We start from the raw sequence: 54,263 nt of genomic DNA on the forward strand, positions 1-54,263 counted from the left end.
TACAAAAAGGCGTGATATCCGTACAAAATTACCTTTTAAAAAAAAAAGGTAAAAAAAGGCGCCAAGTACACGCATAGTAGTGTATAGGTATTATGTTGTTGCCCTGTTATGTTGTTACCTCGAAAAAAAACAAAGTGGTAGTATTATACCTCCAAATAGCTTTACCCTGTACATACTGTTTATAAAATGCATAATACTACAAAAAGGCGTGATATCCGTACTATATGTTGTTATGTCGAAAAAAAAAGAAAGTGGTAGTATTATACCTCGAAAAAATTTAAGTAACAAGTGGTAGACGTAATCTTTATATCTCGAAAAATCTCGAAAAAATCTAAGCAGTAGTATCTTTATTTCCGAAAAATTATAACCCAAGTGATCTATCAAGACACATCACAAAATTATGTTACCTTATCAAAAAGAAGAGTCGCGCTTCAAGTGATCTATTACAATTACAAAAAAGAAATGATATCTCTTTAAATTACAGCGCCAATTACAGAGAGAACATATATATTGCCTCAAAAAATAATTGTTGCACTACTTTGAAAAATCTTTAAATTGTGTTTAAATTTAACAAGGGAATACAAGATATTTAAATACAAAGTTTACATGTGTATTTTTTAGTGGTCACAAAAAATTACAGAGGTAACAGTACAAAATAAAAATATTTTATTAAAATACATAAATTTTTCTTGTAAAAAAACTTGGCGCTGCTAGACCTTGAAATTTTAACCTTCCGATTTCTACCAACGCTTATTCACTCACGACATGTCAGAGCGACAGATACATTTTAACACTGCGACTTACTGGTCTGTAATGATCCGTAAGCAAGAATTCGTGATTGTAATTTTAATACTAATACATTGCGTTTTTTAACATATTGCGACTCCGATTCACGGTTTAGAAAAGACAATCGAATCTCTCCTTTCTACCTGGTCTGGTCTTCCAACCTGGGAGTAAACGTCGAAGGTGCGATCGATTCGGAGCATTTGCATATCCTGACAGACTACCGAACATTCGTATGAATTTTATTTTATTGATTTGACTGCGCTTTTCTACTGATTGACTCATTTTATCGCGATTGACTGTAATTTATCGTTTGAAATTTTCATGTATTATTTTCATTTTTACGCTGAAAATGACACAAAAAAAGTGTTGAAACGTCCGAATTTGTATTAACTAATATATTTTATTATTGACTTATTTTGATTGCGCACACGGAGAAAAAGTTACGGTTGCTACAACAGAATAATGCTGTTAATTTTCGCCCATCCATACAAAAGGGTTATGGAAACCATAGTACTCTGGAAGTGACCTATGGTTTCCATATGGTTTCCATATGGTTGCCCTAACCTTAGTGAGGGTAGCTACTATATGGATGTTGCAACCATAATATATGGATGTTACAACCATAATGAACAAATATTCACCCGACAAAAAAAATTATTTATTTCGAAATTTTATTACTATTTTTTAACTAAATTTGTTTCTTAAGATGCAGTCTATGATTATAAATATTTTCTCGTATTTAAAAACACATATAAAAACACACTTACCTTGGCGGGATTCGAACTCGGGACCTCTGGATCGTGAGCCAACTGCCTTACGTGGTAGACCACTTCTTAATTTAATGTTAGTGTTATATTTAGTCTACATATGTCAACCAGCGCAAATATATAATTTTTCAAAAATCATCTTAAGAAACAAATTCAGTTTAAAAAGAGTAATAAAATTTTGAATTGGATATATGATATAATATTTCTTATAATGTCGGGTGAATGTCAGAAACCAGTGTCGACTCATTACGAAATTTTGTGTTCGTAAATATATTTATGAAAAAAGTATATTTATAAAGGCCTATCTACATAAGACGCAGAACGCGAGTCGCAAGACACACGCACAGTCTACATGCCATGTCAATCTAACCTCTATACACAAAGAGGTTAGGTTGACATGTAGACTGTGTGTGTGCTTGCGACTCGCGTTCTGCGTCTTATGTAGATAGGCCTTAAAGTTAAAACATCCTTATCAAATCCACTTTATTCTATGCAGAAATTCTTTTGCGCGCGCAATGGAACTAAACTCTCAATCATGCAGTGATTCAGTGCTGTACCGTGCAGCTATATCTTATGGATCTCTCAACCATAATAATTGTGCTGCAGACCACATAAGAGGGATAGCAATAATCCTTTGGTTGAGGCAACCATATACGAGGGTATTATAACCGAATGTTACGTATCGTAAGAACTACGGTTATGACAACTGTATAAATGGGCATATCTTAACAGCTACATTGAATGTAATATCAATTTAACTTGAATTTACATCCATTTCTCTTTTAATCATAGAGAACATTGTTGTAACAACCGTAACAATTTTCTCCGTGCATTAATTACCGCGCGTGGCTCTGATTGCCTCTCTCACTTCCTTTTATTTGATTTATTCAGGAGAGCCTATATTTCGTTTATTCAATTTTTAATTTATATTTGTGTATGCATATAATTTTTCCATGCTTAATATTTAAATTATGTACAGATCCATTTGTGAGAAATTCAATGTAGGGAAAGCCACTGCGTTAAATGCTGGAAATTGGAATATCGTTACAATTTTTCCGTTTATAATTCGATTCGACGACATGTTTGTTGATATGCAATTCGCTAACAATGCGTTCCGAAATGAACGTAAGCGCTTATGCTAAGACTCCATAGACGCGGAAACGCCGTGCGGTAGAGTGCATTGACCAATCAGAAGGCTGCCGCAAGTCGCCTGCGGCAAAATCAAAATTTGTGATTGGTCAACGCACTCTGCCGAATGGCGTTTCCGCGTCTATGGAGTCTTAGCATAACGCTTGATCACGCTCACACTGCCCTACCTTGCAGAAATAAGAGTTTGTCAGCAGAAGTTATGACGTCAACGATGACGTCATTAGTCGATCCGTAAGCGCTTACAACGCCAAAGCGAACGACGTGAGTAAGCTCATAAGCGCTTACAGCGCGTGAGCGTCCAAACCGAACGCACCCCTTGTGATGTAAAGAAGAGGTTAAAGCAGGTTAATGTTTACAAACTAAGGGTCCGTCGCGTTACAGCAATCGAGTCTCCGTAAGTGATACATTATTATTAATACTGAATACGAAAAAATTTGCCCTCTTCGATTTTATATACATGAAATAAATTCAGTTTTCAGTGTTTCCTGCATATTATAAAATGCCTGGCAGGTGCAGTGCTCCAAGATGCACAAATTCCAATAAAAAAGGATTTTGTTTAACACCATTTGCTCAAGATCCTAAATTAAGACAACAGTGGATCGATGCTGCTGGAATTCTGGATTGGAACCCTCCAAAATCAGCTGTATTATATGAAGTTAGTACTGATGTGTACATATGTATGTACAAATGTATTTTGGTGTAACAGATATTTTTCTCTAATGTACTTGTATCTCTCATTTTAGGTTCATTTTCGTCCATCAGCGTTATACTGCGTGGGCAACAAGAAATTTATTAAAAAGAATATCATACCAAGTTTCTTTTGCAAGTGTGATGGATCTATAAAGAGGAAACCTCTTGCAGAAATTCAGTCGAAAGAACTGCAATGCAATGAATTAGTTGAATCTCTTCCTCATAAAAAAAGTATTTTCAAGGAATAATTTCCCAGGTAAGTTTGAGCAAGAAAATAAAAGTTTTAAGGAAGGCCAGTATGTCAATGAATTTAAAGAACATAATTATTTTTCTATTTGCAAAAGTACTGAATGTACTACGTTTCAATCTCATAAGAAAAGACGAACTGAGAGATATGTTCATATCTCAGATTGTATCATAAAGAAGAAACCCATTACTGTAGATACATTGAAGAAGGCATTATCTGAAAAAGAAAATTCTAGATCAGATTCTGATGCAGTCGAAGACATAAATACATCACCAGAAATTATTCGAAATGAAATATTGTCGACGGAGAGTTCGCCTAGTCTAGAGGATTCTACGAAAAAGGCATTATCTGAAAAAGAAAATTCTAGATCAGATTCTGATGCAGTCGAAGACATAAATACATCACCAGAAACGATGTCAATGCGTCTAAAACAACTGTCAGTTCCTTTAAGTATTACAGAAGATTCAGAGAAAATATCATCAGTTTTTGCAAGTAAGACAATGGGAGCAGGATTATTAGCTGACAGGTTTAAACAAAAAAAAAAAATATGCACGAAGATATTAAAATGAAAAGCAAGTTTATTCTTATATAGATTTAAACAAAAGTATTATACTGGTATTACAGTTGTCTTGTGATATGGTTTAGCTTATTCTAATGTAATATTTAAACGAAAGTATTATTTTGGGTATTATAGTTTTGTGATATAATTTTTTATCATATATGATATTATTTTATGTGATATTATTTTATCATATATGATGTTAAAATTAATATTTAAAATAACAAATGATCTCATTAATATTTTTATTTGCTAGCAATATCTTTTATTTATTCTAAGTAGTTATTATATTAAAGGCCACATATTATATGTAATTCATTATTTCAGGATTTTTCTTTTTTTTTTATAGATGTGGCTATGGCTGCGGTCCACTTGACGCTACAAATGCTTTGGAGCGTTCTTCTTCTGCTTCTTTCTTCATTGAAAGAAAAGAGAAGAGGAATGCTTCGAAGCATTTGTAGCGTCAAGTGGAACGCAGCCTATATATGTGTTGTCGTTCTAATATATATCTTTATAATACATGTTATGTATTATAAATATAATACCAATAGTATTGGTCAATACTGCTAACTTTAACCGTCGGTTAAGCTAACCGTGGTTGGTGAAATTGGCCCTCACGGAGACTCGATTGCTGTAACGCGACGGACCCTTAAGCCTTGTGTACACGATACTAGAAATCTGTCCGAGTTTCAGTTTAAGCCAATCAACTTGCAGTTCTTACAGGAAAGCAACAGTTTCATTGGCTTAAACCGAAACTCGGACCGATTTCTAGTATCGTGTACACAAGGCTTTATGGCTCGTCTACAATAGCCGTAAGGGCTCAGTCACAATGAGAGGAATAAGGAATAAGATAAAGGAATAAGGAATAAGGGAATGTCGCATCTCACTTCAGTACACGTACATTAAAGTGAGATGCAATATGCCTTATTCCTAATTCCTTTATCTTATTCCTTATTCCTCTCATTGTGACTGAGCCTTAAAAGTATGCAGTAAGACGTGAGCAGTAAGCTATTGACCAACCACAGTCGATTATTCTTGAATTGTAAAAATCCCATTAGTCAACAGCTTACTGCTTACGTCTTACTGCGTACCGTTGCGGCTATTGTAGACAAACCATTAGTTTGTAAACATTAACCTGCTTTAAGGCCATTGCACGTAACAAAGTTTTAGTCATAATCCCGACGCCGTAAGAAAATAGACCAATCACACTTGATTCTTCAAGCGCAAGGAGAATAATCGACTGTGATTGGTCTATTTTCTTACAGCCTTACGATTATGACTAAAACTTTGTTACGTGCAATGGCCTTTAACCTCTTCTTTACATCACAAGGAGCTTTAACGCCCGCGACCAATCAGAGAAAAGGGAGTCACGTGACGAGTTCGCCACTCTCTGGTGCTATTCCGAACGCAGCCTTAAGCCCCTTGCACAATGCCAGGCAACAGGCAATAGGAACAGGGAATAGAAATCAGAAATCATGTATAAATGCAGAATAAACAGTGACACAGGCAATAGACACAGAGTTTCCGTCACGTTGGAAATTCTGTGCCTATTGCCTATTGCCAACCAATCATAGCATTTGAATTTTTTAGGTTGTAATTAACGATTTTTTGGTTATTTCCTGTTCCTATTGCCTGTTGCCTGGCATTGTGCAAGGGGCTTAAGGGTGCATCCCGATAGAGAAGAAATAGCGGAACGGAACAGTAACGGAAAAGAGATATGGTGGGGGGTTAACCAATCAGAGTAGTTCCGTTTTAATTCCGTTCCGTTATTTAGTGAGTGGGTTCCCCACGGAGCTGTTACGAAACGGAAAAGAAACGGAAAAATTTCTAACCTATTCTGTCGAAAGTTCGCAAATAAGTGCAGTGGATCGATCGGTTTGCAACATTTTTATTTTTGCAAATAAAGAGCAATATGTCGTCATCGGTAGGTATTACATGTGAAAATAAAATATATATGTTAAAATCCTATGTTAATATGTTAATGCTAATTAACCGAATGTGATATATTTTATTAATTTCCAGAAATTCAAATGTGGATATTGCCGCTGGATTGTTTGGTTCGATGAAGACGGAAAACTTTCACATCCTTGCTTAGCAAATCATACGAATTTAATAATGGATAAAGATCGAAATCTCTTTATAAATGGTACGTATATTTGTGTACAAGAGAGGCAATATATATTCAATATAACTAATGGTTAGAATATGTAAATGATATATAAATTTGTTGTAAAACTAAATCTGTTATTATTTAGATTCTTTAGAAACACACGTCGAGAGTGAGAATAACAGCACTGCCTGCGAAAAAGAAAATATTGCTCAAAACCGTCAAGAACACACTGACGACCACGATACAGAAAAGTTAGATGAAGATTTAATAAGTGCCGTAAAAGAGAGAGCACCGTTATATGATTTTCGCATACCTGTGAAAGAACGAGGAAGGAAACAAAAGGACTGCCTATGGCAAGAAGTCAGCAAATGTTTGAAAAGTTTAAAAGCATTGATATTTATTTACATATTTACTTATTTTCAAGGTTTTCTACACACACACACACACACTCACACACACGATACATATATACATATATATATTTCTTAATTATACGTGTGTCACAGGTTTATATACGCTACTGAAGCAGAAAAACGATGGACCTATCTTAAAGATTGTTATAGAAAGGCAAGAAATATGTATAAAAAAAAGCAAAACATTGTGCAAAAAAGTGGTGCAGCTGCTTTACCAAAAAACTACGAAATAAAACCATCCTCGTCATTATGATGTAATGTCTTTCTTAAATGATACATTGGAATATCGACAGTAAGTTCAAGAATAGCGATAGTTTAGCTGATAATTATTATATATTGTAGTAACGTCCTAATGTTTATTCTAGAACCGTAACTTCTTTACAAAAATCAATGCATGACGAGCAACAAGCGTCCTGTTCAAAGAGCAACAGCATTCCTTCCACATCAACAAGTGACAACCTCAACGTAGATGATGATCTTATTCCCATCATCAATGACAATTCTACGTCACTGTCTCCAGTCTCTCCGGCGTCATCGAAATCAAAAAGTACAAATTTCAGCGTTTATTATGTGCAACTTTTATATTAGCCAATAAATGATTAATTTATATACTTCTTTGTTGCAGAGAGAAAAGTAAAAGTAAATGTATATTTAATAAGTATATGTATATGTAAAAATAAATAAATAATAAATAAATAAATAAATAAATAAATAAATAAAAATGTTGCAAACCGATCGATCCACTGCACTTATTTGCGAACTTTCGACAGAATAGGTTAGAAATTTTTCCGTTTCTTTTCCGTTCCGTAACAGCTCCGTGCCATGGGGAACCCACTCACTAAATAACGGAACGGAATTGAAACGGAACTACTCTGATTGGTTAACCCCCCACCATATCTCTTTTCCGTTACTGTTCCGTTCCGCTATTTCTTCTTCATCGGAATGCACCCTTAAGGTGAAATTTCATTGGCAGTGAAAAGCAGCAGCAGATTGTACTGATTGGCTATAAAATAGAGAAGTTCTCGAGTTCCTAGAACTTCTCTATTTTGTAGCCAATCAGTACGATCTGCTGCTACTTTTTACTGCCCATGAAATTTCACCTTTATGGCTTCTGCACACAGAACGCGGAAACGCTTGCCGCGCGGCAAGAAGCGACGCGGTAGCCAATCAACGTGTTGCTTTTCCGTAAAAACCAATAGTTTATTGGCTACCGCGTTGCTTCTTGCCGCGCGGCAAGCGTTTTCGCGTCCTGTGTGCAGAAGCCATTAGTTAACTAAAATGCTATAGTGTACGTGACGTACACTATAGCATTTTAGAATGGCTTCTGCCCACAGGACGCGGAAACGCTTGCCGCGCGGCAAGAAGCGACGCGGTAGTCAATAAACTTTTGGTTCTTACGGAAAAGCGACACGGTGATTGGCTACCGCGTCGCTTCTTGCCGCGCGGCAAGCGTTTCCGCGTCCTGTGGGCAGAAGCCATAAGGCTGCGTTCGGAATAGCACCTCTCCCTACGAGGCTCTCTATTAAGGCTCAGTCACAATGAGAGGAATAAAGGAATTAGGAATAAGGATTCGTATGTATTTGACCGGAAATTAATGTCCGGGAAAGAATCTACCATATGAAATCGTTTGTATTTCGTATGAAGACTTTTGAAGTGCAATTGAAAAGGTTTGTGAGTCATTCGTTTAATTGTAATTAATTAATTATTTTTACACCATGCATTTAGCCGAAATAGATAAATTAATAAAAGTTTTTATACGGAATTGTTTGTATTTTGTATGAAGAGTTATGAAGTGTGATTAAAAAGGTTTGTGAGTCACCCAGATAATTTTAATTAAATATTTATAAACTCGGTAATTAGCCGAAATATAGATTTTTAGTTATTCATGTTAAAAGAAAAAGACGCTAGTGTTCCCGAAGGTCCGTCTGCAATCAGAATTAATATGAACGTTTTAAAAATTATTTTATACTGAAATAAATAAATATACAGGCTAATAAGCCTGTAGCTATAAGCGATAGTTACTAATTAAGTTTGTCACTCATATTTCCATCTTGCAGAGGACCTCCGTAACGAGATCAAAGATGTACACCAGCTGTGCAGGGTGAAGAGGTTATCTCAAACGCCCTTAATTGGGCCACAGCCCAATTAAGAGCGACTCAAATGTCATTACCGCTAAGTACTTCTTGCCATTTGAGTCAGCATGTCAGAGCTAGTCACTATATACAGATTGTGGTGACACAGCACTGGACTGCCTGCAGAAGTTAATCGCATATAGTCATCTCACTAGCAATGTGTCTGATTCAACGAAGCCTAACAAGCTGCTGATTGTGCGCATTGTCGAGACAATTTGCGGTTGCTTCACCGGTCCATGGCACAGACCGATGAGAGTGTGCAGCTGCAGATTATTAAAGCTCTGCTGACTGTAATGACAAGCCAGCATGTGGAGGTATACGAGGGTACGGTACTGTTAACAATTCGTACTGTTTACAACATTTACTTGTTGTCGCGCAACCTGGTGAATCAAACAACAGCCTGTGCGACTCTCACGCAGATGATCAACGTGATCTTCGCGCGAATGGAGACTCAGGCGGAGGAAGAGAACGTGAGGCTTGATGGGGAACATCAGCAGGAGGGTTCTGTCATAGCAAACGGCAAAACTGAAGCTGAGATAAGTCTTAGTTAGCTAAGTTTAACTAGCTCATTTTCATGAAACTTTACGTTGCGTGCGTCTATTTAATGACGATGGATGTAGAAAGCTCTTCAAATCACTTTGAGAGGATTATCAAAAGCGATCTCCTTATATCGCGCGCATATTTAATCAGATGTCGTCAGGGATTGCTGTCGACATTAGCTCACTTAGATAGGTACTGTTTATATATAAATATCATCTTTGTATGTAATGTATAAGTAAATGTAAGATGTTTAAATGTAAGATGTTAACCGTTTAATAATAATATTTTTCAGATTATGCGTGCGAGTTAAGTGCGATCGGGATGCTATCAATAATCATCTTGTATCCGTTTGTGTGAGGGTATTTTTGGAAAAAAAGAAGGCTTTCCTCCTGCGTTTCTGCGAAGAGTTTAAAAAGCTTACGCTAGCTGACGAGAAACAGGATCTTGTGGATAATTTTCTAGGGAAGGTCCATGTGGAAATGGACAACGATCCGATTTGGCAATGTACATGAATATAATTATTTATCTCGCAATTGATTTTAGCGGAGTGCTCAGAGACGTCTGAACTTACTTCTTACTTTCAGCGGCAAGCGCCAACTAGTTAGATTTGGCGAGAGTCGTGGTGGAAAGAACCGTCATGGCACGGATATACCACAATGCGCTCTATCTAAATGAAGATGGAGATGTATATAGGGACCAGCTTTTTCACGGTCACATCAATAAGTTGGCAAAGGTCGTAACTCCAAATCACAGGGACCTACGCATTTCAAAAGTTTATCATTACGAATGCCCCTGGTCATGGGCCCAGGCTGAATTGGCTGTGATATCGGCGTATAAGACTCCTAGGGATAAGTTGCAGTGTGTATTTCATTGCGCGACTACCATCATGAATCTCTTCTCCATGGCGTTGGAAAGAGGCATACCTACTGCCGACGATCTGACTCCCGTGCTGGTCTATGTCATAATCAAGGTATGCGATTGAAAAGAGAATTGTGATTTTAGCAAAAAGAGTGATTGTTAACGTGTGCTTAATTTCAGACTAATCCGCCGTCGTTGTATCGACTGTTCAATATGTAGACAGCTTTTACGGGAATCGATTGGAGGGAGAGGAACAATATTGGTGGACGCAGTTCTGCGCCGCGATCGAGTTAAGACAATGGATTAACAGTTTCTCAAGAGTATCACGATAAATAAGATTAGATTCGATGCTGGTGATAATGTAGAAATGTATCATAATCATAATTTGACGATTTCATAAAGAAGAAGACCAATTATCTTGTGTAAAGCTAGCTGAACAGTTTTATGCTGCCAGTATCAATTAAAATTCTTAAATAGCCTCTTAAATAGTCTAACTGTTAGTTCTTTCGCACGTTATTATGTAACATTAGCAAAGACTGAATCAAATTATACGTAAAGTGTGGCTTTATCTTTATTTGTAACTCTATTGTATAATTTTACAGGACATCGAAAAAAAAAGAAACGTTTAGATATTCTATAATTTATGTACAATACAGAACTTATAGAGAATTGATAACCATTTAGCAGGATAAACTGTGTTGGCGTACTCTTTCTACATGCGCACCTTCCTCAAGAGCCGAGACTCGAACCAGATCCGTGAAAAATATCGCCAATTTCGTAGAGCTTTTGTACAGTTTTACTCTACGAATATCGCGAGAGAAAGAAAGACTTTGGAGATTTTTATCTAAATCGATCGACATAAAGAGAGAGCATAGTAAAGAAGCTATTAGCTTTCGAGAATTTGAACGCATAATATACTTTGTTATAATACTATGAGCGAATTAGTTTACGTCACTCTGTCAAGTTTTAATATCGATATCGGTAGTTTAATAATAATACATTTAAAAGCGCTCAATTTAAAAGTAGCGCAGGGCAATCCTAATAAACGACTGTAAAAAACATTCAAGGTGGAACGCAATGGACAATCCGGTTGCTCTGACGTGCTAACTTAAATGGCAAAAAGTACTTCTCAGGGGTAATGACATTTGAGTCTCTTTTAATTGGGTTGTGACAGGGCGTTTGAGATAACCTGCTCTTTACCCTGCACAGCTGGTACATCTTTACAAACTTAATTAGCAACTATCGCTTATAGCTACAGGCTTATTAGCCTGTATATTTATTTATTTCAGTATAAAATCATTTTTAAAACGTTCATATTAATTCTGATTGCAGACGGACCTTCGGGAACACTAGCGCCTTCTTCTTTTAACATGAATAACTAAAAATCTATATTTCGGCTAATTACCGAGTTTATAAATATTTAATTAAAATTATCTGGGTGACTCACAAACCTTTTTAATCACACTTCATAACTCTTCATACAAAATACAAACAATTCCGTATAAAAACTTTTATTAATTTATCTATTTCGGCTAAATGCATGGTGTAAAAATAATTAATTAATTACAATTAAACGAATGACTCACAAACCTTTTCAATTGCACTTCAAAAGTCTTCATACGAAATACAAACGATTTCATATGGTAGATTCTTTCCCGGACATTCATTTCCGGTCAAATACATACGAATGGAATAAGGCATGTTGCATCTTACTTTAATGTACATACATACGTGTACTGAAGTGAGATGCGACATTCCCTTATTCCTTTCCTTTATCTTATTCCTTATTTTTGTCATTGTGTCTGAGCCCTTACAGACGGCCGAATCAAGCAACGCGATTGGTCGAAACCTTACTGTTACGTTCTATGAAAAGTGTGTGTGCCCTGCTTTAACGGGATTATGTACAATGAACTATGAACACGTGAAGACCAGCTGCTTTTTCCGCTAAATATAACCAATAATAATCTTTTCTCTGTCTGGAGTGTCTACGACGGTCGTATATGTTAAGTTCTGTCTCTCGCTCTGGAACATTCTCGCGATCGTCTCGCCGTTGCCCCATATTTTCCGGCTCTTGAGGTCGTATTCTTCAGGTTCCGGGTAGTCGTTGACGGGAACGAAGAAACGCTTGTTCCGAGGAAAAACGCACTTGCACTCGGGACATTGTACTTTGTATACGCTGCGCTTATCATCTCCACGCGTAATCTCCCGTACAGAGCTATACGACCGTGCCAAACATCTTCGGAACCGTTTTTTTTGTTCTAGCGATCGCATTATAGAGAATACATCTGATGAATCGGAGGATGAATTGGCGCGAATTCGCGCGCGAGCCAAGTTTCCAGATACAACCAGATTAGAGGTGAGTTCAGCCGTGCACCCGATAATCTAGTTCTCCGGTTGAACGCGCGGTCCAGTAGTACATTTGGAACGGCTCAGGCAAGAACGCGATTATTTTTTGTTATTTTATATATTTTCATTTGTTACTATTTTCGCTCTCCTTCATCTCCTTGCGCCTTGAATCTCTTGAAGAATTCTCTGGATACCGTGTAATATTGCGTTATATTGCTTTTCAGAAAAACGACATAACTGTCGTCACCAAATATACCTCTGGAATCGTTGATCAGAAAAATACGTCCATCACACCTGTAATACAGAGGAGAGCCGTCAAGCCACATGGTTTTAGTGTTAATGAAAAATGTAGGATAAGTAATAGTCTTTTGCCGAATAAGCAGCGCTTTATACAGGAATATGGTTCGAAGGTATTCTGTGGTTCATACTCCAAGGATGGAGAGTTCTTCGTCACTGCCACACAAGGTAGATTTACATCTATTTTCTCGTGTGCTGTGGATTAGTACAACCTTGTACAAACTTATCACATAGTATGGTTATATGATAGCTTGACTGCTCATATCAAATACTCCTGAATTTTTGCAGATAAGTGGTTGTACATATATCGGACACGCAATGGTAATTTTACCTTGTACAGTCGGATGCAAGCACATGATGTTGGCTGGAGTGTGCTGGACATAGCGTTTAGTCCAAACGGTGAACATTTTGCATATTCGAGTTGGGCGGACTGTTGTAAGTGGCATTGTTATTAGGCATTGTGCTTTTGCAATCATGTAATGGTAGATCTTGTACAGTATGCATTCTCTCGATATTTTTTACAGTATATCAGTGCAATGTATCTGGAGATTCACTGGACACTCTACCATTGTCCCCAGGGGTAAGGCGATTTTGTGTTTTTTCCGTAGCCTTTTCAAGTGATGGCACGGAAATCCTTGGTGGCGCCAATGATCAGTGCCTTTATGTATATGATCTTGAGTGCCAGCAGCGAATCTTACGGGTTTGTAGAATTATTATTCAGCGAAGAAAGCACTCTTGCCGTTCCTTACATTGATATCTGTAATAATTTTTATAGTTTGAGGGTCATGAAGAAGATGTAAACAGTGTTACTTTCGCGGACGATAGCTCGCAGATCTTTTATAGCGCCAGCGACGACGGATTATGCAAGGTATAATGCCGCCATCCGTGAGACTGCTCTATTCAACGCTATAAGTCAAGTGTCGGTGTATCGTGAAAGAAGTCGATGCGCACTATGATACTCGACTATGAACCGACGTGCACGCGACTATCCGGGAAGTCCTCGCTCTGTGTATTACATCTTCAATGTCTTCCTGTCGGTTTAGGTATGGGATAGGAGAATGGTAAACGAATCTAATCCGCGTGCGGTTGGAGTGTTGGCCGGTCATAGAGATGGGATCACATACATTGACTCACGCGGCGACTCACGGTATTTTATAACCAATTCTAAAGACCAATCCATCAAGTTGTGGGATACGCGCGTGTTCTCCTCTTGTAGAGCCCAGCAAAATGCTCGCCAGCTTATCGAGCGTCAGGATTGGGACTATCGATGGCAGCCTGTACCTCAACGATGTAAATATTTATTTACAAGCAAAAAAAAAAGGAAACAGAAGAATAATTCTTAAAACAACCATTGTTTTTACCTCTAAATTATTCAGATACATCTGAAACGTCTAAGGTGACAATTGATCTCTATTGTCACACACTATTACCAAATACATACGATATTTTCCTGTTTCAGTATGGGAACGGGGCTTCTTAGAAGGTGATACTAGTGTGATGACGTATTATGGTCATTCAGTCCGTAAGACTTTAATACGTTGTCGCTTTTCGCCACCGGACAACACTGGTCAGAGATACATTTGCACGGGGGATTCGACAGGTCGGTTTATCAGTAAGTTCCGAGTGTTACTCTCCGCTTCTCTCAGTACACGAAACTGCCGTAAATGAACAGGCTGATTATGTTTTCCCTTTTTTTCTTATTCGTAGTATATGATCTTTTGACGGGAAAGTTAGTACGCAAGATAAGAGGTCACACGGGATGCGTGCGCGATGTTAGCTGGCACCCTTTGGATTACAATCTCATTACCTCGTCTGTGAGTAAAATCATTTAACCGCAAGAACGTATCTCATACTTTTTGAACGAAAGAGAAATCGCAATTGGAGAGTTGTTTGTGTTTTTGCTCGAAATTCGTGTTCATGAGAAGAGAAAAGACTACTTTATGCAATTTTACAGAAAAGAAAATTGAAAAATCGTGGAAAGTGTTCCTCTGTCAATAAAATTGTCCTATAGTGTTTTTATTGTTTTATAATGATACGTAGAACTTATGATGCTTACGTAAAACTTGCATCTCATATGTGTATATTATGGCAATTCAAAGTTTCGGTATCTTTCAATCCATGATTTAAGTGAGATTACATGCGTCGTTACGATAAGATAGGTACGCTTAAATATAAAATTGTTTTGTGCTTGTAGTGGGATGGTAAAATAGCCAAATGGGAATATTGTGCAACCCATGATGCGACGAACGAAGATGAGCAGCGACCTCCGCTACGACGGAGTAAGAGAATAGCTGCACAAAGAAGAGCAAGGGCGCTCAATGTAATATGAGGTTTTCCATTTTCCATCTTTTTCCTTTTCTTTTCTTTTGAAGCAAATCTTCTGTTCGCGATATTGCTTAGAAAAAGAGAGAATGGGGAAAACTTCTATCAATCTTTCCCAGATGTACATTTTTGATGCGATTCTTCGTCAGGAATGTAAATAGACATTGTACAAGACTGAATGACGAATGTGATTTTTATATCCGTCTCTGTCGTTGTGTTCGCATATTTTGCGAGATTCTCACGATCGATCGATTTTCTTCGAGCTGTTGGTATAGATTGAGTGAGAATCGCTGTTCGATCTGAAACGATCGACACAAACTTATGTGCACCACAAAATTTCTTCCCTTTCTTTTTACGTTATAATAAGTATTTTATATCGCGAAATGTTCTAATTGAACAATCGCCATCTAGTTTTTATGGAATCTTTGTTAAATCTGTCTCATATCTTATCTCAACAAACATCACATTTTGATAATTGCGATTAGTTCTTATTTTTTATAAGGAAACACGCAAATGTCATTCTCTTCTGAGTTTTATATATATATATATATATATATATATATATATATATATATATAATATGATATATATATATATATATAATATATATATATATATATATATATATATATATATATATATATTAATATATATATATATATATAAAATGAGAGTAAAGCCTATGATTGGCCAAGTTCTTTTATGCCAAACGCTGGTACGCCATATACTGCTTCATGGAACTTCATTTTTCAGGGACATAGGATATATATATATATATATATATCCCAGGATATATATATCCTATGTCCCTGAAAAATGAAGTTCCATGAAGCAGTATATGGCGTACCAGCGTTTGGCATAAAAGAACTTGGCCAATCATAGGCTTTACTCTCATTTTCATTACACCTGTGTAAATAAACTCCATGAGACAGCACCGATGAAACTTTCAGCGTGATTTTTTAACATATACATTTATAAGGAAAGCCCCCTATTATGAGATAGGCTTCTAATATGCGACAGCGAGGTTTCTGCTAAACTAATAGGCCCTATCTGTTGGTTCCACCATGAACTTATTGCCTTTGGGGTAAAACCTATTTAGTGAAAAATTCATTGTTTGATCGTGCGTGTAGTCGTTGCAGAGAAAGAAATTGTGAAATTGGATGTTGTCAAGTGTCATGGATATGAGTCTTTAAACTTTGTTTATTATATAATTAATAAATATTTGGCACGAAGTTCTGCATGTAATAGAGTAATAGAGTAAGGTCGTATTAATAGGAAAATACGGGATATGTTGAGTTGCTCAATTGTAGAGATTAGATTTGGTGATCGTGAAATCGCAAGGCGTGGTGCTCGTAACATGAGATACTCAGGGTACTCCTGGGTTGCTGGAGTATGAAAGTTATTGTATAGTAATAAAAGAAGAGAAAATACTATATTAACGTTAAGGGAAGGTTTATACGAATTTATAAGGCTGTACTGACCTTGATTTGAGAAGGAAGGGTGGAGGGGGAAGATTAGGTACAGTATTGAGTATAAGTAGGTTTACGCGATTGTTGCAAATATGCTTCTGCATCACATGTGTATTTGAGAAACATTAAATAAAGGTTTTTAATAGTAATACTGATGTATTTTGCACTTTATTAGCGATTTCCCGGGGTCTCTCATATTAGGAGCACACTTTTGCGATTTTGCCGAAAGCTCATTTTTCACATTTTTCTAATTTTCAGCAAAATTAATATTTAAATTAAATTTTACATTTCAGCATCTTAAAGCTTATTAAATTCCCTTCAAAATGACCTACTATATTTTTCAATTCTGCCCATAGACTTCCGGCAATCACACAAAATAGATATGGTATCTCATAATCGGGTCCTTTCCTCTACATGAAACAAACATTACATATGCGTGTACTACGATTGTGTGTATCATATTGTAGTAACGCATTGTGTAAACGCTGGGATGCTGCACAACCAGCGTAAAATCTGTACTGGCGTAACGAAAACGAACGTAAAGTCTGCGATTGGCCAAGTTCTTTTACGTCATACCCTTTTCTATGGGATTTTACATAATTAATATACATAACCAATATTCAATTCAAAGTTCATCAATTTGGGGGAAAGAAGAGGAATTTGCATGTTTTCTTAGATTGACATGTTCATCTCACTTAGATGCATTCGAATTATTTAATCAAATTGAAATTGAATTAAAACTTAAGTAATGACTTTCGGAATAATCTTTTTCGAAAATATATCCGTACAATATGCGAATTTGGATCGCCCCATTATCCGTTTCTAGCTGGGTAGGGAAATTACAGCTGTATGGTTGAACACTTGTTAGAAATTGCGTATGTATATGATTATCGAAGTCGGCATCTCGATCTTTATTTTATGCTATATAAAGGGAGATTTCTTTTTGACTGTAACTGTAATATACAATATTTTATATTTCATAAAGTAAAAAAGAAACCCGGTGCATTTATATTAAAATAAAAGTGACGCGTGAATCTTTCGTATATAATCAAAACTTTAAAATAAAATAATTTTGCGTTGTTCCTTAACGCAGAATAATGTCTTTACAATCGCAAAGTAACCTTGTTCTGTGATACGCAGTGATATCTTAAGTGATAAGTGATATCTTATCTTAAGATTCTGTAGACATACACGTAGAAAAATTGTACATATACATATAAGATTTTGTGTTCGTAGAAATTATTTTTTTGCTGCGCGAGAGTATTTTGACGTAGCGGCATCAAAGAAACATTATTTTAATTTGATTTAACATTTGAAATATAAACTCAAATGAATTGTTTCAATTAACAATTAGTTTAAAATTGTTTAAATTGCGCAGCGAGAGAAATACCGTTCTTTCCGCACAAAGAAGCTTGTAATTAATTAATTAATTTAATTAATCTTGTTAATTAATAAATAATTCTGTTAATCAGTTAATTAATTAATTAACAATAAACAAAGAAAGGTCAGGACGATCCATGATTTGTTAATCAATTAATAAGAAACGAAAGACGATCTGGGCGATCCATGATTTTAAATTTTAAATTAATTGCAATCTTTACCATAATTAATTGCCATTTGATGTAATTTTTTATCTAAAAAAATATAACGTTTAAAAATATAGGTAACATATTGTTGGTTTAATAAAATATCAATGATATTATATATCATACGGCTTGGCGTTTTAATTGTATTATCAGTCTTTAATCCTTTCAGGATAGAGATCTTTTACCATTCAAATTTTTCCTTTCGCGATTAAAAATATCGTAAAATTACTCAAGATATTTTTTTCAAGTTTTTCTCTCACCTTCCAAAAAAAAGCCTATTTTGAAAGAATAAAAGCATTACACTTTGTTCTCATTGTATTGTTTATTGTATACTGTTTTATATTATGCTTTTATATTAACTGCATATAATTACGTAACGCGCGCGCGCGAAATCTAACACGCGTAAGAGGAGGAAAATGAAAGCATGTAACGTATCCGAATTTTTACAGCGGGAACGGCAAGATCTTTGAGCTGGCGTGACCTTTCGGAAGCCGCGTAAAATAGACGATAATTGATTTAACTCGGAAAGACAAGAATTTGGAAGCCGTACAAATTCCGATGGATCATGACGTAACTTACGGCTCGAACTTTGCGCGAATGTTGTTGCGATTATTACGGGAGTGTTTTAAATATACGCGGTAAAACTATATACTATTACTTTTATATCTAGGATGAACTACTATTCTGATGCGTCTAATGTATGTACCTTGTTTGTCAAGAGGGAATCTTTGCAATGACCGAGAGCCCAGATAAATTTTATTTTTGAAAATCATGTAAAAATAAAATATCTTTATTAAAAAAATTTTTTTACATTATAAAAGTCAGATGCAGCAACGATCGATTCGCAGAACCAAAGAACAATATATATATATATATATATATATATATATATATATATATATATATATATATATATATTGTATAACGTCGAAATTTTTCTTGGCGGACTGGATCCGGCTCACGGGCCATAGGTTGGTGACTTTTAGTCCAAATAGATTGTGTGTCTTTATTTATATGTATAACGCAAATTATTTATACATTTTTAAATGCGTAAGGATTTTGTTGATCTTTCGTCTTAAGTACATTTTTTAAATTCTTGAGGAATTTCTCTCTATGCGCGATAGGCTAATTATCTTGGAACAAAAAATACTCGAGCCACAATTGTTTGTAATTGTCATGTATTTTTTCTCACGGATTTTACATGAAAATCGTTGACAATTATTTCGCGAAGACAAAGACAAGCCTCGGCACTTCCAGATTTAGCGGTGAAGATGCGCATGTCAAGTCCCATTGTCAATGAAGAACACGCGCGATGATATGTTTACCGGATGGTCCTTGAGCGCGATATTCGCGAGGGATAAGATCTTTCTGCAGAATGCGACTTATTCGGATCTAGACGCGCCGTTGTAAAAATTCTCGATGCTATAAATGGAGCTACCTTAATTTCTAGCGCAATGCCATATTTGCGATGACGGCATGTACGTATAAACGAGGTATATATATTTTCGCACGTTTTTTTTTCTCATTATTCATCGTAATTATGATGCTGAGATACAAGGACACGCTGTCTTGCGAAAGATAAAGAATTACAATGATAGGGATCTAAAAAAGATTTATTGGAAATTGAAACATCATCGATTTGGTATTATCTCGCGAATTATATCTATATATATAAAACAAAGTCGGGTTAGTTACACCACTTATAACTCAAGAACGGCTGGGCCGAATTTTTACCACAAGTATATGAAATAGGGGTAGAATTTTCCGGAATAGCAGAATAACTAATAAAATATCGGAAAAATTCACGTAAAAAAAAAATTAATTTAGAAAGATATCCAAATACATAGAAAAAATACATAGAGGGAGGGAGAGAGGGAGGGGGAGAGAGAGAAAAAGAGGGGGAGAGAGAGAGAGGGAGAGAAAGAGAGAAAGAGAGAGGGAGAGAGAGAGAGAGGGGGGAGAGGGAGAGAGGGAGGAGGAGAGAGAGAGAAAGAGAGGGGGAGAGAGAGAGAGGGAGAGAAGGGGGAGAGAGAGAGGGGGGGAGAGGGAGAAAGGGGGAGAGAGGGAAGAGGGAGAGAGGGGGGAGAGAGAAAGAGAGAGAAAGAAAGGGGGAGAGAGAGGGACTATTTGCGTGTCTTATCACTACATTCATTACTGTTAGGCGGTACGAAGTTCGCCGGGGCAGCTAGTTTCAAATAAATCTCTGGAGAAAACAATTTTTGCTGGAAAGAGATAGGACATATATTTGTAGTCCATATCTAAAAAAGTCCATCCATCCATCCATCCATCCCTCTCTAATCTCTCTCTAATCTCTCTCTAAATATATAAAAAAGAGATGTAAAGTCGATACTTGAATCTATCGAAGTTTATTGTTGTCGCTTTTCCGCGATGCCGATTGGTTCTCTCGCTGCGCTTACTTCATTTGTAGCTGTCATCGTATATTTTGACAGTTGTGTGTATCAAGGAGTTAATAGTGTAATAGTAATAGCATAATGTTAAAGCTAAATAGCGCGCGCGAAGCGCGCATCTGTGGTGTCCAGTATAAATAAATAAGACAAGAAAAAGATAAGACCCAATATTTTTGCTGTATAGTATGCTATATGGATACGCCAAGAAAAAGATTGATAAACGTACTATTTCATCGTTATCTTTTAACGATGCGATTTTACTTAAGGTATTTTTGCCGTAACAAAACATAATAATCGTCCAAATGAAACAGACTAAACACTTAACTCAAACAGACTAACTAACAGTTAGTCTGTTTGAGTTAAGTGTAATTTAAGCAGGGTTGAGTAAGTTATTTTTTTTAAGTAACTTTTTTTTAACTAACAATAAGTTAAACTAATTGTAAGTTAAAGTTAATGGCTTATAAAATTAATTTAGTTACGTACACTAAACGTACACTAAAAGTGTACGCGCCCCACTTTCAGTGTACGTTTGCAATAATCATTTTTCACAGATAACTTTTTTGTTTAGAGTCTAAACCTAATTTTGACAACGGTATCGTATTTTTAGATGTAATCCGCTGGCCACGCCACAGTCTTTTTGTAAAATACATTGTAGAATTTTTATATAAAGCGAATGTTTTTGCAAGTTGAGGTTAAAACAAGTTGTCGGTATTACAGACGACTATAGAATCTCCTTAAGGCAAACGTATTTTCGGAGATCAAAAGTGAAATTTTTTGCGCGTTGAAAATTTTTAATATTTCAAATATTATTTTTTCTCCGAATATCGAGATAAGTGATTCTGAAGAGTAATGCATGCTGACCACGAATCCAGTGAAGTTTTTTTTATTTTCGTTGATTTCTAATATTTCATGAGCGATCAAACTTAAAATCTGTGTCCGGGGCGAAGTCGTCACCAAGCCACCGGGACGGACTCGTCACTGTAACGACTTTATCCCGGTGGTTTCACTTATTGTATTTCTCAATTGCAAGAAAATGGTATGCACGTACTATGGCAAAACGACTCCCGTCGACAAGAAGCAACTCTGGAAGGTAGTTCTTGCGGTAAAAAAAAGATAAAATGAAGATAAAAGTAGCCGCAAAACAATTTGGAGTCCCGAGAACTACGTTGAACGACTGGCTGAAGAAGAATAATGATGAAATAGCACACTTGGATGACGTGGCCGTACGATATCATGGAAGCTTCAAAAATCAAAGGGCGAAAATCAAAGTCAAGGAAGCAGCAGTGGTCGGATTCCGACGAGGACGGATAAGATTAGGGACGAGATTGAATATTATGTGCTGTGTGCGCTCAGAGATGACAGAGAACAGAACTGACGAGAAACAGTGCATTTCGTACGAGCGTAGGGCACATAAGTGCATGCGCTTTTCTTTTGTAATTATTTTCCGTCATTGTGTTTTTAATTCATGTTTCCATTTTTCTATTAAAAAATAATTAATAAAATGTATTCTATTATTTTTCATGATCGGAATTATGAATTTTCATTTAAAATTCAGTCCGAGAATGGAGTGACGACTCCGCCCCGGCAATTTTGACAATTCAATTTTTGCACCTTTGCGGTTTTTACTCTATACCAGTTGAACAAAGCGACGTAGACAAAAAATGCACTTATAAATTTTGCAGCTAAAAGTTCACTTTTTACCACGGTATACCACATTTTATTAAAATTATTGTTTTGTTAAAAATCAGTACCGAAAAAATAGTGACAACTTTGCCCCGGTCTCCCCTATTTTTTTTTAAATTTGATTAGGGGAGACCGGGGCGAAGTCGTCACTACTTTTCGGTACCGATTTTTTAGGATGAACTGGAGATCCGAAATCGTGGGTACCGTTTTTTTTACGCAGTTGTCGGGGCGCTCTACAGCGGATTTTTGGCCGTATATCAACTTGGAAAAATTTTTAAATACTCTTCAAATATCAATAAATATGATGTAAAAGTTTCAACAAAGTGTATTCTTATAATTCCTTACAAAAAATTCCCCCCCAAAAAAAGCCTTTTGACTAGACGACCCCCTTAATGGCGAGTTCATACAGGTTTCAAGATAACTGTAGTGACGACTCCGCTTCGGTGACGACTTTGCCCCGGTCTCCCCTACTCTAAATAACAAAATAATTACAATATGGATCATCAAGTAAATTTAATATTTTATTTGTAAATTAAGTTTATATATATATATATATATATATATAATATAGCGTTTTCTGTCAAAAAGGTCACTCCCCAGTCTACTTCAATTTTTGGGATAAAATGCTCTAAAAAGGCTCAAAATTTTTCGATGCCGTATGACGTTTTTGAAAATTCAAAATGGCGGACCCAGAATCGCGATTAGAATGGAAAAAGCCATTAAAAGCACGATAATAGTTGCTTTCCATTTACATCAAAACTCAGATCATTCTCACTTGTGATGTCATTCTGTCTTTATTATTCATTAATTGCCAAAAAGGATAGAATGACGTCACAAGTGAGAATTATCTGAGTTTTGATGTAAATGGAAAGCACCTAATATTAGGCAATAAATTTTAAATTTTGTCGATTACATGAGTGTGAATAGTCATTTTCGATGTATTTTTGCCTGCTGAACACGAATCCGTTGTCCAAATTCGGCTAGCACGTTACAATTTTGAGAAAAATGGCCTCAAAGTTGTAAAAACGGTATTTTTGATGGTTTTCGTGACGTTGTAGCACGGCAGCAAACTTTTTTCTTCAATTTTATTAATGTCACGCGAAGGTACCAACTTTTAGCTTTAAAATGCCTTGTGTTTCGTTTCGGTATGATTATTCGTTTCTGAGATATAGCTAGAATTAGAAACACCGGTTTCGCGCTGGACTGATTCTGTTTGATGGTCAACTAGCTCCAGACCGACTGACGCATTTTCCCGTGCTTAGCATTACCCAGGAGGAACGACGTGGACGTGGCGGGGCTTTCATCCCTTTGGGGTGCTTGATTTATGTGAGTCCCCTTGCTTCTCACGCTTGGGGTGCTTGATTTTAAGAGATTTGAAATTGCTCAGCCTGGTACCGCAAATTCTTAAGAATCATGGGTTTATAGTTGAGGGCGAGAACAATGTATTAATCAAAAGGTATTCCAATGATACAAATGGGACGCTATGGTAGTTATGCGGGAGAAAGTAAGGGATACAGAATTAAAATAAAAAAATATTTTATGAAACACCCACCCAACAAAATGGTTTTTAGACAACTATTAAAAATAAGAAACGGAAAATAGGCATTTTAAAAATGGTTTTAAAAAATAAAAATGTTTTTTTTTTATATTTATGTTTTTATATTTATTTATATTTAAATTTTTATTTTTTATTATTTATTCAGTCCGGATCATAAATAGAATTTTTCTCTCTAATTTTAATTATCATATCAATGGTCCTTATTATTTTACTTATTATTATTGTTTATTATTTATATTTCTTGTATATTTCTTGTACTATTATTTCTTATACTCAAATTCTTATTTCTTTTAATATAAACTTAAATTACAAAAATTCAATTTCATAAACATTTACATATGAGATTATAAAAAAGGTTTGCTTACATTTTGTTTATAGATATTTAATTATTCTTTTAAAATTACATTTTGATTGCATTGTTGTTTAGAAGTGGATGCTTTAAAAAAAAAGAAAAGCGCGTCTTACATAGGAATTAAGTATCTATGAAATATTTTTTAATTATGTTATTCAAACTTAAGTTTTGCGAAGCCAATATAGTGGATATCATAAAAGTAAAAATTCGACTATTTTTAATTTTGATATCCGCCATATTAAACTCTGCCATTTTGAATTTATCAACTTTGACATCAGATTAGTATTCAGCAAACTGAAAAACCCTTAAATTTGAATAACATAAAATAAAATATCTCATAGGTCCTAATAATCGCGACTTTGACGCAATAGGCTCTATGCTAATCAGCAATATCTTTTTTATCTATTAATCATAATCGTCACAAGAAATTCTTTTTAAGAGTTAAAAGTCCTAACTACATACTTAATTTTAATTGCAATAAAAGTTCTCCAACACGTCACATATCGTAGTGATAATGTGATAAAATATGTACATTAAAGTAACTCTTTTTTTTGCAATTTTAATTGCTAATTTCTCAAAACTGTGACGTAATAGAGCAATTTAGTAAACGGGACCGTATTTCACTAATGCTCCCGCGTTTAAAACTACGGGAAATGATTATACTTGTTCTTGTGCACTTTTTTTTGTTAATCGCGATTAATTTTTAGTTTGCAAGAAAAATGCACTTAAAGTACAAAATTTAGTAAAATAGTTTTTGAAAAAAATGTATTTTAAATGCAAAATATAAAATAGGCATTTTACATTTTGTATTTCCATTTCAAATGCATCTATTTGAAATGATGTACATCTCTGTGTAGGCACCTATATTTAGGCAAGTGTCCCATCTCCAGGAACATGACTATTTACAACGCAGCAACCTGAGTCTATGTTTCATTTGGACGACTCTTATATGTTCCAATAATCAACTAATCTGATATTCTTTTCAGAATCATTCATTTGATCAAACGGTCAGAAAATGAAACCTATCTTTGCAATGGATATCACATTATTGATGCTATCGTCCACAGCAAATTTGATCCGAACAAAGTGATATACAAAGTGAATAACAATTAATAGGCTTTAATTAATAGGCTTCCCTTCTCTTCGAATGGTTATCAGCGGCCTCCTGCCTTCTGGATCCGCCTTCGAGATCGTTTCAAGGTAATGGGCGACAGCACACACCACTTGGCGATACGTAAATTCTTATTCTTTATTTTTTGTATCCTTGTTAGTGGTGGTAAGTGAGCGCCGCCCGCGCAGCGTTACCACGGCTTATGCATACGTAAAGCGATAATGTAAACGCTATATAAAAGCCAGATAAGAGACATTCGCGAGTCTTCCTACTCGCGAAGACTGCGAGCTGTCAGTCGCGCGTTGATCGTTACCAGCACGTGCAGTTGTTAGATAAGAGATATTAGTTATGTGAGTGCTGCTGCGTTTGATACCGCGATAATTCTTCATTCGCAAAGTTCTCCACTCGCGATTCCTCATTAACGCCGAGCGCGGAAGAAGTTAGGTAGGCGCGTATTGGTGAATTTACTTACTTCTGTTCCTTCTTTCTGCTATCTTTTTGCATAAGAATCGCGCAAATAGAGATTGTTACGTGCTTCATCTGGTTCCACGAAATTTGATACATCCACATCAAAATTATGTAGGATCAGTGGGTGGCAATTCTTGCATTATCGGTTTCCTCTAGGTTTATAATTACGCGTATAATATCAATTTATTTTCGTTAAACTTCTTACTAATAGAAACCAGCAAGAAATCAGCCGTAAAAACAGATTTCCAAAGCCGTTATTATAAGAAAAAGACGAAAACAATACAATGCTTGACGTGAGAATAAATTGCAGTACACGCATTAATAGATTTAGCAGATCAATCGATACGCTGAATATATATATATATATATATATATATATTGTATAATTAGATAGGTATTAATAATATATAAATATATTTGCATCGCGAATGAAGGCATCTGTTACGAAACATTTTAATCATTCATATATTGCAGTTTTTTTTTTTAATATTTGTCAAGTGCTAATCAGTAGGCGACTAATGTACTTTTCTGTGCTTCGAGGACTGATTTAATTTGCAGTTCTGATTTACCTAATCTCATTTAAGATAATACGTGTTATATAAAGTGTGGTATTCTGTGCTATGATCCAGGACAAATATCCATAATTAAAAAGAAGAAGAAGAAGAAGAAGAAGAAGAAGAAGAAGAAGAAGAAAGTATCTTTAGTCTTCACGACGAAGACATGACAACTACTGAAACGTGCAAGATTAAGTCGACGACCAAGGACATAGGTCGCAGAAATGTTGTTCCCGTAATCCACGTTCGAGGAACGCACTACGAGATCGGCTTCGACATTGTAAGGATTAGATAATATTTATTCGATGATGAAATAGAGATTTTGCGAATGCACAATGCGTTTCTTCAAATTAAGCATTGCCTTTCCCCAAAAACTCTTTCAGAGTTCGAAAATCAAAAAAACTTTTCTGTTCCATTTTTTCGAAAGTTCAATCTTCGAAAGTTCAATCTTCGAAAGATCTGAAGAATAAGAAAGTTTCGAATTTTGTATTAATGTATATAATGAGTGTGTTTCATTCTTTTTAAAGAAATTTTGTGTTATTTTTACATATAATAATTGTTTTACTTTAATATTTAGAATAATAACAGTCATTTTTTAGTGTAATAATTATCACATTTTAATTTAGCATATAATAACAGATACTTCTATTCACTCGATTTGTTTCGAAATTCGATGTTGTCATTTTTAGTGATAAGTCAAGCGTGTCCTATTATAATTTTTTCTGTATTCTTTAAATGAAAAGAAGATTGTATGAGAAATAAGCATCTGTCAGCGACCAATGTAATTTATATAGTGACACTTGTGTTCGCATAGAATATCGATAACGTAAAGCACACATGTAAATTACGATCGCCAATGCAGCTTGCAATGCAGTTTTCTCATGTCTGATCCGAAGGAATGAACTCCGATATGTTACACGCGATTTAAAAAGGTGCATAGCTAACGTCTGAACGACGTTAAGTGTAAGGTGATTAGACATGGATGGAGAGACAGTAAAAAAAGGAGAATGGTCATTGGCGTGTTATTCACCCGGATTAAATTCTTGTTGTTCTACATATAGTTATCACGCGGCATTGGTCAATGTAACGCCGTGTGTGTTCGATTAATTTTCGCATTTACAAAATTCGTTCTCTTTATCCTTTGTTTTTTTCTGCATTAGGGACGCACCTTCGCCAAGATAATCCAGGATTTCGTGGACGTCTATCCACCGCTGAACGAGATTTATCTGCCGCTATTCGTGACTGAGCAGGGCAAGAAGGTTTATAATGAAACCCTTGACGCGGTTAAGAAACAGTTCCCGCAGTATTTGAGGGAAATCGAGGGAACGGCGGATGGTGCGAATGTACCGTTTCACAAGGTATGAAAAGTAATTGAATAAGAAAAGGAATAAAAAGATATTAATTATATCGTCTTGAAGATATAATTAATTAATTGAGGCCATTGATGGAAAAAGGGCACATAGACTTATGTGCCCTTTTTCCGTAAATCGTCTAAATCGACTCAGGTATATGTTATATATATATATAATATGTAATATACAAAGGACATGTTACTTCTCTAATGTTTACATTACGTAGATACTGTTGTACTGCCGCGCGACCCTGAAGATTCGCGCAGCGGTGTGTCATTTTAAAAAAAGATGATGAATATATCTTTATATAACTCATTGAAGCTACAAGTGACAAAAATTATACATTCCAACTTATAAAATAAGTCTTATTTAAAAAATTAATTTTTTTTGTTTATTTTTCTATTTAATTTTGTATTTTTTATTTAAACAATATGTAAAAAAAATTGTAAACTAAATAAGTGATTATATTTAATTAAATAAACAAAAAAGACCACTTTTTTATGATTTTGTGCTCTATTTATGGAAAAAGAGCTCATAAACCAATTTTTTAAAACAATTAAAAATAAACAAATATTATCTTCAAATTATGACTTTTGTTTTCAAAACGTTTGAAGGACACCTTACTACACTTTTACTACACCTTTAAAAAAATTGATTTTAATTGCATTACTTTTTATTGAGTAATACTGTAATAAAAACTTTAAAGTCGATTTTTTCGAAATAGCGTTTTGACGTATGTGCCCTTTTTCCATCAATGGCCTCAATTATTAACAGTAAAAACCGATCGAGCAAAATTACAATTTTTTATTTTGACCATCTTTGATTAAAAATTAAATAATTAAATCAATTTTCTCTTAACCCCTGCAAATTTCGTTTGGTTTGTTTACATTTAAGAAAGAATAAGTATTATTGGAATAATAATAAAAATTAAGTACTTAATAATTAGCAAAAGGATTGTGTTCGAGCCAACTGGCAAATTTTATTGTTTACAATACGCACAATAAGTACTTAAATAAAAATTTTCATTGTTTTTATGATTTTGCAATTAAAACTAAGGCATAATATAATTATCGTAGTTGTTTTTGATGCATCTGGACGACATTATTTCGAACGTTACCGGAATGCAGGGAAATGCACTTCCAGTCGGTTGTTCAACCATCATATGCAACCAATCAGGACATGTAAGAATGATAATAAGTCAGAATAGATTATAGTTTATCTTACTGTGTGTGTATGTGTATACATATAATAAGCACTCAAGGCAAAATCGCGAAGTTTAATTTTGTTATTACCTAAATATAACATTAATAAAAATGTATGACAAACAACAGCGATAATCACCTACAACAAATAATTACTATATCAGATAACAAATCAAGAAATAAATAAAAAGTTCCAGTTTTCTTCGGAGTAAACTCAGTCGACAGATATTTTATTTTTCACTGATGTGTGTCACATAATAATTATCTGTTGTAGTAATTATCTTTGTATTATCTCGATATATATTTTAATCACTATTATAAAATGGGAAAATTAAAAGAATATGTACGAATATAGTAGGATAATGCCAATTTAGTTTTCTGTGAAAAACAATAGTAATAATACCGGAATAAATTATTAATTTGAAACAACTTCTTCCTCCGTAAATCTCTTTGAAACGATTATTGTCTTATGTAACCAAGTACAAAACCACAACCATTATCTCATCATGACGTTATTATCTGAACAGTATTCGCAAATAAATTATAAATATTTGCATATCAAGTCCAAAGTCCGTATACATGGTATAAAATGTTATGTATTCTACTCTTTCTACTTCTTACTAATTATACTATTATTATATTATTTTATTCTATTTATGTCATATTATTTAATTACATGAGATTTATTTTATTATTCTTATATTTATTTACTTAGTTGTTTATTTTTATTCCGTTTCCGTGATGCGCGCTTAATGAAAAGCACAGGAGATCTTGGGTCACAACGAGGATGCCGTCAGCGATACCTTGAACCACTGGTACCTCGTAAGTGCTCATGTAATCGAGGCGGGTTACAAGGAAGAAAAGTTCACTTCGTTGAGCTACGCTGGTTTTCTGCCGGGTTACACGATGGGCTACAATCATCACGGTCTCGTTTATAGCATCAACACCCTCAGCGCTGCGGTTCTGCAATCCGGCAAGACTCGTGAGTTTTATTTCAATAAAATAATGAGTAAGGACTCTCGAAATTATAAAACTTGAATAAAAAATGGCTATGAGAGTCAGACGCAGTTATCTGTGCGTGATCAGTGATCAAATCACTGATTTATTCCATGTGTATACATTCGACGAACGTTTCGGCTCGGGATTGAGCCATCTTCAGCGAGAAAAATAATTAAATTACTCCCCCTCTCCAATCCTGTTGAGCGAGCTTCAGGACTCGAAGATCCAAAAACAACATTGACTATTAGATTGATATCTGTAATAAATGCTCTTCTGTAAATTGAGTATAACCTTGTTAAACTCGCACCCAAAAGTCAGGAGAAAAGGAATATCACAAAGCCATGTAGAAAAGCATATAAGATCCGAACAGATAAAGAAATACAAACAATGAAACGGAATCAACGAACTTGTCAGGACGACGGGCACGAAATATCTAACGTTAGTTTAGTCATTTCACGGAGTTATAATACGGACTATTTATTTTGTTTTTAAATTTTCTTATATTGTCGACCCTTATATTTCAGCTTTTATTTATTAAGGTTTGTTACCATGACTCGTGACATGACTAAACTAATGTTAGATATTTCGTACCCGTCGTCCTGACAAGTTCGTTGATTCCGTTTCATTGTTTGTATTTCTTCATCTGTTCGGATCTTATATGATTATATGCTTTTCTACATGGCTTTGTGATATTCCTTTTCTCCTGACTTTTGGGTGAGTTTAACAAGGTTTACTAATTGACTTGATTTACAGAAGAGCATTTATTACAGATATCAATCTAATAGTCAATGTTGTTTTTGGATCTTCGAATCCTGAAGCTCGCTCAACAGGATTGGAGAGAGGGAGTAATTTAATTATTTTTCTCGCTGTAGATGGCTCAATCCCGAGCCGAAACGTTCGCCGAATGTATACACATGGAATAAATCAGTGATTTGATCACTCACGCACAGATAACTGCGTCTGACTCTCATAGCCATTCTTTATTCAAGTTTTGAGTTTTATTTCTTTATGGAATACTAAGCATCTTCACAATTTAATTGTTAGTTGTTCGAAACGTAAGCTCCATTGGGGAATAATTGCATTTGTGAACCGTTTTGGGCTCTATTCGAGATTTCGTTGTATATACAGCGCGATATTTCCTGACGCGAGCTCTACTAGGCGTGGAGAACTTCGTGCAGGCGCAGCAGACGCTGAGGAACGAGGGTTACGGCGCAGCGGAGGGATTCTCGGTGAACATGACGTTCCTCGCGCAGGAAGGCGACCGGATGTTTCACAATGCCGAAGTCGGCCCGGCCGAGGTGGGCGCTAACCGATCGCAGCTCAGCATTCTGACTGTCAGTCCGGGCGAGAATACGTCGCATTGCAACAAGTACATGATGCTTACATATATTGCACATAGATTTACATATTCATAAGACAGAGCATTCCATTCGTTAATAAAGCGCAGAATATTGAAGTAATCGAATAAAATGCATACGACCCTAGTGGAAAAATATCTCAGAATTTTTCATATTATTAATCAAAATTTCTATAAAAATTTTTGCCAATATATTTTTGTAGAAAATTGAATATGAGAAAATCTATGCAATTTATCAGAAATTTTCATACATACGGATACTGAAATATTTTGAAAATCTTCATCTAATTATTTCTGAAACCTATCTGAGATATATTTTTTTAGAATTTTTCATATAAGTCCCAATTCTTGCAAAATTTTTTAGAAAATATGAGAAATATGAGAAAATATGAGAAAAATATAAATTTTTTCACCAGGGGATCATATACTGCACGGATCAAGTGGTACGGTAATACCGCGACGGTGCGATACCAAGCACATAAAAATGAGACTATGATTACGTTTACACGACCCGATTTACGCCGAAGTTATAACATTGATGTTAAATGCCGTGTAAACGCTCTTTTACAACATTCCCGAAAAATTTGTTTTAGCTCAACTTTCGTTTCGTAAGGTATTCCAGGGTTTATCTGTAACTCATCAACCGAATCATTTCCGACTTCAATTGCATTAATATCATTTTCTCGCCAAGAATTTCCGTCCATCGGCAACATTAATCTAATACCGAATTTGTGCAGTATCTCTACCTAACAAAGCTGGTGTCCCTAACGTATCTTCTGGCGCAACATAAATTCTAATATTCTCTTTAACAATGTCATCTATAGAAACCGTCATATAAACTTTACCTAAAAACTCTAATGGCACCTTTTTACACCCGCAGTATTCGCGATCTGATGCATCTAATGGAAGAAGTCCTTGTTTATCTATAAACCGTTTCTTAACAAAACTAATTGGGCTACCTGTATCGAGAAGCGTATCCAAGCACAATACTCGCCGTAAACTAGGTCTAATCGTAGGTGTAGGGTGTAATGAGAGGCGAAGGGACTCACGTTAAAAAAGCACCCCGATTTTACGGAAACGTAGTAAGAGGCGAGGCTGGCGAGGGGACTCACGTTAAGAAAGCACCCCGATAAGGAGTTTAAAACCGTACTGCAACCTCCACGTGGTAAACTCTGGAAACTATAAAAATTAAAAAGTATACATATTATAGGCTAATTGCAGACGTACATATGTGCTATTAAAGTCACATCGAACACCCGCAACGCGGAATGGCACTGCACTGTGCGCCGAAATGACGCAACGCTTACGATTTTCGTATTTTTGACTATGTTCCACCATTTTAAAAAAATTGAAAAAAATATATGTTATAGTGGAAACTTTAAGAAAAATTTTCGTAAAAATTTCAAAGGGGTACCTCGAAAATATTACCCTAAAAAAAATATTAAAAAATTTAAATATTTTTTTTGTTCTTTTTTTTACAAACATTTTGGACATTTTTTTGTTAATTAGTTTTATTAGTCTACATAACATATATTTTTTTCATCAAGATCAGTCAAGTGGTTTTCGAGAAAAATATATTTCTTTATTTTACTTTCTCCCTGCATAACTTCTAAAAAAATGAATTTTTTAAAATAATATTTGGTGGAAAGTTTTATCATATTGGTACTAACTTGTGACATTAATGTCAGCTCTGTATGATCAAGGGCCGATTTCACATGCTTACTCCGGTAGGCCCTTTGTTCCTCTTTTCACGTCGAACAAAATGGCGTTTGAATTTGCCTAGGATACTCCGCGACGCGTAGACAGTAATTACCTAAAAATTGACATATTTTCGTCAATAATCAAGATTTTGGAAAAATTCAAACGCCATTTTGTTTGTCGTGAAAAGAGAAACAAATTTTCTCAAGTTAATTTTTTTATAGGATGTATAGTTTGATCGCTAGAGCAATTTTAACAAATAAATTGTTAATAACTTTGTTGCATCAACTTACAAAAAAACTATTTACAGATTCTTGTTCTACGACCCAAAAAACATAAAAAAACATTAACTTAAGCCATCAACCTTGATAAAAATGCTCAATCGACCTGGCGTATAGACTATCAGTACAAAATTATCTTTTTCAAAAAAGGTAAAAAAAGTGCCAAGTACACGCAATGTATTTTGTAAATTCAAAAATCTAACCTAAGTGGTAGCTTTATATTTTTTTCATAAAATTATATTATCTAACTTAACTCAAGTGACATGTATTTCAAAAAAAAGATGTGAAATCTTTAATTTCTTCTTCACAAAATTATATTACCTAACTTAACTCAAGTGACATGTATTTAAAAAAAAAAATGTGAAATCTTTATTTTCTTTTTCACAAAATTATATTACTTAACTTTTTTTTTTTTTTTAACATGGTGGAAATCTTCAACCACTGTGACACGATCAACGCACCCAGTGGCCCCCCTAGTCGGGGGGAAGATTCCCCGTCCTCTGGAACGGACGGGGGAGTGCCGTATTCTATGCGCGTGCATCATGAGGATTACACGCACATAGCCTACCGGCTAAAACCACCATGAATCCCTCCCTAGCAGTTAGTTGAGGGGGCCCCGGGAAACGCGTGAGCATACCTTCCATAAGCCCCTTCCCGCAAATGTCTGCCCGGAGGAAAAGGAGGAAAAGCCTCCCCTTCCCTATGCCAGTTGGCAAAAGAAGTTCTAATTTGTGGCGGGCTGGAGGGGATTAACCCCAGCCCGTCACCCCCCCTCACCAAGGTTGCCAGTTCCCTCCGTAGAAGAGACCGGCAGCAGGCGCACGGTTTCCAGTCCCGCGCACCCACCCCCTGGGCGAGTGAGGGGAGGCGTATAACCCATACCGGGCTCCTCCCCCCGCACCCCCGTGTAGAGGGCAGGTGAGGGGCAGCCACCAGGTCTTCCCCAGAGACCGCCCCCAAACCGCCGCAGCACGAAACGGGGCACCCGTGGCGGAAACCCCATGGGGAATCCGCCCAAGCCCCGCCCCGGGCCGCACCTTCCCTCGGCCCGCGCGAAAAGTTCGCACGGGCCAGGAGGGGGGAGGATGAACCAAGGCAATAAATTATGTGCCTCGACCCTCGTCCGCCCTATACCTCTGTAGAGTAGCGCCACCCATCCTAATCGCTGTCGCTTGATGGGGGGTGAGCCACCCCCTTCTAACCCGTTCGTCCATCTTCTTCCGCGTCATCACCTGGCCGCAGAAGGAGATGAAAGAGCTCCATTTATCCTCTCCCCCAGGCTCAAAAACCGCGTTTATTATTGCTCTGAGGGAGAGGTCGGGTCCAACGCTGCCACGGCGGATACGGCGGATACGGCGCTGCGCCTCCCAGGCTGGACAAAACTCAAGTGTATGCTGCGCCGTGTCCACCTCCTCCGGGCAGTGATGGCACCTACTGGTGCGCTCCTTACCCATACGGCACAAGTACTCACCAAAGCACCCGTGATTGGTGAGCACCTGCGCCGCATGGAAAGTGATCCCGCGCCCCCGACGGTCCGTCGACTCCCTCAGGACAGGCCGTATGGCCTCGCGGACCCTCTCGCCACTCCTAATCCGAGGATCGTCTAGATAATCTTCTCACATGACGAGAAGGTCCTTTTTAGCCAGCAGCCTTAGCGCGGTCCTCTGTCGTGGCGTAATTTCAACATTTCCCCCGGCTCTAATTTCCTTGATGCGTTGGTAAGTTTTTGCATGAACCGATGCAATTAAATGAATTGGGGGAATGCCGACGAGGACCGTAACCGCCGCATGCGAAACGGTCCTATATGTGCGGGCGGATCTGCCCACGATTAGGCGTTGTACTGCCGTTAGTTGTCCTCTGAGTCGATGATCTCTACTGACTTCGTCCGCCCACACCGGTGCTCCATAGAGCATGACAGAGTAGACCGTCCGCACATACAGGCGGCGCACATGCCCGCCCGCCCCTTCTATGTTCGGTAGAAGTTGTGCCAAATTATTGGCCACCGCTTTGGCTTTAGGGGCGACGCGGGCAATGTGTTCGCCAAGGCTGTCGTCTTCCCTGAGCCACAGCCCCAAATACTTGAGACTAGGCTCAATGGGGACGCGGGTTCCGTCTATCACTAGGCCGGGTTCTCGCGGAAGCGGGCCCCGCAACGCCTTGTTATAAAATTACGTTGCTTGTGTTTTTTGCGGAGCCACCCTGAGTCCCAGCCTCCTAACCGAGCGCACCACGCACGCAGATGCGGCGTTGGCCAGCCCTAGTACTTCCTCCCAAGCCTCCCCGCCGACCACCAAGTACAGGTCATCCGCATAACCCGTAAGATAGCAGTCAGCCGGGAGGGCAGTCCTCAGGATCGCGTCGTAGGCGATGATCCACAATAAAGGTCCGAGGACGGACCCCTGCGGAACACCGCATTCCACCAACGATCCTGAGGACTCCGTCCCCGTCCGCGTATGTTAGTCCCTTATCCCGGAGATAATCCTCTATCATTTTAATTAAATACAGTGGGACGTCAAAGTATACAAGCGCCCACCATATAAAGAGCCAGGGGAGGGAGTTGAAAGCATTTTTAATGTCGTAACTTACTCCTAACGCGACTCCTCCCTCCTCCGTGAAGGCCCCAGTGCGGGACAGCACGCTGTGAATAACGTCGACAGTGGATCTTCCCGCACGGAAGCCCCACTGGTCCTCAATAAGATTTATACCTCCTCTCCGGGACAGGTGTCGGACGAGGCGTTCGGCTATAATCCTTTCCAGGATTTTTCCCGCCTCGTCCAAAAGACAAATCGGACGATACGCAGACGGGTCGTCCGGCGCTTTGCCGGCCTTGGGTAACAGTACAAGGCCGGCCAACTTCCAATCTTTGGGGAACTGGCCGGTCTTAAAACACTCTGTATAAATCCTACGCATCCAGCCAGCCAGTCCCCCGGCGGCCATAATCCAGACTCTTCCTGGAACCCCGTCAGGGCCAGGCGCCTTACCGCGCCTGACCCTGCGGAGCGCCCTCGCCAATTCTTCTGCTGTAACCTCCAGTTCGTCGCTCCACTCCACTTCGCGCGTACTTAACTCCTCTCTTCCTTGATCACGAGGAAAAAGCGTGGTTACGATCCTTTCGACGAACTGGGGGTCCAGTGCTTCCGTTATAGGTGGCGCCCATGGTCTCAACTTATTTAAGACTAATTTATAAGGGCGCCCCCATGGATCTTCCTCCAATGTGGCGAGGAGCTCCTTCCAGGAAGAATCCTTGGCCGCCTTAATCGCGCGGGAGAGGGCCTGGTGGGCGGCACGCCAGGCCTCCCCCGCGTTCCGCTCGCTAAGTGTGCCGCGGCCTGCACGGGATCTGAGCCAGGTCCTCTTGGCATGGACCGACGAGCGCCTCAACGCAGCTATATCATCGGTCCACCAGTATGCGGTGCGCCGCGGAGGAATTTTCCGGCATCGTGGCATTGCCACATCACATGCTTGTGTGACTGTTGCCTTTAGTCTCCTAACTTCGGATTCCACTTCCATGACCTCCGCGGCGTCACCACACACCTCGTTGTCCTGATCCCAGGTCGGACCGATGACCGCCGCGCAGAGGCGGTCGGGGTCCAGCTTTTTGAGGGCCCATCGCTTACGGGATCTTTCAATCTCTTCGCGGCGAGCCAATAACTCCTGCGAAGCCACGCGGACCACCATTTCAATTAGGAGGTGATCCGATAAGGTCTCATGGTTATCTAGTACCTTCCATCCGCTAATGCAGCGGGCGGCAGGGGGAGTAGCCCAAGTCAAATCTATTATTGACCTTCCCTGCCGCCGTACGCAGGTATTACTATGGCCTACGTTGATTAAACATAATCCTAGGCCCGCCGCCCAGTCTTCCAACGTCCGGCCCCTCGCATCTGTTCGCGGGGAATTCCAGGCGATAGACTTCGCATTGAAATCCCCCGCGACAATGACGCGGTCTCGGGGGTACCCGGAAATGAGAGATCCCATCTCGTCCAGCACCTCCTCGAGCCGCGCCAGATCCCAGCAAGGAGGGGCGTATACACTAATTACTACGATGAGTCCCCAAGTCGCAGCCGTAGCATATCCTACTCCTGCCTCGATGCGGCTGAATGGTACAGACCGCGGCACCGGTCTCCACGCAATGGCGGCAGAGCCGTCCCGGCTCACGGCCCAGTGGGGGTGGTTGGCCGGGACCCGGTACGGCTCCGACACAATCCCAAGACCACATCCGCGCTCGGCCATGGTCTGCAAAAACAGATCCTGGGCAGCGCGGGCGTGGTTAAGGTTTGCCTGGTGGACTCTAAGGGCCATTTAGACTAGCCCATAGAGTTCCCCAGCTCCATTCTATCCGTTACGCTATTATTCGCTAACGCTTCTTGGGTCGTGCAGCCGTTATCCTTCCACCCTGCGGAACTGCTGCCTGTGGCCCATTCATATGTGCCGGCTGGATTTGCAGGTGCACCAGCCGATGTGCTCTCTTCTTCGTTAATGTTGCACACCTCCATGGTGGTTGTAATCGGTTGTAGACCAACTGTGGGCCCAACCGGTTGTTTGGGTATCTTCCCAATCAGGCGCCCTTTCAGCCGTGCCGGATCAAGCTTGACCACATCGTTACCCCTAACCCGTAGGGTTGGGGGTTGGTTTTTACTGCAGCAGACCCTTCAGCGTTTACGATTATCGCCTACCTTTTGCTGCCATTCTCATTCCTAGCTTGTTGCACTTTGGGTTGATTCTGCATTTGCTGCTGGTTGTTTAATGTTGTAGCCTTCCTCCTCTTGTTGGGTTTACCGATGGTCTTCCCACTTCGGTTTTGTTTGACACTTTTACAAGCGTTTCCGCCGATCCTATGCTCTGCTGGGTGTCCAGCTTCGGCGCAAATAACACATTGTGGAGGATTGCTGCATTCGCCAGCCAAGTGGCCTTGTAGGCCACACCTGTAGCACAGACCGGTCCTATCGATTGTGCTGTTACAAGTTAATTGGGTGTGGCCCATGCCCATGCAACGAAAGCATTGTAGTGGGCGTTTGGGTAGTAAGTCCACTTTCGCCCTGGCCCATCCTACAACGATGCGGCCTTCTTTGACAAGTAGATTGGCTGCGGCCAAGGGGCAGCTCATGACGGTCGTGAGCATCCCGTTGGCGGCTCTTCTTAGAGGGCCCACTTTGACTGACTCCACCGAAGTCTTACCGATGGTCGTCAGGGTTTCTCTAATGTTGTCCTCGTTGATAGAGTCGTCCATTCCACTCAGTCTAAGTTCAGCGCTGAGTTCCGGTCTGCTTACTCAGACTCCTTCTTTGCCTTCGAGGACTTCTCTCATGCGTCGAGCCAGTTCTTCGGCCTTCTGTTTACAGTCTGGTCCGGTGATTTCGAGGTTCAGCGCCTTTGTTGGTGCGTCTCATATTCGGAGCCAAGGTCCTGCAACTTAATACGGCGTCGCACCTCTGTCATACATTCCGCGTATTCGCTCTCGGGGCATGAGAACGATTGCCGCGGTACGCGGTGTCTTGCGCAGGCCCGTTTTTGTTAAGGGTGTGCCAGATTGGGAAGACGGTTCCTCCTTTTATGGCTGCCCCGTTGACTGTCGGTTTCTTTGCCACGGCTGATTGCGTGGCATTGGCAAAATTGCCGCTATTCTTCTTTCTGCCTGCAACCGTTGACCATGGCTCTGTCATGGTCCGTGTAGGGGCAGATATAGACGTGATCTCCGTCGTAGTTTCGTTCGTCATGATGTTCCCGGTCTTACCCTTTTTCAGGGATTTGTTATCCGCAGCATTTAAAGAACGTTGTGCAGTCGATCCTTTCTTTTGATTGCCCCTGTTTCTCGCTAAGAGGGCATTAGGTCCTTCTTTCAGAGTAGGAGTTCCCCTCATATTTATTGTATTTGAGGGGATCGCTTGCGCTGGGATAAATTCTCTTATCATCTCTCGCATTTTCCGTGAGAGGGTTTCCACGATTCTCTCTTCCATACCCTTGCTGCTGCTATTATCAGTGTTGCCATAGCAGGTTGATATGACATCGACCTCCATCTCCGTGTTAACGTTGGAGGATGGTAAGGGTGGTACCGCATCCTCCAGTACTTTGGAGACACCACCGATCGGCGGTCTGGTAACGACTGGTTGTCCCTCTTTCACAATTTCTGCCAGGATTTCTGGCTGTTTGCTGATGGTTACATCCTCTTCTATTTCTTGTTCGTCCGAGCTGGTGTTAGGTACATTTTTCTGGACACGTCTGCGTCTTGCTCCCCCTGGTCTTATAGGGAGGATGTTTGAGATCATGCGTAATTTTCGCGTAACTTCAGGAAGTCAAGTCATCGCAATTTATATGCATTCTAGCAATCTAAAGGATAAAATATCCAACGCGTTATCGTAATCGCAATTCAAGCAGCCTCGTCAACATCAAAGTTGTCGACGTTAAAGTTTAGTGTCATAGAATCATAGCAAGGATCTTTCTATTGCTCGCGTTCTGGAAAGTTCTCTAATTGCTTGCAAACACAGCCTCAGCTGACAGAGGGCACAAATAAAGTCAAGCCACCGCGCTCACACAATAGAAAGATTCATGCTACAAACAAAACGAGCGCAAACATGTAACGATCTTCTCGGGTCGTCACTTGAAACGGTGACGTATGCACGGTGACGTAGGCCGCCGGTGGCCAATCACCTCCCCGAAATTATCGGCAATTAGCCTGGAGGGAAGCTTGTCTCCGAGACGATAAAAGACTGCCGCTGCGCCGCGGAAACGCTTGTCCGCTTTTCGGCTTTACGCTCGCTTATCGCTTCGCAATTTTCTACAATACCGCTGTGCTACACCGCTTTACCGCTACTTCGTGCGCGCTTGCTTTTCGCCGTCGTGCCGTGCTGACGCCTGTGCTCGCTATCGTTTGCGGCCTGTTCCTGAAAGGGAACCTGTGTACATAACTGTAAATATTGAGAAATATAGACATCGTTAACTTTTATTTTTCGTGTTACGTGCTGTGTCTTTCTTGTGGTCGTCTTCCACCTCGCGCTATCTCGCGCTTTCGCGCGCTCTCGAACAGAGGACTTGATCTTTTTCCTGCACGGGCAGGGGAGACTGCCTTGCTTGCTGTTCTTGCAATAACTGAACTTGCAGCTATAGCTGTCCGATTTGTTGTTGCAGGAGCGCGTTGTCCTCTTTGAATTGACGGAGGTTCTCAATTTCCGCCTATTGAGCTATCGCTTTCCGACGTAGCTCTTCGATTTCGGCGTCTCGTGCGATTCCAAAAGAGGGTTCATTGAGACGCCTCGACAGGTGGTAGGCGGCAGCAGCTATCTTCGCTGCCGCCTTGTTTAACACTCCCTTGAGAGCTCCTTTAATATTCTTACTCTTAGAAGCCACCTTATCGATACTTCTGAGTCCCTCTAATATGATCGCCGGCATCTCAGCCGTTGGAGCCATCTCGAGTTCCTCTGTCTCTTTGATTTCTATCTCTCTCCTCCTTATTGAGAGAGTTACTGGAACTGCCGGATCTTGCATTTCTCTCAGCTCCTGCTCAAACTTTCTCACCTCCTTTTCGGCCATGATTACCTTACCACGTAATCGCCTATCGTCGTCGGTCTTCCCTGTTTCCCGGAGCCGGGTCCACCCATGATCCGGTTTCGTAGGTCCTGATCAACTACCAGCTTCGGTTCGTCGTCAGATGCCGATACTAGTTCAACGTCTTCCTCGCTGACATCTACGTCTTTTGCAATGGGGTCGGGGTCAGGGTTAGGTTGTCGTTTGCCCCGATTTTTCTCCCTTTGCTCATCGTACTTGTCTTTAGCCTTACTCCGGTTCCGTGACCTATCCCGTAGGGGATTGGAGGAGTCACTACTTCCAGGATTATCTCGTTTCTCCTTGTCTCGACTTAACTCCTTCCTTATCTGCTCTTGTTTCACGGAATTTGGAACTGGCTTGTACGCAGTGCTCTTCTTCTTATAGTTGTTCTCGGCGGCCTTAGCGATAACATGTTCGCCGGGCGGGCTCGTCGTTGACCCGCTGGGTAGTAAATCTGGTGGCCCATTATTCGTTGTGATTTCTGTCGAGAGGGTGCTGGGACCATACTCCCCCGCCCGCCATCCTCCGAGCTCCGAACCCGGGGAGTTTACTTCCTTCTGGTCGTACTCCATAAGTGTTATTCTTTTGAGCCTAAATACGTAAAGGCTGGTTTGGTTTCGGGGGTTTCCTTCCCTTAGGCTGGTTAGGTGGCTTCCAAGCCTCACGAGCCCAGCCTGCCCGAGCTCGGGTATCCCCGGGTTTGCTGTTCCCGTATCGAGGGCGCCCCCAGGATTATCCCGAAGCCGCCCACGACCCCTGAGGCACCGCCCGCAGCCGATTCCGGCAGAAGGGTCCCCGCCATCCCCCACCGGCCGAGCGAACTCGATCCCAGCCCCCCGCCACCCCCGAGGGGAGGCCACAGACCCCCCAACCGACCGCCAACCAACGGGCCACTTACTCGCCGCCGGCCCTCGTTGCCGACGGCAGGAACCCCCGGCCTTAGCCAGGAAACTCTCCTGGCGTTCCGGTAGTTTCTTTTCCCGGGGTCGCCTGGCCCCGACTTCAGAAACGTCCGAGCGGCCCAGACGACCCATCTCTCATTCCCTTTAGGGGCCCCCACTCCGCCGGAGCACCGGCGAGCAATGGGTGAGACCACGGTCTTACATACAGGTCTTGAAACGAAGGTGGTGGGGGGAGTTCATCTGACGACCCATAAATTATTTCGACTTGTATCCATGGGCGGCGCTGCGATCTACAAAAGTGGCAGACGCACGCGTATTACGATTAATCTAAATTTTAATATTGCAAACACTTGAGGAAGAAAAACATGAAATAAAATAAATATTTGAGTGAAACATTGAATAAATAATAGAAAATAGAACAGAGAAGTGATTGTATGTGTATAGAAGATCCTATAGAAGTTGGGTAGCGGTCGAAGTAGTTGCAACACTTTGTTTTTTAATAAGTTTAGAAAAATAAGTTATAGTTGTAAGTTATATTTATAGCTTTTTAAAAATAAGTTTAGTTTTTTTAAGTGTTGCAACTACTCCTTACCGCGACTATACGTGTATAAAGGACCAAGGGTAAAAACATAGAACTGCATTGAAAAAAGTAAAGTATATTTTAAGTTTTGGTCCATTTAGAAATTTTTTTTTTTTACGAGATTGTGTTTTGGCATTTTTAAGTTTTCTTGGTGCGCATTTTGCCTCATTCTTAACCGAATATAATACAATATAGAATATGACAAAATTTCGGATGCATGCTCCATGCAAGGAAAAGTAAACTTGTACGTAGAAAACATTTCATCCAGCGTAAGATTGAAAACATCTTTGCAAGATGCATATTTCACAAAGCATGTTTCTACGTGAGAAATCAGTTCAAAAAATCGTAAATTTGAGTGTATTAGTCCACCTTTTGATTTAATGTCGACCAATTGTGACACAGAAGATTCATGCAAAGAATCTGATCTTATAGCTTCTACGCAAGTAGTGCAAGAATTGTAAACCTTTAATACCTGCTTGCATAAATAACCTGTGAAAATCATAAACAATGTGTTAGCAAACAATAGTAGCTTCCCATTTACACCAAAACTCAGTTAATTTTCACTTATGACGTCATAAAGGTGCCATTTCATGTTGACTCTTGACGCTCATTTTCAGCGCGCAAAAAACTTCAGAAATAATATTTTTTATTTATATAGATATATAAATTTATTTATATATATATATAAATAAAAAATATTATTTTTAGGCTCACGTGGCTTCGCTTCGAAGATTTTTGCTTGCTGAAAATGAGCGTCGAGCTGATCGAGCGTCACCTTAACTCAGTTGAATGCACGTTCCTTTTGATGCTGATGGCAAGTTAGATTCAACTAAATTTTTATTCACAATCGAGACCGTGTCCTTAGACTCACATTAAAAGTGAGCTTATGAACTTGTATTGTTATGCGATAGCTTTGCCACTAAAATAAGCAGGTAAATTCCTTTTACTCACTGAACAACTGACGTCTTATCTGAGTATTCTGAATCTAAAGTACTCACATAACTGAGTGACTCAACTCACTTGAGTGTAAATGGAAAGCGCCTAATATTCTATTAATCAAAGTGCTACTAAATAAATAGAAACTTTGCATTCTACGATCTAAATGTATGAAAGTAATGCATGCATATTAAAAAAGAATTCATATAGTCAAGCTGATTGAAGAAATGGTGTCAGTATAATACAAATAAGATACCCACGTTAAGATATTAAGTAATTAAGATGTTGAAAGAAAAATAAAAGTTAGATCGAAAAACCTGTCACATAATATCTAATGCAGTCAAGGATCGGGGAGAGGGCATAATCTTCATGATCGGAATAGCCTTCGAAAATGTCATCAGCCACCCAATCGTCATGTTGTATAATTTCATCTAATTTATCTCTGATTTTACGTCGAAATTTAGCGCTTTGTGCTTCAGATTTCTGTCCGTAAGCAGCCTTCAGGTCTTTCAGGGAAATGAGAATGTGTGGTGTCGATTGATCAGTAACGGTACAATTTCCAAATTTTGGAGGTTTTATTATGCTGTACATCGATAACAGTTTGTAGAGCTGCAAGAATGTTGGGCAGTTTGGGTGATCATTACACCCTGCAGCTTGGCGAACGATACCGAAAAATTTCTGGAACGAATCGTAAAGATGCATATACTTAATATTGAACATAAGCATGATTTTTCTGTTACAAAAGTAACTGTAAATGGCAAGAATAGTAAATTAATGCCTTCCCACTTGAAGATATGCCAGTACTGAAAATCTATAGTATATGTAACGTATAAACTATAGATTTTCAGAATGCAGCCGGGAAAATATTATTAACCCCGTCTGTACCTCCAAGTTATCCTGGTTCAACTTTCCCGTTAACAGATACTGGAAATCATATTTTTCAATAAGATAACGGCACATGTCCAGTGATGATTGTAGGGTTAATCGTAATCCTTTTGAAGTCTCTTGTGTGAGATATTCATCTGGAGTTATGTCGCCTTTTTGGGCAGCTGTCTCCCACTCATTCAACCACTCCAACGAATCTTGCAATATCTGAAAATGTCGAACAAACTTAGATTAGTGACAAATCGTCACAAGCCGTATTCATATTCGAATCTTATTTCAAGACCGTCTTAAGTAATGTCTTAAGACGCTAATACGGCTCTGTGATTGGTTCATGACATCTTAAGATTGTACTTAAGACGGTATAAAATATAAGATCCGACTATAAATACCGGCTATAAAATGCTGTATTATACATATTTTATTAATGTTATTTACTTAGTTACCTTAAAGTCCTTGCTGTCTGGAGTAAGTCCTTGATTCGGGGTTTTTCGATTCAGCGCATCGAACATATCATTGATACGTTTGCAGAATCGAATTGTTTCTTCACACCCTGTGAGACAATCCTTTATATGTGATGCGTAAAAAGCTAATCCATGTGCCACAGAATTACTGAAAATCTAATCAGGTTCAACAAGAACGTTAGTCGAAGTGTTAGTCACAAAACAGTAAAAAATGGTACTAATTGGAAGAAGTTAAAAATTTTGTTTAATCTAATATCTATTATTTGCTCGTTTATTGGCCTTGACATTGTATTGTTTGAAATATACGAGCTAGTTTATTTTATTTAATTTCGAAAGACGTTAAATTACCTGGGTTGCAAGGCGAACACGCATTTTTGAGGGATTATCTAGCACAACATGCCTTTGTGTTAATTTGGGACAGACCCTGGCGTTTCCTGCGTGTTGAGTATCAAGATCGAACAAGATCTTCAAGTGACTCCAATAGACGTAGTTATCAGACGATTTTATCTACAGAAACCAAAGAAGAAACATTTTTTCACGTTATTTAATATCTGTCTCATTTTTCAATCTTTCCATTTCAGGTTTCAGTGAGGTAAGTAATAATAAAGATAATGTGTTAGGGAGAATTCACACCTTAGCAGAATAGCAGAAAGCAGAAAACCAGAAGCCAATTAGAACTCGCGCTGGTAAAAGCAGAATGTACTGCTTACTATCAGCGCGAGTTTTGATTAACTTCTGCTTTTCTGTCAAGGTGTGAATTATCCCTCATACTTTTATAAGAATTTTAAAGCATTTTTTCAGGTCAATTTTTAAGCGAAAGTAAATTATTTTTTATTTATGTCATAGTTTATAAAATTACAATTAAAAGCGATAATTAGGATAATGGATAATAAGTGATGACGCTCGTATGTCTTTATATTACTTTTCTTTTTCAGGTGAGTGTCCCAGAGATGAATAACTCAGGTTCTTTACTTTTACATTATTTCAAGTGTTATTGAGGTAAGTGACAAGAGGGATAATGTCAGAATAATGGAAATATCCCGAGATGCAATGTTCTGGCATGACATTCTTAATTTTTTTTACGTTTATTTTTTCAATTGTCCTGTTTCTTGTTTTATTAATTGTAAGTGCTATTTGTGATCATGTTAAAACAATATAAAATCATAAATACGAGGAACTTACCCGTAACTTTTTCTTATTGTACCACCGATTCCGTATACATTTGATGAGGTGCGGTGTATCCGAAAAGACGAAGACTTTTCGTTCATCATCTTCGGGATGGGTGAACCAGTTCTTCGTGGCGTTCATTAAACCCGATACGCCCAAAACGGACCACATTTTAGCGTTCGTCGCCGCACCGTCGGCAATGATGCCGTGAATTTTTGCGCCAGTCATTTCAAGATACGCGATAGCTTTAATTACTATCTTCGCGAGTTCGTCACCCTTGACTGAGTTTTTTGAAGCAAACACTGCTATTGGTTGAGTGTACGTATCTGCAAGTGGCTGGAACATTAAGACAAGACCATGTGTTGCTTGGTCTTCGATGTTAATAGACTGCGGCCCGTCATCGCCGAGGTCAGTCAAACCAATATAAGTCAGGTTCTTCGAACAAACAGCCACAGACTTGCGCAAACTTATCTCGTCCAACAGAAGCACACCATGTCGCTGCAGCGAAGATTTTGTAGCAAAGTGCTTTTTGAGCAGGTTTGCAAACTCTTTATCAAAACCACACTTCATGTCGATAAGAGAGAAGTAACTACGAATTGTTCTTTTACAGGGGAGTGGCAAAACATTATTTTTGCGGAGAAAGTCGTAATACCCCGGTGATCTTATATTCATTAATGCACATAACATAATCCACTCTTCACTGTAGCGCCGATTGTTATCTCTTTTTCCTGCAGCAGATATTATTTCTCGAAGTGCGGTTTTTTGTGCGGATGGAACATCTAGTGCCGAACATTTTTGGTCCAACGTTTCGGCATGAATTGAAGCAATTTCGTTGGCCTTACTTTCTAACGATAGTTTCAATAATCGGATACGGCGCACAGCCCTATTCTTTCCAACTCTTTCACGATGGTTTTTTTCCCTCAGAGCAATCAGCTTCCTTTCATCAATTGGATTCAAAGCTTTATGTACGCGTGTGAATGTTCCATTTTTTTTAAGCCTTGCTTCTTTCTTGTGTACCAAATGCGTCATTTTTGTACAGCAATCACACCTTTTTCGTGTTGAAATCATAGTGCAATTCTTGTGACGCCATCGGTCAACATAATCTTTGACTACATCATGAACCGATAGGAGGTGAATATTGACATCACCCAGACCATTGCACATATTCATATTTTGAAACGCTTCCAAAATTTTCGGTAGCAATCTTACATCATCCAAACGTCCGTTAAGCTTATGTTTTTCAGCAGCGACAGCACGCCCGTAAACATAGTAACTAACTGTTCTGTCACTGGTAATTACTACGTTCTTTTCAGTTATCGGGACTTTCATGCCGTTTTCCAATTTCATAACTGAATATGAGAACAGAATGGTCAGTCCCTCATTATTCTTTAATTCAGCAAAACTCCACGACTTCGGAATAGTGACGAGAGACTTCTCACCCATCGCACTATTTGTTTGTGCTCCACTACTACCTACATTGACAAAAATATATGGATATTTTACATTGTACATCGTAATATACACTGCTAAATGTTTGACAGTTTTATTTTGTATTATTATCGTAAATAATAATTACTTACAAACGCTCATAGTAATTTTTGAAATAATATCAAACTCCTGGTCCGACACTTCTAATTTTTCCGGCAATTTCCGCAGTTCGGGATCCAGAAGCGGATCAACATTCGTCGCTTGCGTCAGTGAGTCTGCATCAATTTGCTCCATTGCTGAAGAATCGTCGTTTCTCATGTCTGAAACAAGATTACAATAAATTTTTACCAAAAGAAAAAACCTTGCAAATCAATTTGGTTGATCAGTGCAATATAAATCTTTTGAGCAGTTGAAAATGAAGCAATGTGTAAAGAATTGGTATGTGGAGTAATTTATTTCTATTATGATTATTTTTCATCACTGTTGTGTTCAAACAGTAGTATTTTTTTAAATATATTTTGAGTGCAAAAATTTAAGATATATGTACAATTGTATCAAATTATAGTTACACGTTAGTGTTTAATAGAGTGTACGTACCTTGTATACAATACGACGCCTCGATGTGTTCACCGATAGAGTCAAAAGCAGAGGACTCGCTGTCCATGTTTAAAGTATCTGCTGTGACAATGTCATCATTGACAATCCTCTGACTTAAGCAATCTTGTGGGATGTGTTCACCGATACAGTTAAAGGCAGAGGACTCGTTCTCCTTGTTTGAAGTATCTGCTGTGACAATGTCATCATTGACAATCCTCTGACTTAAGCAATCTTGTGGGATGTGTTCACCGATACAGTTAAAGGCAGAGGTCTTGTTCTCCTTGTTTGAAGTATCTGCTGTGACGATGTGATTATTGACGATCCTCTGATTTGAGCATGAATCTTGTGGTGCGTTGTCACTATCAAATATTGATGGAACAGCTGACAGGTCAAGTCGAGGGCGTTTGTATGAAACCTTACGAGCAAACAAAATGCATTAAAATAACGTAATAAAAAATTCCAACGTTATAAGTGTTTTTTAGAACGAGATAAAATAGTATATCAAATGAGTTGCTTAATAATGTAAATGACTGACAATGAGACAAATAAACTTACTTCAGCAATTATTCGACCATTGAAGTCCCGTTTAATCCATTTCCTAAGAATAAATCGTTCTTCAAAATGTTTTTCGCACACAAACTGCGTTGGCTTTAGCTGAGCAATGCCCGGAATTGCAGCTAGCCATTCTTTTAATCTTTCAATGCTTGACGGAACTTGAAAAACTGAATACTTCTTTTTCATACTTTTATAGCCCGTTCGACATTGTGGTACAATACACCCTTTCGTCATAATAACAATTATAGATGAATAAAGATAAACACACGTGGCACAGAAACACACGTCATAAACACGTACGAAGCTCGAGAGGAACTGCCGCAACTACGCTGTGATTGGCTGATTGCGCTACATCTGTCGATGGCTGCGCCGCATAGTGGCGATGCCAAGTCCTAAAACCGGGGACAATAAGCGAGACATCCCCACCCTCGAAATTTGATCCCGTTTCAAGACCTGTATGTAAGACCGTGGGTGAGACCCCTCTCCCCCACCTGTAAAAGAAAAAACACTCCCCCTACCATTCCCCCCGTGCGCGTAGCCGATGCCGGACTGAGCCATTGCTCGCGCTCCGACATCCGCCGCCTGCGGGAGGACAGGGCACGGGAGGTCCTCCATTCCATGGTTTTTTATTGAGGTTTTCTTTCCTCTAGGCCGGCGGAAGAGGTAGAACCTCTCCCTCTCGGTCCCGGCCGACCGGACGTTTGAAGTCGGGGTCGCCTTTCCCTACCGGCGATTGGGATTGGTCCGAAGACCAGCCCCTAGGGAGTCGCCGGGCCCCCGTTCTTCCCGCCGCTAGGTCCGTAGACTGGCGGCAGAAAAGTGGACTCTTGGACCGACCCCGTAACTCACCAACGGGTCACCACAGTGGCTTCTACCAACAGAAGCCACCGGACATGACCCGTCGGATCCGAACGGAGAGCCCTCTCGCCACGCCAAGGCGGTCCACCACGAGAGAGATTACCTAACTTAACTCAAGTGACATGTATTTCAAAAAAAGATGTGAAATCTTTAAATTAAATTGCGCCAATTGTAAAGAGAATATGTATATTGCTTTGAAAGATAGTTGTTATGCAACTACTTTAAAGAAATAAAACTCAAGTGGTATCTTCGTATTCCTATTCAAGGGTCTTCCTATTTTAAACCCAAGTGATAATAGCTTCTTAATTCTCTTTAACAAATTTTTAATATTACAAAAAATCATTTTAATTACAAAGAATTAAAGAAGTAACAGTACAAAATAAAAATATTTAATTAAAACAAAATAAATAAATTTTTCTTGTAAAAAAACTTGGCGCTGCTAGACTTTGAAACATTAAAATTTAAACAGTACTAAGATTTTTGATTGAATAAAAAACAATAAACATAATTTAGGGAAGAATGCGACAGGAGTAAAAAAGCAGCGTCAAGTTTTTTTACAAGAAAAATTTATTTATTGTTTTAATTAAATATTTTTATTTTGTACTGTTACTTCTTTAATTCTTTGTAATTAAAATAATTCTTTGTAATATTAAAAATTTGTTAAAGAGAATTAAGAAGCTATTATCACTTGGGTTTAGAATAGGAAGACCCTTGAATAGGAATACGAAGATACCACTTGAGTTTTATTTCTTTAAAGTAGTTGCATAACAATTATCTTTCAAAGCAATATACATATTCTTTTTACAATTGGCGCAAATTAATTTAAAAATTTCACATCTTTTTTTGAAATACATGTCACTTGAGTTAAGTTAGGTAATATAATTTTGTGAAAAAGATATAAGGCTGCCACTTAGGTTAGATATATGTCACTTGAGTTAAGTTAGGTAATATAATTTTGTGAAGAAGAAATTAAAGATTTCACATCTTTTTTTTGAAATACATGTCACTTGAGTTAAGTTAGATAATATAATTTTGTGAAAAAAATATAAAGCTACCACTTAGGTTAGATTTTTGAATTTACAAAATACATTGCATGTACTTGGCACTTTTTTTTACCTTATTTGAAAACGGTAAATTTTTACCGATATCACCTATTTTGTAGTGTTAAGCAAAGATCTGCAAAACATTTTTATTTTTTATTGTTTAATTATTTACAAAATTAGCAATAACAACAAATACATAAAAATTAATAATATTTAAGTAAAAGTAAATTATACATTTCTCACAAAAATTGAAGAAACACTAAATTTATCTTTAAAAATAGGCAAAATTCGAGCAGCTGTAACTTTGTTAAAAATGAATAAAATTTAAATTTCAAGCTTAAAACCTCTACTTTCGAAAGGTTACTATTATTTGTCCAATTTTTATTACGTCTATAGACATAATTTTAATTCAGCGAATTTTTATTATGTCATGACATAATTTTAATTTTGCCGCTAAGGAATGTTTAAGTCGATTCTTATGAACCAAGCTTGAATTCGATGTCTAGGTGTCCCAGGTGCCGATAACGAGTTCCACATAGTGCTGTCTATAGTTTTTGGTGTCCAGGTGTATTAATACCTTGAATTTGATGTCCACGTGTTTTAGGTTGCCGATGACGGGTTCCAGATAGTGCGCTCCATAGTTTTCGGTGTCCAGGTGTAATAATACGTTGAATTCGATGTCTAGGTGTCCCACGTTGCCGATGACGAGGTCCACATAGTGCGCTCCGTAGTTTTCGGAGTCTTAGAGTGTATTAATACCTCGAATTCGATATCTACGTGTCCTACATTTAGATTTAAAGTTATTAATACACCTAGACACCAAAAACTACAAAGCACGCTATGTAAACCTTATCATCGGCAACCTGGGGCACGTAGACATCGAATTCGAGGTATTATTACACCTAGACACCGAAAACTACGGAGCTCACTATCTAGACATCGTCATCGGCAACCTGGAACACCTAGACATCGCATTCAACGTATTATTACACCTGGACACCGAAAACTATGAAGCGCACTATCTGGATCCCGTCATCGGCAACCTGGGACACGTGGACATCGAATTCAAGGTATTAATACACGTAGACACCGAAAACTACGGAGCGCACTATGTGGACCTCGTCATCGGCAATCTGGGACACCTAGACATCAAATTCAACGTACGATTACACCTGGACACCGAAAACTATGAAGCGCACTATTTGGATCCCGTCAACCTGGGACAACCTGGGACACGTGGACATCGAATTCAAGGTATTAATACACGTAGACACCGAAAACTACGGAGCGCACTATGTGGACCTCGTCATCGGCAACCTGGGACACGTAGACATCGAATTCAACGTATTATTACACCTGGACACCGAAAACTATGAAGCGCACTATCTGGACCTCGTCATCGGCAACCTGGGATACCTAGACATTGACCTCAAGCTTGATTCATAAGAATCGACTTAAAAATTCCCTAGCTTCTGCCCACTTCGGCTCACTTTCTGCCAAGCGTAGAGAACCTTCTTTTCTGGCAGCGGTGGTATAATACGATGTAAGCCTAGGATACGAAATCTCTCCAGATAAACATGAAGCAATTTGGTTTTTGAACGTAATTTTTTTTTATATATATATTTAAAAAGTTTATATGCATATGTTTTATAGAAAAAAAAGTTTTTTTTTCGTAATATCACCGACGAGATACTATTAAAGACCGACAACCCTGGGTAAATTTTCGTGACTGCCCGGGGGCCGGGTGGTAATTGAAGAATACTGACATTATCGATTGTTTTGGCTATTCGACTATTCCAAAGAAGGGAGTTTTATCTTATATAATCACTGTTTTATCATCAGAAATGTACAAACCTTTTATTATCGACGAGATGGTAATAGCAGAGAGAAACCTGAGAGCGGCCACCGGGATCATTCCGTTCCAGCGGACGTGATACTGACGCGCCGCCTGAGAAAGTGGACGTCAACTACGTCGTTACGCTCGGTAACGGTACACACATGGTTCGTGTCCGTGCTATGGTTTGTGTCCGAACTACTCAGATGGAGGGGATATGCCAGTCGGCTGACTCGGCACTCGGCAAGCTTCGAGCGGGGAGAGAAGGGCAGACATACGATCTGCTGTCTCTTTCTCGCTTGAGCTGGCTTGAGCTGTGACGTAGCTGCTTAGCACACGCTGGCTATGCCACAATGCCATGCATTTCGGGCATCGCTTCTCGCGTCTCGCCGAGTCTCGAGTTGGCAAATCGACGATGCGCTATACGTTACATTTACGTTTATATATTTACACAAATTTCAATTTTTATATTTATAAATAAATAAATAAATAAATATTATATATATATATATATATATATATATATATATATATATATATATATATATATATACATATATACATATATATATTTGAAATTTATAAATATAAAGATTGCAAATATAATTAATTAAAAAAATATTTATAAACATAAAAACTAAAATTCGTAAATGTAATGTATAGAAATCCCCGTTCTGGCCAATATGCTCTTATATCAAAAAAAGTCTTACTTTAAAAACCTTTACTTTAGCATAATAGTATTTAAATTTAATATTTAAATGCATAACAATAATTACATATTAACTATATCGAAAAAAAAGTAGTTTATAATGTTCTTTTTACTCTTATTAAATTTATATTAGCTATTAATGTTTATAAGCGGCCACGAGCAACAACAGAGAGATATTGGATTAAAATAAAAACAATTTCTTAAATAAACAATACACATGGTTAACGTTTCGACTGTACTTAGTTTTCTTCGGAACGGATTACTACGATAGAAGAAGATAAATATAAAAAAACATGATAATTAATGTTCAAATTTACATACTAAAACATTAAATATTAGTCTAGACTAAAACATTAAACAATTACCTAATATAATATAAACAAAGTAAACAATAATCTAATTAAATCACAAATATAAAAACGCCGGAATAATCGAATAAAACCATAACAAGAGATAAATTTATATTTATATTGAGAAGTGGTAAAATCTCTTCCGTCAGGAAAAGAATGTAAAGAATTATTTATTAACGGAGGTATTCTGATTTAAAAGATCTTTAAAATATATATTTTTCAGGAACTTTTTATAGGGAAACGAAGAAAGTGAATAACGTTAAACTTTGCATGTTTTCTCTTCACCTTATTTTAAAAATTTATTTTTATTTTTTGAGTAACAAAATAAATGCTCTTCTTTTTCTGTTATATCCTGGTTACCATAAATGACAGACGGTGTAAATAATTCTTGCTGTTCTAGGTATCTGAAACGCAAAAAGCTAAAATTTTCTTATTCAGAAGAAGTATATGTGGCTATCGTCTGAACTAGAAATAAACCAATATTTCCATTCTAGGTTCTCTCTAGGCGGCCTTTTTATCAAAAATATTATTAATCAATATTAAATAAACCATTTACGATCTGAGCTTAGATTTTATAGTAGCCTAATATTTTTTATATACTATATATTTACATATTTTTCCAACTTTAATTAACTACGCGCCGACTAACTTGTCAGACTTACAACACAGCTCCTATTGGATTAATAAAATCTCCTCACCCCTCTAATTAAATCAATTTAAATAATAGTAAAGAATTTTTACTACTCCAACAGAAGCTGTGTTGTAAGTCTGACAAGTTAGTCGGCGCGCAATTTATTAAGATCGAAAAAAATATACGTGTAATACACAAAAAATATTATTAGGCTATTAAGATCCAAACTCGGATCGTACACGGCTTATTTAATATTGATTGATTGTATAACGGTCATAAAACGGTCTTATTTCTCTTATATTATTAAAAATATTATAACTTTTTTCAAAATTTTGTTAATATTTTATTAAAAGAAAAAACTAATAAACGCGTATAATATATGTTTATTCTAGTTCAGACAATAGCCACACTTATTCTGAATAAGAAAATTTTTGGTTTTTGGGTTTCTGATACCTATAGAACAGCTAGAATCATTTACTCTGTCTGTCATTTAA

At 38.2% G+C, this 54,263-nt stretch overlaps 3 protein-coding genes across 16 annotated transcripts; all 3 read left to right on the forward strand.

Moving 5' to 3' along the window:
- The first annotated feature begins 951 nt into the window (after positions 1–951).
- On the forward strand, positions 952–11,598 carry LOC139824944 (GTPase-activating protein and VPS9 domain-containing protein 1-like). 13 transcript variants are annotated; one of them, XR_011735378.1, is made up of 10 exons: positions 952–966; positions 2,877–3,096; positions 3,175–3,357; positions 3,446–3,648; positions 3,737–6,122; positions 6,221–6,344; positions 6,454–6,668; positions 6,815–7,013; positions 7,087–7,268; positions 7,347–7,456. XR_011735378.1 is itself a non-coding variant. In XM_071797491.1 (4 exons), exons 3-4 carry the CDS (start codon positions 10,031–10,033, stop codon positions 10,468–10,470), a joined length of 372 nt encoding a protein of 123 aa, XP_071653592.1. In that variant the 5' UTR covers positions 8,779–9,585; positions 9,686–9,897; positions 9,978–10,030; the 3' UTR covers positions 10,471–10,944. The 13 variants fall into 13 exon arrangements, 1 of the variants encoding a protein (XP_071653592.1); XR_011735377.1 differs by lacking the exon at positions 952–966 and adding an exon at positions 1,002–1,016; XR_011735374.1 differs by lacking the exon at positions 952–966 and adding an exon at positions 1,799–1,813 and having other exon boundaries at positions 2,050–3,096.
- A 559-nt stretch (positions 11,599–12,157) lies between these two features.
- Positions 12,158–15,683, forward strand: LOC139824946 (DDB1- and CUL4-associated factor 11). The gene is made up of 10 exons (XM_071797495.1): positions 12,158–12,172; positions 12,353–12,607; positions 12,822–13,062; positions 13,183–13,329; positions 13,419–13,594; positions 13,670–13,762; positions 13,938–14,184; positions 14,354–14,506; positions 14,602–14,708; positions 15,089–15,683. Exons 1-10 carry the CDS (start codon positions 12,158–12,160, stop codon positions 15,221–15,223), a joined length of 1,569 nt encoding a protein of 522 aa, XP_071653596.1. The 3' UTR covers positions 15,224–15,683.
- Positions 15,684–25,595: 9,912 nt separating this feature from the next.
- Tan (C45 family peptidase tan) lies at positions 25,596–31,388 on the forward strand. Of its 2 annotated transcripts, none has more exons than XM_071797494.1 (6): positions 25,596–25,733; positions 26,481–26,685; positions 27,566–27,763; positions 28,834–28,938; positions 29,725–29,941; positions 31,087–31,388. In XM_071797494.1, the coding sequence occupies exons 2-6, from the start codon at positions 26,572–26,574 to the stop codon at positions 31,371–31,373; spliced, it is 921 nt and encodes a 306-aa protein (XP_071653595.1). In that variant the 5' UTR covers positions 25,596–25,733; positions 26,481–26,571; the 3' UTR covers positions 31,374–31,388. The 2 variants fall into 2 exon arrangements, with proteins under 2 accessions (XP_071653595.1, XP_071653594.1); XM_071797493.1 differs by having other exon boundaries at positions 25,658–25,827.
- Positions 31,389–54,263: the final 22,875 nt, after the last annotated feature.

The sequence above is a fragment of the Temnothorax longispinosus genome, unplaced genomic scaffold, assembly GCF_030848805.1.
Source record: "Temnothorax longispinosus isolate EJ_2023e unplaced genomic scaffold, Tlon_JGU_v1 HiC_scaffold_70, whole genome shotgun sequence".
NCBI classification, from domain to species: domain Eukaryota; kingdom Metazoa; phylum Arthropoda; class Insecta; order Hymenoptera; family Formicidae; genus Temnothorax; species Temnothorax longispinosus.

What these genes read in the sequence shown, in the direction of transcription:
- LOC139824944 (XM_071797491.1), top strand. Translation starts at nt 10,031, where the DNA reads ATGGCACGGATATACCACAATGCGCTCTATCTAAATGAAGATGGAGAT. An exon ending in TGGTCTATGTCATAATCAAG is followed by an intron (nt 10,364 to 10,431) that starts GTATGCGATTGA and finishes GCTTAATTTCAG; the next exon opens with ACTAATCCGCCGTCGTTGTA.
- LOC139824946 (XM_071797495.1), top strand. An exon ending in GCGACGACGGATTATGCAAG is followed by an intron (nt 13,763 to 13,937) that starts GTATAATGCCGC and finishes CTGTCGGTTTAG; the next exon opens with GTATGGGATAGGAGAATGGT. An exon ending in GCAGCCTGTACCTCAACGAT is followed by an intron (nt 14,185 to 14,353) that starts GTAAATATTTAT and finishes TTCCTGTTTCAG; the next exon opens with TATGGGAACGGGGCTTCTTA.
- Tan (XM_071797494.1), top strand. Translation starts at nt 26,572, where the DNA reads ATGACAACTACTGAAACGTGCAAGATTAAGTCGACGACCAAGGACATA. An exon ending in ACGAGATCGGCTTCGACATT is followed by an intron (nt 26,686 to 27,565) that starts GTAAGGATTAGA and finishes TTTCTGCATTAG; the next exon opens with GGACGCACCTTCGCCAAGAT. An exon ending in TATGCAACCAATCAGGACAT is followed by an intron (nt 28,939 to 29,724) that starts GTAAGAATGATA and finishes TGAAAAGCACAG; the next exon opens with GAGATCTTGGGTCACAACGA.